Source organism: Gopherus evgoodei, chromosome 4, assembly GCF_007399415.2.
Source record: "Gopherus evgoodei ecotype Sinaloan lineage chromosome 4, rGopEvg1_v1.p, whole genome shotgun sequence".
In the NCBI taxonomy this organism is placed as follows: domain Eukaryota; kingdom Metazoa; phylum Chordata; order Testudines; family Testudinidae; genus Gopherus; species Gopherus evgoodei.
In genome coordinates this window covers 88,348,185-88,420,273 of record NC_044325.1, presented here as the reverse complement: position 1 = coordinate 88,420,273, position 72,089 = coordinate 88,348,185, and the positions used below count along the sequence as shown (strand labels likewise).

General features: G+C 40.1%; 3 protein-coding genes across 7 annotated transcripts in view; 2 read left to right on the top strand and 1 right to left on the bottom strand.

Annotated features, from left to right (window-relative positions):
* E2F8 (E2F transcription factor 8) overlaps positions 1 to 5,775 on the top strand; it is a 17,917-nt gene extending 12,142 nt beyond the window's left edge. For 4 of the 5 annotated variants that reach the window (XM_030560140.1, XM_030560141.1, XM_030560142.1 and 1 more), the window contains 4 exons: positions 115 to 330; positions 1,414 to 1,546; positions 2,030 to 2,421; positions 4,169 to 5,775. In XM_030560140.1, coding sequence (XP_030416000.1) covers positions 115 to 330; positions 1,414 to 1,546; positions 2,030 to 2,421; positions 4,169 to 4,357 — 930 coding nt within the window. In that variant the 3' untranslated portion in view covers positions 4,358 to 5,775. The remainder of the gene's footprint in view (positions 1 to 114; positions 331 to 1,413; positions 1,547 to 2,029; positions 2,422 to 4,168) is intronic. The other variant, XM_030560143.1, reaches the window with a different exon arrangement.
* A 9,553-nt stretch (positions 5,776 to 15,328) lies between these two features.
* Positions 15,329 to 41,363, top strand: CSRP3 (cysteine and glycine rich protein 3). Its single transcript, XM_030560139.1, has 6 exons — positions 15,329 to 15,423; positions 25,459 to 25,590; positions 36,802 to 36,970; positions 38,390 to 38,522; positions 39,477 to 39,570; positions 40,595 to 41,363. The coding sequence occupies exons 2-6, from the start codon at positions 25,479 to 25,481 to the stop codon at positions 40,666 to 40,668; spliced, it is 582 nt and encodes a 193-aa protein (XP_030415999.1). The 5' UTR covers positions 15,329 to 15,423; positions 25,459 to 25,478; the 3' UTR covers positions 40,669 to 41,363.
* Positions 41,364 to 42,024: 661 nt separating this feature from the next.
* ZDHHC13 (zinc finger DHHC-type containing 13) lies at positions 42,025 to 70,123 on the bottom strand. Its single transcript, XM_030560138.1, has 17 exons — positions 70,018 to 70,123; positions 68,237 to 68,373; positions 67,515 to 67,637; positions 66,103 to 66,180; positions 60,219 to 60,363; positions 58,763 to 58,827; positions 56,952 to 57,114; positions 55,913 to 56,038; positions 53,920 to 54,053; positions 52,968 to 53,068; positions 49,923 to 50,047; positions 48,805 to 48,867; positions 48,332 to 48,425; positions 47,361 to 47,444; positions 45,373 to 45,530; positions 43,633 to 43,730; positions 42,025 to 42,677 (listed from the first exon to the last, which is right to left on the bottom strand). The coding sequence occupies exons 1-17, from the start codon at positions 70,045 to 70,047 to the stop codon at positions 42,539 to 42,541; spliced, it is 1,863 nt and encodes a 620-aa protein (XP_030415998.1). The 5' UTR covers positions 70,048 to 70,123; the 3' UTR covers positions 42,025 to 42,538.
* Between the last annotated feature and the right edge of the window lie 1,966 nt (positions 70,124 to 72,089).

Sequence of the window (72,089 nt, the reverse complement as noted above, 5' to 3'; positions counted from 1 at the left end):
GCAAATACATTATTAAAAATATCTACTACTTAATTACACTTACGGTAGATATCTAAACCCCATCTTTAAAATGTCTTTTTTTTTTTTGTTTGTATGTACTACATAATTTTTCAGGGAGATTCTCTTAAGGGTGAAAGACCAGCCTCTAAAGCTGTGCACTTGGAGCCTGAAATCAATAATTTCCAAGAGGGAAGCCAGAACAAATCTGAGAAACTAGATCCAAATATGGAATTTTGCTTTGATCACAAAAGGAGAGGTCTTTCAGAAGATAAAAGCAGAGCCAGTAGTACACCAGAGATGCCTGTTGCATTTTCTGTTCCTGCTCATGAGGTATACTTTCCACTAATTGGAAAAGGACAACTTCCCAAAGATTTATTACTTTCAGAAGCTGAAATCTAACGGTCAAAGCATACGTACAGGAAACCTCTGTGATGCATTTGGTCTACAGTCTACTCTTAAGCTTTTATTTCCTATAGGACTCTATTAGGCACACAAACAGGGGAGGTAGAAAAGACTTCAGCAATATTTGTAATGGAGGTGGCTTATCTGATAAGTTGACTTCATAAGAAATTATGCTAGAAAGTCTTTAATTTTCCTCTTATACTTAATTTCAAAGGTTTATTTGGTTTACAGTAAAAGTATGTGAATTCTCACGTGACTAATCCAAAAACTTCTTATAGTTCTTAACTTCTAAAATTTTTGATTGAACATCATAGAACAATGCTCAAATTGAATGGCATTGACATATAGTGAGATATTGTAATTCTAAAACCTGGGGTTTTTTTGTTTTTTTTTTTTAATATAGTATATTTCTTAATAGAACATGAAATGTTTATAAACCCCATGCCAGAATAAATGAGCAATCTACTTTTGTTTGTTTGCTTTCTTACTCATTTGCAAGTGAGTCTCATCATTAATGTGTCTATCTGTGTCTGGGCTGATATGTGAGTTCTCTTGGCACAAACAAACTTTTATATCAAAAAAGTATTTTACTCATGTTGGACTCTTGCATCAAAAGTCTCATCTGACTTGAGAATGGAATGATGTTGCCATCTGAGTTCAGACTCTGGTTTGTCTAATTGTGCATTCAAAAAAACTGTCAAAATTTGCTTTAAAAACGTCTGGCCTAATTGGAGATTAACAAAAATGCAGCACACTCTTACTTCTTGAGGAGAGGAGGGCTTTGAGTTACATAATAGAGATTGCCACCAACTAAAGATCTGGATTTGAGGGGGTCTTGTCCAAGCCTCTGGCAGAAGTCAATCAACAGAAACGGATGCAGCATAGGACCTAGAAGGTGGGGAGAGTGAAAAATAAGGGCTTTCTTGTGGAATAAAAATTATCCCTTGAGAAACGCATCATGAATATGTTTCTTATTGCACCTGTACAAAAAGATTATCCTTTCTTTTTCAGACCTTGTTTCCTTCAGGGTATATTATTCCTCTTGCTCAGTGCACGCAACATGGCAACAAGGCCATATTTTCTAACAAGGAAAAGTCTGGGATATGTTCTCTGCCACACATGACCTACAGTTCACCCATTGCAGGTGTGTATATATACACAATACATAAGTATTTATATACATTTAAGTTCTCTGGTTTTGAGCATTGTGGACCAATTTCACCCAACAGAAGTCAGTGAACCTTTACCAGGGATGGATTTCACCTGTAGGAATCCCAAGGTGTATCTACAGTGCAATTAAAAAACCCACAGCAGGGAGACTCAGAGCCCAAGTCAACTGATCCAGTCTTGCGGGGCCCAGGCTGCAAGGAAAAAAAACTAGCAGTGTAGATAGTTGGGCTCGGGCTGGAGCCTGGCCTCTGAAACCCTCTCTTCTCATAGGGTTTTGGAGCCTGGGCTACAACTCAAGCTGGGACGTCTATGCTGCTATTTTTAGCCCCCTAGCCTGAGTCTGAGTCAATTTACCTGGGCTCTGAGACTCATTGCCATGGGTCTTTTACTGCAGTGTGGACAAACCCCTCATCTGTTAAAGGTTGATTTTAATTTCCACCACATTTTTCTTTTATAGGTGTTGTTCCAGTGACAGCTTCCGAATTTACAGCAGTTAATATTCCTGCTTTTCATGTCACACCCTTGAAGTTTATGGTATCACCATCTTCTATAGCTGCTGCACCTGTAGTAAACTGCTCGTGTCTTAATTCAAGCCATAGCAATCCTGTCCAAAACCCAAGCTCTTCAATTCTGAACTTTACACTACAGCACTTAGGACTCATACCTGCTGGTGTGCAAGTTTCTCCAAATCCTGTGCTTCAGCCAGTGCCAATCTCTCCAAAACCAGAGCATGCTAGTCCTGTTTCAGAGAATGTGAGCTTGCAACAAGGAAGAGTGTTTAAAAATGAATCACAGATAACTGAGTGTGACTTAAATGGAAAATCAGGTGCAGTAATTCCTTTACAGCAGGTAAGATAACTGTCAAATAAAAGTCTTCCATCTTCTTTTAAGTGTTAGATATTATTTATAGTATAGTATTGCCTAAAAGCCACAATCAAGGAAAATTTGAGTAATGCACAATAAAGATTGGTATTATTGCTAGCGGGGTCGATTGATTTAAATCAAAGCAATTTAAATCACCACTTTTAATCATGATTTAAATCAGAAATCAGGAAACTATTTAAATAATAGATTTTAATCTTATTTTGCATTTGTTGCAAAATTGATTCTCATTAGTTAAAACTTGTTGATTTGCAACTAAATATAGCCTTTACATGAAGTTTGGTGTTTGCTACCCAGCAGGATACACTATATCTATACATATTAAAGCTATATTGTATAGCTTAACTTACCTTTATTCAGACTCTTAATTTTACTTATTTACTAGGTGATTAATTTTTGTAATTGTGATTAGTGTCAAACTTGGAAATTTAAAAGTAAATTAAAAAGCACCAAAGAGCACTTCAATTTGTTTTAAGGTAGTTTTATTTAACTAACAACGTGTTGGAAACATAAGTAAAAACGTTTATCAAAGTTTATTAAAACATATTTTGCTAGTTAAAACTAACTGATCCGTTAACAAAGTATCTGTAGTTAGAGAATTGAACTGATTGTTTCTGGTCACCATGTCCCTCAAGATTTTCTAATTAGTAGATCTCATGCTCTTATATCTAATATTTATACATAGACTGATGAAACAGGCTTTTCTGCTTTTTCAACTCCTAATTGGTTTCTTTATTTTGAATGAACCAATCGTTGAACTAATTTAGTTCAATGAATTGACATGAAGAAAATGTTCTCTCTGCACCTACAACTGTCAAAAGCTGGGATAGCGTTTCAATAAACTGAGAACAGCTGCTTAGGAGTGACTTCCAGCAGTTCAGTGGTTTGATTTTCTTTAAAACTTGGCAGCGTACATTACTTTTAAAATTAATTTTAAATGATTTTAATATGATGTTTAAAATTAAATTTGTATTATAAACTTTAATAAAAAGAATCTTATTTAAATAAACTGGTTTTTAATTGTTAATAGACTTTTATCCCCCCTGATTGCTAGAATAGATGGAGGGGTTAACTCCGATACCTTGGTAGGTAGGGTTGGGACTAAACCATGAGGAGTCTTTAAGGGACAGACAAAGAACTTGTTTGTTGTAGAGAACAGGAATCCACTTGGGGGAATGTAAAGAGTGAGGTTTAGCAAGGACCCAAGACATTTTAGCAATAGCAGTTTTGAATGACCTTGAGAGGACAAGATGGCATTTATCAAGGCCAAAAAAAGGAAATTTTCTATTTTACTTTCTTTTTCTTTCTCCTTGAACTCTTATTCCTCTCATGTTGTTGTTGATGATGTACTTAATGTTAAGTTTCAGCTGCTGGTTCTACCTCAGATATGCACTAATGCATGGAGTAGGATAATATGCATAGTTAAGCTGAGAGCAGACTTAGTCTGCATGTTTTGCAGGACATCATGTTGCCTAAGGGGTGTTCATAAATCTTTGCTCTATAAATAATACATGGAATTAGAAGGGACAAATGACACTCTCATAAGACAGGTATAAATACACTCTTTCAAATATACTGAGAGTGTTAGAATAGACGAGTCAGATTGTTTTTATGAATTCTTACAAGGTTTTTCAAAATTCTAGCTTTACGTTTCTTTCTAGTTTTAGTTTTATGTGCCTTTAATGAAACAAATGTTCTTTTCCCTTCCAATCAGACTACTGTTCCAGTGAAACCCAAAGAGCCACAGCCAGTGACTGAAAATTTTTTCCGTACGCCTGGAGGGCCGAATGCAATTTCTCGTTTTGCTTCGTCTCCTGCAGATTCAGATGGTGTGGATGGAGTTTCACGAGGAAACCTGTTTGCCCCACAAAGAAAACTTGAAGTGTCAGAGGACCAACTTTGACCAGGATGTCTGGCTGTTAAACTTGTTTTGTGAATATATTTTTCCAGTACAACATGTTGCATGCATCTTACCATTGTGATTTGGAAGATTTATCCCCTGGAAACGAATTGTAAATGCATTAAGAAGTCCTCAGTACTGGAAAAGCCTTATTTAGTGCTTAGGATTAAAATTGGCCCTTTTTTATAAAAGCAAACTAATGTCCGTTAATTTCTGCAAATGACTTGTTTAAAGCATTGCAACCAACCATGTACCAATTGTCTGTTTTACTCTTCATAACAGTACAGAGCAAACAGTACAAAGCAAACTGAGTAAATACAACACCACACAGTATCAGTACATGTTTTGCACAATGAAAGTACTGTGAGCATGTAATATATTGTATTTTTAAATAGAAAAGGCTATAGTTAAATATTTTTTCTTTTTACTCCTGCATTCTTTCAATAATGATCTTGTAAAGTTAGTCAAAAAAAAGTAATCAAGTATGTAAATTAAGAATTATTTATAATGTTTTTTTAGTCAGTTCGTTCACATTAAACTTAAGGCTAAACTTTCCAAATTTAAGTGGTAAGGGTATTGTTTAATCAAATGAAGTAACCACAGTAACTTACACATTGTATGTAAAGATCTTTTTATGTTGTTCTGTGGTAAGAGCATCTTGCTATTAATTTGCAAATAGTATCTTCATCAGAAGGTAGATATCTTATAAATATGAGACAGACTTTTTTAAACTGCCCTCATAGTTTTGCATTTGCAAATAACTGTGGGTGTAAATATTGGTGCCCTTTATGTTTTGAATTCACATTAACTATTGAACTCAAAGGAAAACAGCCAAAATGGTAGAGTTTGGTATGGTTTCCGGTTCAACCACTAGAGCTGGTTGAAAATTTGTCATTGGAATGATTTTTCCAACAAAACGTAGCCTTTTTGCAAAACTGAAATTTTATGTGGGAATTTTGGTTTTGCTGATGATTTTTCTTATTTGGATTTTCCAAATAGGGGGAGAAAAAAGACAGTTCCCTGGCTCTTAGAGCTGGGATGGATTAGTGGAGAGGCAGAACTCTTGGGCTCTCTGCCTCTCTAGCAGTTATGAGGCTTTTGTCATTGAAATTTCACAAGTGAGAAGGAAGCTGGGAAGCCAAAAACAAAACATCTTTTCTTTAATACCTTTTTGGGGGGTGGTGGGAATAAATACAAATTTGCTTCAGGACAGAACCCTCTTCCCCATTAACCTGAAGAACTTTTTGTAGACCAAACTGAAACACTACGGCCAACGACCTGCTTTCTTCCTCTACTAACCTCTGAGAAGTTTGCAGCTGGACCCACACTACAAACTAGGGCACTCTCCAGATTTCATAATCCACTTTAAATCAGCAAAAAGAACAGGAGTACTTGTGGCACCTTAGAGGCTAACACATTTATTTGAGCATAAGCTTTCGTGAGCTACAGCCCACTTCATTGGATGCAGGTAGTGGAAAATACAATAGGAAGATATCTATATCTATATATAGATATAGATATACACAAAGAACATGAAACAATGGGTGTTACCATACACACTATAAGGAGAGTGATCAGTTAAGGTGAGCTGTTGTCAGCAGGAGAGAAAAAAACTGTTTGTAGTGATAATGAAAATGGCCCATTTCCAGCAATTGACAAGGAACTGTAGGGAGGGGAAAATAAGCATGGGGAAATAGTTTTACTTTGTGTAATGGCCCATCCACTTCCAGTCTTCAGGACTAATTTGATGGTGTCCAATTTGCAAATTAATTCCAATTCAGCAGTCTCTCGTTGAAGTCTGTTCTTGAAGTTTTTTTGTTGTAATATTGTGACTTTTCGGTCTGTAATCGAGTGGCCAGGGAGATTGAAGGTTTCTCCAACTGGTTTTGGAATGTTATAATTCTTGACGTCTGATTTGTGTCCATTTACTCTTTTACATAGAGACTGTCCGGTTTGGCCAATGTACATGGCAGAGCAGCATTACTGGCACATGATGGCATATATCACGTTGGTAGATGTGCAGGTGAACGAGCCCCTAAGGGCGTGGCCTTAATCACATCAGTCACTTCTTGTCAATCTATAGCCATTGTAGCTTCTTTCACCATAGCAAATGTTTCCTTAAACGCTGGGTTATAGAAACATTGAAAGTCAAATTCTGCCTTGATTTACAGCTCACGGAGTTCCTGTTGACCTCTGTGTAAAGGAAGAATAAATGATGCATGAGAACCAAAATTCAGATCCAAATCTGAACTCTTCCAAAGTATAAGGATGTTTGCAGCAGTTTTCTGTTTTTACCTATCAGACCGCTGGATAAGGAAGCAGATGGCATTTGGGCCCATCTCTCTCAAAAATAACTTTAAGCCATAATGATGTGAAAGGGAAAATCTTACACTATGGAGGTTTACTGGAGGTGTGGACGTGTCTGAAAGTTTCCTCTTGTAACATATTGGTATGGTAAAGGAACTGCCCCCAGTTCAAAAATATACCTTGCTCAAATTCCCTTAGGATTCTATTTGCTGATACCAAAATTATTTCCCCTCCCTCACTTTGACTTAAAGGCCTTGGCTACACTCACACTTTACAACTGGGGTGTGAAAAAACACCCCCCTGAGCGCTGCAGGATACAGCGCTGTAAAGCGTCAGTGTAATCAGGGCAGCAGCGCTGGGAGCGCGGCTCCCAACGCTGCACGCTACACCCGTAAGGGATGTGGTTTACATGCAGCGCTGGGAGAGCTCTCTCCCAGCGCTGTCGCTCTGACTACACTCACACTTCAAAGCGCTGCCGCGGCAGTGCTCCCGCAGCGCTGCCAGGGCAGTGCTTTGAAATTCCAAATGTAGCCATACCCATAGAATTCCTAGAGGAAGCTTTATGGTCAAAATATTCCTAACAATTTTCTGTTTTCAGCATCTTTTGAATTAATATTTAGAATTTTAATTTTAAGCAAATCTACTACCTCCATATGTGCAGGCCCCCCACCTACCACCTGTTTATATTATTTATCCATATTTGTCAGAGCAATTGACCTTTCTCCATATTAAAGAACCTACTGAGGCAGGAAATAAAGAGCTTAAGCTGACTCCTCTGATTTAGGGGGCTGGTAGGGAGGGTGGTCCCCACCTCCCACTTCTGTTTTACGAATTATAAAAAGGATTTTTTCCTGCCTGTTTTTTATATGAGGAATTCAGGTCTGGTCTAACTTGGAAGAACAGGATAATGAGAATACTGACATAGTAACATCACAAGATGCAAGAGAGTGAAAGCTGAGTGTAGGGATGTAAATAGTGTTTTTAAAAAGTACAATTTTAATAGTTTAAACATTTATCAGTTAAACATTTAATTGTTAGGCTACACTGCCACCCCATGTGCCCAGGATCCCGGCTGTTGGCCCCACTCCTTTCCTGCCCTGCACCAGGGGTCCTGGCTGCTGGCCCTGTGCCCAGGGCCCTGCTGCTGGCAGCCGGGACCCCATAGTGTGGGGCTGGCCGCAGAGTCCTGCAGAACACATTACCGAGAAGACTCATGCTTATTGGTTCACATTTTACATCCCTACCTGAGCAGGAAAAGCATTTTTACTCAAAGTATTTAAACTTTAAAAATAAGTTTAACATTTATGCCTAACACTTTAGAGAGAAGATGTCATTGTCAAAGATTCAACAACATCAAACTCCTCCCTACTCCCTATCCTTTCCTTCTAGGAAAAAAGCAGAAATTACTCATATCTGTAGGGTTTTAAAAAAAAAATCAGGTTTATGTTACAAGGGGAAAACATTAATCAAATCAATTTAAACTTTTTTGTATATGTTGTCAGAGTGGGTAGGAGTATATCATAAACCACATGAATGGTTAATGCTAGCTGTTAGGGTATTGCCTTTAAGTTCTGCCTATCCAAACTATGAAAGTTTGTATATGTTTTCTGACTTCAAGTCACTCTTGTGACTCTTGGCTGTTGTCAAAATTCAGTCAATGAGTTTTGTGTGTTCCAGCACTTCGCTTTGTTCATTTTGTAGACTGAAGACTAGAGTTCTACTCAAAGGGAGATGTTCCTGTATTCCCCTGAAGATCTGAATTTCACATGCTGCTTAACTGAGCTCACTGCTCCTTCCACCTGTGTAATCTACCCATAGACATGACCTGATTACCTGATTCATTCTCCTGCAACTACTCGCAAACTTCCTTTATCTCTAGGCTTCCATCACTTTCTTTGATATGCTGCTTTCAAGCATGAGAAGTGCTTTTAGTCCCTGCATGTTTGATTTGTTGCATTCTTCCCCAAAGCATTGCAACTCACATCACCACTGAAATAGGAAAAATTAATGCACTTGCTCACTGATTGTACACTCTTAAGTCTCCACTTCCAAATCAGTGTTCTGGCTAGAGATTGTATCCACTGTGAACATAAAAGGCCCAATTCTTTTTTCCCATATGGCACAGAGCAATAACACTGAGCTGGGATAGTGAAGGAATAGTGCACAGCTCCTAAGGCTGAGAAGCACTCATACCTGGACTCTGAAGAAATTAGAAGCAGTATCCCTGGCTTCATTGAGAAAATTGGTGGACCTATCCTCTTAGAGGGAGCATTAGTCAGTACCTCTGAAGTTTATTGGGCTTGCTGTACCTATGTCGATTTTCCTATGATTGGTTATGAGACGAATCCTGAATTTTGTGGAAAATGACATCCCATTTAAGCCATTCCTCCCTTGTGAGACCCCTGCAACTCCAGGCTGAAATTTACATATCCCTGGCCTGGTTAATGACAAGAGTGATTATCAGCTGGTTTGTTCATGTTTCTAGATTCCAAGGTAGAGCCATACCATTAATTGACAAATAATAAGAATATAAGCACCTGGTGGTCATAAGCCTAGCAGACACCTAATCATGAACTCAGCAGTGCTTTTAATTCCCCTGCTACATAAACTTAGAAAAATATTCAAACCAGATAAAATTGCTGCAGCTACCTCTGCACTTTGTCTCACTGTCTCTTTTCAGAAACTTTAATGCAATACATCACAAAGATTCCAGCTTCTTTCTTTAAATCCCTTCAGCCCGGTAGCTGACAGTAGTTCTGCCCTAAAATAGAGAGACAGGTATTTACAGGGGGACCTTTGGTGCCTAGCTGCCATTTTAGGCACCTATGTCCAACATTTAGATGCTGCTGGCATTCACAAACCCCCATCTCAGCTGCTGCCTAACCCTGTAGATGCCCAAATTCCTTAAGACACCTACATTTCTGCTATTAATGTATCCAAGGTGCCTTTATTTGGGCAGCAGGGCATAGAATCATAGAGAACTTGAGAGGTCATCTAGTCCAGTCCCCTGCACTCATGGCAGGACTAATTATCCAGACCATCCCTGACAGGTGACAGGTGTTTGTCTAACCTCTTAAAAATCTCCAATAATGGAGATTGTGGAATCTCCCCTACACCATTTTTTCCAGTGTTTAACCACCCTAACAGAAAGTTTTTCCTCATGCCCAACCTAAACCTCCCTTGCTGCAATTTAAGTCCATTGCTTCTTGTCCTATCCTCAGAGGTTAAGAAAAACAATTTTTCTTCTTCCTCCTTGTAACAACCTTTTACATACTTGAAAACTGTTATCATGTCCCCTCTCAGTCTTCTCCAGACTAAACAAACCCAATTTTTTCAATCTTCCCTCATAGGTCATGTTTTCTAGACCTTTAATAATTTTTGTTGTTCTTCTCTGGACTTTCTCCAATTTGTCCACATCCTTGCTGAAATGTAGTGCTCAGAACTGAACACAATATTCCAGTTGAGGTCTAATCAGCACAGAATAGAGCGAAAGAATTACTTCTTGTGTCTTGCTTACAGTTCTCCTGCTAATACATCCCAGAATGATGTTTGCTATTTTTGCAACAGCGTTACACTGTTGACTCATATTTAGCTTGTGGTCCACTATGACCCCCAGATCCCTTTCCACAGTACTCCTTCCTAGGCAGTCATCTCCCATTTTGTATGTGTGCAATTGATTGTTCCTTCCTAAGTGGAGTACTTTGCATTTGTCCTTCTTGAATTTCATCCTATTTACTTCAGACCATTTCTCCAGTTTGTCTAGATCATTTTGAATTTTAATCCTATCCTCCAAAGCACTTGCAGCCCCTCTTATCTTGGTATCGTCTACAAACTTTATAAGTGTACTCTGTAAGCCATTATCTAAATCATTGATGATGATTTTGAATAGAACCGGACCCAGAACTGATCCCTGTGAGATCCCACTTGTTATGCCCTTCCAGCATGATTGTGAATATAATTACATACTGGGTACAGTTTTCCAACCAGTTTTGCATTTGCATTTCCCTAGGTTGTTTATGAGAAAGGCATGTGAGACAGTATCAAAAGCTTTACTAAAGTCAAGATATACCACACCTACCACTTCCCCCCCTATCCACAAGGCTTGTTACCCTGTCAAAGAAAGCTATCAGGTTGCTTTGACATGATTTGTTTTTGACAAATCCATGCTGACTGTTACTTATCACCTTATTATCTTCTAGGTGCCTGCAAATTGATTGCTTAATTATTTGCACCATTATCTTTCCAGGTACAGAAGTTAAGCTGACTGGTCTGTAATTTCCTGGGTTGTCCTTATTTCCCTTTTTATAGATGGGCACTATATTTGCCATTTTCCAACATCGTCTGGAATCTCTCCTGTCTTCCATGACTTCTCAAAGATAATTGCCAATGGCTCAGATATCTCCTCAGTAAGCTCCTTGAGTATTCTAGGGTGCATTTCATCAGGCCCTAGTTACTTGAAGACATCTAATTTGTCCAAGTAATATTTAACTTGTTCTTTCCCTATTTAAGCGTCTTCTGTTCCTTCCTCATTTTCACTGGCATTCATGACATTAGAAGTCCAATCACCACCAACCTTCTTGGTGAAAACTTAAGCAAAGAAGTCATTAAGCACCTCTGTCATTTCCACATTTTCTGTTATTATTTTTCTCCCATCGTTGAGTAACGTGCCTACTCTGTCCTTTATGTCTCTGGCTAGTTTGATCTCATTTTGTGCCTTGGCTTTTCTAATTTTGTCCCTACATACCTGTGTTATTTGTTTATATTCATCCTTTGTAATTTGACCTAGTTTCCACTTTTTGTAGGACTCTTTTTAGATATTTAGATTATTGAAGATCTCCTGGTTAAGCCAGGGTGGTCTCTTGCCAGATTTCCTATCTTTCCTATGCGGTGGGATAGTTTCCTCTTGTGCCCTTAATAATGTGTCTTTGAAAAACTGCCAACCATCTTCTATTATTTTTACCCTTAGACTTGCTTCCCATGGAATCTTACCTATCAACTCCCTGAGTTTGCTAAAGTCTGCCTTCTTGAAATCCATTGTCTTTATTTTGCTGTTCCCCCTCCTACCATTCCTTAGAATCATGAACTCTGCCATTTCATGTTTATTTCACCCAAGCTGCCTTCCACTTTCAAATTTTCAACCAGTTCATCTCTATTTGACAAAATCAAATCTAGAACAGCCTCTCCCCTGGTAGCTGCCTCCACCTTCTGAAATAAAAAAAATTTCTCCAATACATTCCAAGAACTTATTGGATAATCTGTGCCATGCTATGTTATTTTCCCAACAGATGTCTGGGTAGTTGAAGTCGCCCATCACCACCAAGTCCTGTGTTTTGGATCATTTTGTTAACTGTTTAAAAAAAGCCTCATCCACCTCTTGTTCCTGGTTAGGTGGTCTGTAGAAGACCCCCTCCACCATGACATCACCCTTGCTTTTTACCCCTTTTATCCTTACCCAGAGACTTTCAACAAGTCTGTCTCCTGTTTTCATCTCAATCTCAGTCCAAGTGTATACATTTTTAATATATAAGGCAACACCTCTTCCTTTTTTTCCCTACCGGTCCTTCCTGCGCAAGCTGTACCTTTCTATACCAATATTCCAGTCATGTGTATTATCCCACCAGATCTCTGTGATGCCAGCTATGCCATGGTTGTGTTTATTTACTAGCATGTGCACAACTGCCTAACTCCTGACACTGCCCAGCCACTTAATACATAATTCATACTTAAGCCTCAGTGGGATTCACACACTGGATGATCTACCACATCTTTTGCCTGTGGGGCCTTATCTTGTAGATGTGCTCTGAACACATCTAAACCCACACAAAACAGCCAGAGGAGGAAGATATGGTGCCCCACTTACAATCTTTAGCTCCAAGGTAAAACTATTTCCCAATGCTGTGAAAGACCTGTGTTTCTAGTAGAGTGTTCTGGGGTGGATGGTTCAGTCTCCTCGTGAAGCTGTTTCACTATGTATAAATATTAATAATTGGAACACTGACTTGAACTAGGGTTTCCCACTTCTAAGGAGGGGGAGAAGGGGCCTGGACCAGTGGCTCTCAACTTTTTGAGACTACTGTCCTCCTTTCAGGAGTCTTATTTGTCTTGGGTACCCCCAAGTTTCACCTCACTTAAAAACTACTTGCTTACAAAATCAGACATAAAAATACAAAAGTGGCACAGCACACTATTACTGAAAAATTGTTTACTTTCTTGTTTTTGCCATATAATTATAAAATAAATCCATAGGAATATAATCATGTGCTTACGTTTCAGTGTATAGAGCAGTATAAACAAGTCATTTAATGAAATTTTAGTTTGTACTGACTTTGTCAGTGCTTCTTCTGTAGCCTGTTGTAAAACTAGGCAAATATCTAGATGAGCTGATGGACCCTGGAAGACCTCTGAGTACCCCAGGGGTACTGTACCCCTGGTTGAGAACAACTGGTCTAGACAGCCAGTCTCTTTTTCTGGTCCCATGACTATATATACAAAGTGGTATAGCCTGTAACAGTTGTAAGGGGAAGCGTTTTTCTTGAAAAAAGACTCACCAGGATTAGCTGCATAACTCCAGGAAAGGAGGTTCATGGATGCGAATCTCAAGTGGAGATAGGCAGCTTCTTTAGCCTCAAGCCAAAATGCCTAATTCTCCTCAGCATCGCCTACTGGCTAACTTAGGCAGCTCCTGGCTCAGCATGCTGATTTTTGCGAACTCCATTTTGAGACACCTCCCCAGGCATTGTACATGGAACCTGGTTGCCTAACTCATGCATTGTGGGATTTACAAGAGCACAGAAGGCGGTTAGGTACCTACCTCCCACTGAAAGCCAAGCAGGTTAGGCGCCTAACTCCCATTATGCACTCAAGTCCCACTAGTGCTCTACCTACCTCTTTAGGCACTTAAATACCTAACAATGGAAATCTGGCCCTCAGGCAATGTATTCAAAAGTGGCCATTAGCTATGTGTACCTCCATTTTTGGGCACGCAGTCAGACATGCCAAAGGGCTCATAACTTGGGTTGCCAACTTTCCAATAGCAGAAAACCGAATACCCTTCCCCCGCTCCATCCCCAAGGCTCCGCCACTGCCACATCCCTTCTCCAAGGGCCCATACCCCATTCACTCCATTTCCCTTTCCTCCATCACTTCCTTTCCCCCACCCTGGCTCGTTGGACTGGGGCAGGGGGTGGGGGTGCAGGCTCCAGCTGGGGGTGCGGGCTCCAGGGTGGGGCCAGAAATGTGGGGTTTGGAGTGTAGGAGGAGGCTCCGTGCTAGGGCAGGGGGTGGGCGTGAGGGCTCTGGCTAGGGGTGTGGGCTCTGGGGTGGGGCCAGTGGAGCCAAGGGGTTTGGAGTGCAGGAGGTGGGGGTTAGGGCTTTGGCTGCAGTTCCTGGTCAATGGGAGCTGTGAAGCCGGTGTTCAAGGCGGGGGCAGCATGCACAGTTCCCATGGCTGTGCCTAGGAGCTGGAGGGACATGTAACTGCTTCCTGGGAGCCACGCGGAGCTGGGTAGGGAACCTGCCGACCCCTCTGTGCCACCAACTGGACTTTCAACAGCCCAGTCAGTGGTCCTGACCAGAGCCGCCAGGGTTCCTTTTCAACCAGGTGTTCTGACTGAAAACTGGACACTTGGCAACCCTACTCATAACTTTCCAGAGTGCTGAGGACATACAGTTCCCATTTATATAATGGTAAGTGGGTCAATCAAGGCAGAGTAAGATTCAGGGCAAAATTTTCAGATGTACTGAAGACTAAATCTTATTTTAAAAAGTGACTTAGGCACTCAAGTCTGCAATTATCAAAGGAATTAGGCACCCAAATCCCATTGAATTTCAATGCGATTTAGACACCTAACTCACTGAGGCTGCTTTGAAAATTCCAGGTTAAAAGCTTAAGTGCCAGAGACTTTCAATAAGACATTGGCTTCTAAGTGCCCAACTCCCTTTTGAAAATGGGCCCTAGCGTCTAAAGCACTTTGCCATGTTCATAAGTTTTATCCTCAAGCTCTTTGTGCTTCAGTTTACTCATTTGTAAAAAGGCTACAACAGGCGTGTTGTGAGGCTTAGCAAATGTTTGTAAAAGCATTTGGGGATTCTGAAACTAAAAGGAGTGTACTGGAAAATAAAAATGAGTGAAAAGAACAGCTCCCTGATCTTTTAAAAACTTTTATCAGGGACTAAGGGTTGTCTAGCTACTAGATTTCTGAAATTTCATTTGGCTTAATGCTGGAACAGTAGTTTCAACTCGCAGCTGCTCATTGTCCTCATGTTTAGTTCTAGTTATTTGGATAGATTCTTTTCACCAGTGTGAATAGGTGTCAGACCATTCCTCCACCATTTCAGTGGCCTTTGCTTTATGATCTATATTTAAGGAGTTTGCTGATTTCAGTCTGTAATTTTATTTTTAAAGCCTGAATCATACTTTACTTTACTCCAGTTTCAGATCAAGTGTCCCCTCAATGAATTTATTTGTGAGCTATAAAACTGCATTTAGAAATGTTTTCTGGGTGTAATCTGAAGAGATGCATTGTTCTCCATCTTACTCACAACTGGTGTTAGGGGGAAAAAATTCAAGGCTTTTGTCAGAAGTTATTTTCAGCCTACTGATAGCAGTGGCATTGCTTCCGTCCCTTTCCCACTCTGTCCTTTTCCCTCCCCTCCCTTCTTATAGGCCAATGCTGGTGACCACTTAGGCATATTTAAAGAGTGCAGGACCCCTCCAGTTCAGATTCTTCATCAAGCCAAACCAGACAAGACAACCTAGTCTGGTAGGTATTGTCACAAGGGTTCTGGTGGGTCTATTTGCTGATAGGGACCTACGGAATACATTTTTCTCTGCTAGGGATTAGTTGTGGCCTACTGCTTTACTGAAAGGAATTTATATGTATAGTGTGGAAGTATGAGCTCTGTGGGGCTGACAGCTGTACTGGAGTCCATAGGAGTTTATTGACATAGTGGGGTTTAATAGAACTGAAGATACAGGGTGTTGCATTAAAAAGCAGTGGAATCATATTTTCCACCAGGCACACTCAACATTTTAATATATAGGCTTAATAAGACAGCAGGATAAAAATGAATGGACTTTACTGGAAATTTCAAAAGACTCCAAACTCAGTTCAGCTGGTAATATTTACTGATTTTACACAATTTTTTAGATAAAAGGATTTTAAATCAGTCAGAACTAATATTTTTAATCTCTGGCAACAGCTGTTTATGTGTTGATTTGGAATCAAATTCAACACATGCCCCCTTGATAAAACGCTAAATAACACAGCATAGGTGGAAGATGAAGCAATTCACAGGATGCAAATGTGTCAGTCTTTTCTGGAGTTGCTTTAAACATGCACCTACAGGCTGTTTGATTAAACCAGCCTGTGGGGAACTCCAAACACTAGGAGAAAATAATTCTAGAAATGAGTGCGCATGTTTAAAAATTCAAGTGTAGCATGAAAATAATTTTAGTGAAGCCTGGATCGTCCTAGAAAACCATAATTCTGTGTCCACATGTTGGTAAACTCTACAATGAGAATTTTGCATAAGGCATGAAGGACCAGGAACGGCTCCATTATTGTGACAAAGATTTATAAGTAGACACTTGTGAAAGTAAAAGCAACAGCTGATATTGTGGCATTAGTGCTAGAGGAACATATTGCTTAAACCTGATTCATACAGATGACTTGTAATGTGGGGCACTGCTGCCAAGACATAAGTGAATCAGATGGTTCTGATTTTCTAAAACCAGTTCAGAGTATTTGGCTCTAGTGTCAGTGGTATGAGAGTTTGCTGGTGTTTTTAAAATGTATATATTGCAATAAAGTGGGGTTTGACAAAACTGTAATATTAGTATGCTAGAAAATGTCAAATCAGTAGGGAGGGTGTCAAATCACAACTCCTTAGTAATTTTGCTAGCTTTAACTCTGGCTAACTCTTCAAGTCATTTAGGTGATTTTGAAAGAAAAGGCCTAAGTGACTGAAAGCCAATGTGACTTGTGCTCCTGCATCACTTAGGGCATTTTGAAAATCCCACCCTTAGGCTATATGCTTCAGTTTACCACTCTGGAAAACAGAGAGAAGAATATTTGCCTATTTCAAAGATGTTGGGAGGCTAAATTAGTTACATTAATTAGTCAATGCTATGTCAGTGCTAAATATTATTCATATTCCATTTGAATGTGTGTGAATATAAAAGTCATTATGAAAGTGACATAATGCTGCCAAACTCAGCTATGTGATTTCACTCTGCAAATATGAGTGTTTATTGTGTTGCATTCTCATTTTGCTGACTAAATTTGGTTTCTGTGAAGGACTTGTTTTAGATTTTGACCAAAATACCTGCACGCTTTTTGACATAAAACAGTGTCAGTGTGGGACACTGCAGATCCTTAAATGTTCAACACAATTTATTCTGTCAATTGCGGCAATAGAGAAATAAAATAAAGTAGTTTTTTTAACTGTCAGGTTTTAGTACAGTATTAATACGTTTAAACATATTGTTATTAAATAAACAAATGTTGAGAGGCGCTAGGTGTTTGCAACAAGAAATACCATATTATAACTGGTAGTTTAAAATATTAAACAATTTAGAAATTGCTACAGAACTAATATTTTGAAGGACAGTATAGTTCCTAGTAATAATACCTAGCTCTCCTATAGCAAACTTCATCTGAAGCTCTCGAAGTTATTAATACAAGTATCATTATCCCAATTTTACTGAGGAAAAACTGAGGCACAGGAAGTTTAAGGCCTGGATCCACAAAGGGATTTAGGTATAGTGATGCTGAGCATCACAACACCAAACTTAGTCACTTGGGAGATCACAGGAACAACATTGTGATCTACAAAGCCTGAGTTAGGCAGCTAAACTCCATATACAAAGAGTGGTGAGAGATAGGAGTCTGAGGCCTGATCTACATTGAAAATTTACCTTGATATAGCTACACTTTTCAGGTGTGTGGGGGAAAAAACCCCACATCCTTGAGAGACATAGCTATGCTGACCTAACCCATGGAGTAGACAGTGCTAGGTCAATGGAAGAACCCCTTCTGTCAGTGTAGGTAGTGACTACACTGAAGCACTACAGCAGTGCAGCTATGTCTCTGTAGCATTTTAGCTATAGACATACCGTTAGACTGATCCACAAAAGCCAGCACTCTAGGTGGTTCGATTTCACTAGATATGCCGATGAGAGGGGTGTGGCCTAAGTCCCACCTCTCTCTCAGAGATAAGCACCTAAGTGCAGCCTGCAGGGAGGTACCTGGACTGGAAAGGTGGGGAGGGGGAAGATAGGCAGCCTCTGAGCAAGCCTACCAGATTGGACCACTCAGGTAAGATATGTGGCCTAACTCCACACAGAACAGCTGGGTACAGGGGGAGGCCTGATTTACTTATAACTTTTAGCCCACTGGCTTGGGTACTCACCTGGGAGGGTTCAAATTTCCCCTGCACCTGAGGAGAAGGGGTTTGAACAGGGAACTGCCACCTCTGAGGTCAGTGAATACACAGCTGTAGAGTGACTCTCTCTAGCCCAATTAATAGTTAATCAATGTGGAACACTTCAATCAAAGAGATTGAGGGAGCCCACATCAGAATATCCCATAGCCTAGCGCAGAGGTTTCTAAAGTTTCTTTGCTGAGCCCCCTCCTTTGGAGATTCATGGCCCATGTCCACCCCCCTTTATAAGAGGGCAGGGGATAGATGTTCATCACGTGGCAGCAGAGGAAGACTTTGCTCCCCGCAGCAGTTGGGCAATCTCAGCTGCCAAGATCTGGCTTATTCCTGCCGTCCTCTCCCTCCCTGCATAGAGGAAGCAAAGAGGGCCCATGCTAAAGTGCTGGGGTCAGGAGGGGAGTGGAAGGCTGCACCCTGTGAGTAGTGTCCCCCCTGGCTGACAGAGCCCCTCCTGACCCTTCAGTGTGGCCCTATCTGCTTCCCCTGCACAGGCTCTGTCTGGCAGGAGAAACAGATGGGGCTCTAAGCCCTGGGGCTGTGCTGAAGGGCTGGAGTCAGGAGGGGGCTCTGCATGGTACAGGGATCAGTTACTACTTCTGGATTGCTGCCTTCCACTCCCTGCTCACAGCCTCCCCAGCAGAGGAGGGTAACTGCTGCTTGATGATGACTGCAGCTGTAGCAGTTGGGAAGCAAGAGAGGCAGAGAGTCTGGTCCTGGCCCAAACAGAGCCACATCCGCTTCCCCTGCCCGCCGAAGTCCACTTCTGAACCCCACTGCTCAGTGCATGCATGCCTGACAGTTTGGCACCTCCAGCCTAGTGGTTCATGGCTCAGACTGAGGAGATAGGCGTCTGGACTCCTAGAGGGAGGCAGCAGTGCGCATGCCAACAGGCAGAACCTAGGGAACGTTTACTGCAAAACCAGGCACCTATAGAGTTGGGCAGCAGCTGTGCGGGAGTTTTGTGGATTGTAGTGGCATCCACAAATGGGACTTAAGTGCCTAAATCTGGGGAATGGCGAACTGCAGCCACCACGAGCTGCGGGGGGGGGGGGGGGGGGGCGTGCCTGCCAATGGTCAATGTGAACAAATTGTCTTGCGGCTCACCTTCGGATTACCCTGATGGGCTGCGTATTGAAGGTTGCCGACCCCGATCTAGACATTTCTACTGTGCCTATCACTGTACTATCCAGCCACCATAATATCTTACATTTCCCACTCTGCTTATTCACTTCAAAGCTAATGTGCAAAAACCCTGGTATTCTGATAGTAGACTTCCATTGCTGGACATCTTATGAGTTAGACCAAATAGTAAAGTGGTTTTTGCACTTCAGACAGATATGATCAGGTCTAGACCATCAAATTCATATAGTAGTTACCCTAGCCCATTGTGAATCCTAGCCTTAGAAGTGAAATGCTAAAGCCTTAAGTTTCTGGTAGCCCTGTCCAGTGCAGAGATGATATTCTTAGGGCCATATCACGTCATCAATTTTTAATACAGCTCCTTTATGAAATTGCATTGAACAAGAAAGGAATCCTGGCTATGGGTCTGACCCCATGCCCATGGAAGTCAATAGACTCCTGATTTCAGTTGGTTTTGGATCCTGCCCTAAATCCTTGGGTCTGGCTGCCCTGACATTCTGATAAGCCCTAAATAAAGTGAATCATGTGTTTATGACTGCATGCCTGACACGTGAAAGTTGTACTTCATATGATAGCAGAACTCTGATACGGAACAAGGCAGGACACTGAGTGCTAGTTGGCATGCCCAGAACAAGAATGCTACTCTAGCTCAATGCTACCGTACAGAAATGCTCAGGTCTAATGCTGTTGCTGTCCAATGGCAGTTCAGTGGCTCATGTGAACCAACTATGGTGGTTACATTCCATACCCTATGGTCACAGAAATCTCCACAAATCACAGAAATCACCATGACTGGCAGTCATAGTTGGCTGACCACAGATTTAGTGGGCCATGGAGACTAAGTCTGGGGTTTTTCAATGGAGTTTAAAAGAGCTAGTCATCCAAATATCACCAGAATTTGGGTGCTGGGCCTCTAAACCCCTTGGGATCCTTGGAAAATCCCAGCCTAAGAGTACAATTTTCAAAAGCAATTTAGGAGACAAAGTCCTATTTTCAAATGTGCCTAAGGCATTTGGGAACTCCTAACGCTTTTGAAAATCAAAGGGGTAGCCATGTAGTCTGGATCTGTAAAAAAACAACAGAGTCTCCTGTGGCACCTTTAAGACTAACAGACCTTAATCTTAAAGGTGCCACAGGACTCTGTTGCTTTTGAAAATGGGATGTAGGCTCCTAAGGCACTGAGTCATTTTTGAAAATTGAATCCCAAATTACTAATGCACATTACATGTTTTGATTTTAACTCAGGTTTGAGGCCATTGGTTGTACAGTAGCACTGAGCTGGAATAGCATTGCCCTGTCATGGACCATGTCATGGACCTGTTCTGTGAATACATAGACCATATAAGGGGGAAACATAGGCAGGGTTTAAACTGCCTGAATAAGCAGAAACAGAAGTTTTCGAGGCACGCAGGAGTGCACTATTTGCCAACGAGAGTTATCTAAGGCTTATGTGGTTTCAGCTTCCATATCTGTACTGGATACCGTGTTTAGGAATGGACTAAAACCTAAGGTTGTACAAATCAAGATACGAAATTAATCCAGATAACTGTGGTGAACATTCTTAAAGAGCATTCTGGGAGCCTTTGCAAGGGAGATCCAGTCTTTTGAAGAGATCATGGTTTGAAATGTGTGGACTCCCTGCAACTCCTGGTGTGAACCCTAGAAAAGTCAACTTTGTCTTCATGGGAATACTACTACTTTGCACCTGTTTAGTGTCTTTAATACAATGACCTCAGTGTGCTTTACAGACACTGACCTAGAAGGTTCACTTCCCCCACTGGTGAAACATAACTTCCTCTGGGATGTAATGCAGCAGCTGTTTACTGTCTTAGAGCAATGTGACACAAGAATATTGCAGTAAAATTTACTGTGTGGTGTCCATTTGGATTAAGCCTTCTATGCTCTGCACGGACATGAAAGAGCTTGAGCTAACTTCTGCTACATGGTGCAACTCAACTTCCATGACTTGACTTCAGCAGGGAGAAGGAGTATTGCATTGCACTGCATTCATGTAACTGAGAGCAGAATTTGCTTCTCACACCTATGGCACTCTTGCCAGGATTCAAGATTAAGATAAGATATTTGTCCTAAGATTAAGTTAAAATATTTAAAATTCAGATAATAGCCATCCTACAAAACTAAAGGGTCAGATTGTCCATGGCCCTTCAATTGCACAGAGGTACATGTAGGAAAGGAATGCCGCAGGGTGTAGTTAATGTACATGGAGACAGAAAAGGGCTGCAATTCACTTCAAAATGAGAATGGAAGAGCTAGAGACCTGCCTCTTTATCCCACTTCTGCACCTATCTGCAGAGCTGGCCAGGCCAGAGATCAGAGCATGTGGCACCATCACAAGATTCAGTGTCCTTTCAGGGATATTCTCTATCTTGACTCTTTTCCCCTCCATCAGGTGATGATGAAAAGAATGGAAAATGTGTAAGCTCATGCAGTAATGTACTAATGTTGCTATAATTAACATGAGTGTCAAGGGTTCCTTTCAGAGCTGTAACCACTGCCCATAACAGCGAGAGGTTCGTTATTGAATTTTATCAGACCTTCTCTGGGACGTTTGCTCCTTCACTCAGCTAATGACGTAATTACAATCTGTTTCAACCAACTGCCCTCTTGACAGTTTGTCAGGGCCTGGGACCTGATCCTGCAAAGTGTTTTGTGCTTTCAATTACCGTTGGGCTTCCACTGAATTCCTTAACTTCAACTGGTGCAGGCTTGAGCCCCTTGATTCCAAAGGGAATTGAAGAATATCAGGAGTCACTCAGCACATTGCAGGATCAAGCACTGATAGCATTGTCATTAGATATTGCTCTGAATTCCGGCTTTTTGATTTCCACACTTGAAAAGAGTGGAGATAATTGGACTGGTGTAAGAGGGTGTGAGATTCCATTCAGTTCAATGGAGTTGCAACTCCATTATGTATTAAACACCCCATTCTATTTCCATTGATGCCAATTAGAAATTTATCACTAATAGTAATGGGAGCATGATAGAAGCGTAGATCATTTATTAATTTCTCAATTGTGTCATAATACTGTTCATTCTCTTTGGTCTCCATTATCTTAAAACCCAGGTTTGAAATATTATTTATTTTTTATTCCTGTTATAAGAACAATCTATCATATTCTCATTGTGCAGGGCTGAGTCATCTGATATATAAGTGACAGGGGAACAGAATGTTACAAATTAAATTAGTTAATTTCCATTCATGCAAAGACAAAACAACAAATCTAAATGAATGAGTTTGGTACAAAGTTCTTTTTTAAAAAAAATCAAAGAAAGTGTTGCGGACAGGAGAAAGATTTCAAGTAGCAAACATGATGATTTTTGTTAAGTAAAAGAGTTAGCAAACAAGGAAAATAATGGATTTTAAAGTCCAGTTCTACTCTGTAAAATATGCCCCTTCTTCCTCAATAGATCTGTTCTTACAATGTACTCATTAATAAACAAGTAGTATGGTGGGACCTTAAAGACTAACAGATTTATTTGGGCATAAGCTTTTGTGGGTAAAAAACTTCACTTCTTCAGAGGCATGGAGTGAAAGGTACAGATGCAAGCATTATATAATGACATATGAAGAGAAGGGAGTTACCTCACAGGTGAAGAACCAGTGTTGACAGGGCAAGTTCAATCAGGGCACATGATGGCATATATAACATTGGTAGATGTGCAGGTGAATGAGCCCTTGATGGTCTGGCTGATGTGGTTGGGTCCCCTGATGGTGTCGCTAGAGTAGATATGGGGACAGAGCAAGCAACGAGGTTTGCTACAGGGATTGGTTCCTGGGTTGGTGTTTCTGTGGTGTGGTCATGTGTAGTTGCTGGTGAGTGTTTGCTTCAAGTTGGGGGGTTGTCTGTAAAAGAGGACTGGCCTGGCTCCCAAGGTCTGTGACAGTGAGGGATCATTTTCCAGGATAGGTTGTAGATCATTGATAATGCGCTGGAGAGGTTTTAGCTGGGGGCTGTACGTGCTGGCCAGAGGTGTTCTGTTATTTTCCTTGTTGGGCCTCTCCTGTAGCAGATGATTTCTGGGTATCCATCTTGCTCTGTCAATCTGTTTCCTCACTTCCTTACGTCGGTATTGTAATTTTAATTTTATGGATACAGATTAACACAGCTACCCCCGATACAATGTACTCATTATCACTTCTGCTTACTTCACCAACTAAATCATGTTTTTGCTACTTTTTAATCCTGTTAACACCACAAAGCTAAAATAAGTATAGGAAATTGAACAAGACTTTATTTCATCTCTTACATACATTCTTAACTATGTTTCACTTGCAGAATCTTTAATATTAGTGATGTTCAAACCAGAAAGAGCCAGCTTGACTTTCAGGTTGAGTTTGCAGAGCTGGAAGTTAAAGACAGCTTATTTTCACTCAGACACTTGAACTAGACATCACTGATGATATAAACATGAAACGTCACAATATCATTTTTATAGCTGCTTTTCAAGGTGAAACTACACTTCAAAATGTGAACCAAATGATTATCAGCTGTTTGTGCTACACTGTTCTGAGAAATTCTCCTCTATCTCTTGTTCGACAACTGAAGAGGAATTTTGGCATAGTAGGTTTGATGAATCATTCAACGTTCAACATCTTTTCCTTAGCTAAGTACCCGGTATATATCTCAGCTGTGAAATTATCAGAGCCAAATTGGAACAAGCTGACCCAAAGCTGGCTTTGAAAGAACAGTTAACTATAATAAGAAAGTGACGGGCTTTCCAAGAAGGATAAGAAAGGCCTGAGCCAGGAGTTCAAAACAGTCTATGTGCCATGCAAATGACAAGATGACATTCCAGTCTTCCTAAAAACTATGACTCAGAAACATGAAGAAAGCTCCAGGGCAAACCAGATTTGCTCTAGTTGTTTTAGAATTTGATGTACAACATAGTCAGCAAAGAGGACACTGAGGTTGGAGTCAGGTGATCTGGGTTCTATTTCTGGCTCTGACACTGCCCTCATGTGACCTTGGGCAAGTCACTTCACCTCTCTGTATCTCAATATCCCCATCTGTACAAAGGGAATAAGAAGTTCACATTCCTTTGCAATCCCTGAGATCCCTAAGTGAAGTACCTCAGAAAAACTAAATATTATTATTCATTGTTGACTGGTTAGTAGTGCTGTTGCATCTGTTGTGTTTCCACAATTCAGAAGGATGAACAACCTGCATCCATGAAAAAGCCACCAAAAATAACATTAAATGTAAGACTAAATTCTGTAGGTATTAATTCCTTAATCTAACTTCACAATCGATCATATCATAAGTTTAAAGAAATATGGGTACAGGAGACTTTCTTTATTATACGTCTGCCAGTGAACAAGAACATATGGTAGCCTAGAATAAAACAACAGTTGCTTTGGAGAGAGCTAATAAAACAGTAAAATATGGTATCTCTTGACAGATAAGCTTGGAATATTGATCTCTAGAACTGTATAAGGCTAAATTCTGTCCTTGGATTCACTTGTAAAATGCCACTAAAGCTTTGAATTCCGTATAGGATCCAGATCCTCCATACTCTTTGCCACACAAAAGTTATATGAACGTTAATGACCAAGGAAAAGGCCAACACTGCAGAAAAGCAGCTCTGAAAGGAAAAGTTAATCTTTGGAAAATGCAGCCCCCAGATAGCCTAGATATTTATATATGGCTCCCTACTACCACAGAATCTGAGCATACACAATCTTCAGAGTATCCCTGTGAGACAGGCATAGTACTATTTTCCTGTTTTACAGATGGAGTGACTTGCCCAGGATCACACAGGAGTCTGTGGCAGAAAAGGGAATTGAATGCAGGTGTCTAAGGCCCCAGCTAGAGCCTAACGACTGGAATATCCTTCCTCTTGATCATGGTCTATTGGACCATCACTCCTCAGCTATTGACTAAAGACTAACAACCAAAGGTCCCCATGGGCTATTATAGCAGCCAGAGTTCTCAGGGGCATATGGAAGTCCTGGTAATGCCTCTTCCCCCACCACCCTCAGTGATGCCCATATGCCAGCCTCAGGGAGACAGAGTGATATAGGAGTTAGTCCACTGGCTCTTTGCCACCAGAGAATCTGCAAATACTGGGGTGATACGCACGTGGGCAGCTATGCTGGCTTTGGGGCCAAGAGAAGAAAAAGGGGGAATCCAACTCGCTCTAAGTAAGTCTAGGCAATTTCTGCTGACAGTTCTTTTATTTATTTGCTTTTTTAGGTAACGCTTCAAACCTAAGGATGCCGAACTGGGGAGGTGGCGCCAAATGTGGTGCTTGTGACAAGTCGGTGTATCATGCGGAGGAAATCCAGTGCAATGGCAGGAGTTTTCACAAGACGTGCTTCCACTGCAGTAAGCTGAGCTACATTGTTGTAACTTTGCAGTATCTCCACGGCTCAGTGTAACTCCCATTTTAACTTGATTCATTCCAATAACTTCCTGCTGCAGCAACGAGCTCCTTGAGTGTCAAATCTGCTCAGACCCAGAGAAGAGACTTGCTCTAATTTACTTTATTCATTTAGAATTTTTGTTCAGTGGGTGTGAAACATAACCCTAGACAGAGGCCCTTAACACCATTCAGGACTCAAGTGGTCTGGAGTAGAGGGCTGTAGCGATCCCCTGGCAGCAGGATAAATTTCACCTTGAGCCAGGTTAATCAGAAAGATACATCTCATTTTGGGGAGAACCTCAAGGGGGCAGCAGGCACAAGTTACCTGGTCACTCTACTTCCCTATACACTGCTCCCGCACTTCACTGAGCCACAAGAAGCCAGGGGAGAACCCCCACCATCACCGCAGGAGCAGCATAAGGTAGGATGACCAGATGTCCCATTTTTAAAGGGACAGTCCCATTTGTTGGGACTTTTTTCTTATATAGGCACCTATTACCCCCCACCTGCTGCCCTGTTTTTTCATAGTTGCTATCTGGTCACCCTACATAAGGCCACCATGAGCAGCTCTAGGCTGCCCCACATACTACTTCCAGTATGGGAGCATCCCACATATGGGGCTGAAGGGGGAATCCCCATTGCACTGAAAGCTACAGAGGTTCTGGCTTTCTCCAGACTGCAGAACAAGCCACAGGCAGCTCAGGTCAAGCTGCTGTAAATCAGAGCTGTTTGGTCAGTCTGAGGGTGAGTGGGAAGGGCCCTCCTTTGGAGAAGCAGTCAGTCTGTTCTCAGAGCCAACACCCAGTAAGGGTCTCTTCAGCAGGGTGCTCACTAAAGGCAAGGCTCCTAACAGAAAACAAATCGCAACCAAATGGCTTACAGTTAGAAAGCCTTTGCATCAGGCTGTGTCAGTTTACCTCTTAACAGCAGCTCCTAATAATTGGGTCCAGCTGCTCCAGCTTCCTACCTCATCAGCCAGTGCTTAATTAGTAACGAAAGACCTGCTGGGGCTCAAGTAATTGTTTTACTTTCATAACTGACATGGCAACCCAGAGGTGTAAGGGCCATGAAGTGTCAAGCCTAGAGGTGCTGGGGCTCAGCCCTGGCAAGCCCCCGCACAAATTAAGTACTGCCTTCAGCACAGGAGGGCAATACCCCCTAGGCTCTAGAGTCCCCCTTTCCACACAGGCATTGCATGTTTTTATAGAGAAACTGGAATGTGGGAGAATGGTAACCCTGGGTGTCCCGAAGGGTCTTTACCACTCATCACAGACCGCATTATACAAAGGAGTAGATTTCAAATTGAAAAATCAGATCTATAACAACTGCAAACACCAATTCTTTTAAATTCACCCAGTCACACAAGCAGGCATTGCTTAATGGGAAATTGCAGGGGACGGCTGCCGTGAGAGTCCAGCGATGCCAACAGGAATTGGATGTGCCCACAAGCAGAAGTTGAAAGTTTCCCCCTTTCTGTATAGACACTTTCAAAGTGCCTCCTCCACTGCCATGTCCTCCTGCCTCCCACTCCTTTCCCTATGCAATGCTTATCCCTATGCAATGCTCTTTTACTCCCCACAGCGTGAAACTGACTCTTTCTCTCCATGGACCTACCAATCTAGGAGCTACAAAGTGAAAGTGGAGGAGCTGAGAATGCAGAGGGAGAAAACATCAGTGCAGCAGTAGCTGCCCCTACAGAAGGGGGGAGTAGTGCCATAGCATTTACCTGGCAGTCAGGCTTGAGCTTCAGGAACATTATAGCGGTAACTCCAACATAAGAGTGAAGAATAGGTTGGCCAGATCTCCGCCCACCACCTGTGTCACCAGAGGATTTTAAATTGGCAGTGGTTTGCACAAGTGTAAACGACAACACAAAGTGCATGGTAGTGGAGGATCAGGCACAAAGTGTACATTTGTGAGTCACATTTTTTTAATACATAGACTCAGAATTTGGCCCACACTGAGATAGCTAATTTAAATATTAATAAATTAGATATTGCACTAAACATCTGAGACAGAAGCAAAAAATCTGAGTGGAAAAAAAAGTAAAAAAATCAGAGATGGTCCTTATAACAATTGGCAGATGAGAGGTATGCTAACTGGTGATACTTTTTCCGTGACAGTTAGTTCCAGGTAATACTGATCCGTCCTGAAGTAGGTGAGTCAGTATCATATTTGCGTGCTATCATGCAATATTGTATGGCTATTTGGGTGCTAGGACACACGTCTTCACTCAGGATAAGCATGGCAGGCTTTCCAAGTAAAATAAGAGATTGCACAGACATGAAGAAAAGCAGTTTAGGCATCTGAGCATGGGATTTGGAGTCATGCACACGAGTTCTAATACTGCCTCCAACGATTCCTTCTGAAGCTTTGGCCAAATCACTTAGGCCCAAATTTTCAATAATGGCTGTTTGTGTGTGCCTCAGTTTTTGGGTGTCCAGCTTGAGACATATCAAGGTTGATATTCAGAGGTCCTGAGCTCTAGCAATTCTGATTGACTGCATCTCGAATTGTGGCTGCTGAGCAAACTCAAATTGGACAACCAAAAATTGAGATAATCAAAATTATAAGGTAAACTGACCTTAACTTCCCTGCTTCTATTTCTCCACATCTAATTACAATGTTTACTTCAAGGCTAGGGTGAATAGTTTGTTTATAAAGTCCTCCGAAGATGGTAAGCACCAAGTATAGAAAATGTAACCCAATCTTGTAAGAGCTGGCACACTGTATTCTTCATACATTGTTAGTTGAAAAGAATAGAAGACATCCCTTGCAGCAAATCTTTTCCCCTTTAAAACTTAAAACTCATTACTAAACCAATTTAAATGCTAGAAATGGAAGCCGATGTTGTGTACATATCATTATTATAAGCAAGTCATTACAGCAGGCAGTAGTAGCAACCAGTATAATTAAGGCTGCAAAGTAGTTTCCATTATAGCCCTGTTTTTAGATGCCCATGACAATCTCCTTTGGAGTTGAAATTCTCCAGGCTTGGTCTCTGCATAACAGTAAATTTTTGGTTTTGTATTAGTCATAATAGTTTACTCATAGCACTAATAGCTGTCTTTCTTAGGTTTGATGTAGCACCCATATTGTAGTACATAAACATTGACAGGAACACTGGTAACATGGCATTTTTTTCTTGACTGCAGATGTACCAGTATAGGGAAATAGTTCAACCAATTTAAAAGTTTATTAGAGAATATTTAAAGATAAATGATACAGAGAGTTTGAAACGTCAGTTATTGGTCATTGGGGGTAACATACAGAGCACAGGGGGACGTCATTATTTTGGTATTGGACAGGACATAACAGATACAGTCTGCAGTGTCCCCAATGCGGGGTGTACGGTGGGTGGGATCAAGATAAAGTCAGGCAGTAGTGGGGGTGCATCATTCTTACAAGAAGTTATAAGCAGTCATGAGTATAAGTAAGCGGGCCGGGTAATGAGGACAGGATGACCCTAACATGGTGGAGTTCAGTTCGGTTGGTTTAGGGCTCGGGGGATATAGTCCAGTAGGGGGGGTTCACAGGTCTCCTCCCCCCAGTGGGTGCACAAAGTCATGCCGGCTCACTCTTGATATTGGCGGTGGCCAGACACTTGATCTTAGCCACGAGGCCGAGAAGCGACCAAACAAAACCAACTATGTTAAATGAACACTATGGTTGCAAAATCAAGCATTCAAGAGTTAAGCAATGCCAGAATTAAGGTGTTCGGTGGAACCTTCATTCAGCCTTCTTTTGCATATGTGTTATGATACAGTCTCAATTACATGATCACATCCTGGTTTTTTCCACAGAACCAGACCCAGTGGAAGCACTGAGAGCACAGGAGAAACTGCCTCTCTGCTCTCAGTTCTGATGGTCAGTGCCATAGCAGTCCTTCAGTAGCTGGAAGGAGCAACTGCAGGGAAAATCCTCCTCCATCCCGGCAGCCTTGGGCTGAAGCACACTCAGTTGTTCTATAGGGATGGTGCATGTTCAGTCCACATGGAAGCATCAGAGAATTTAACTGTCAAACTAACAAATCTCTACTAAGCATGTGCAAATGGAGTTTTCTCAGAGGCTTATAACTTGGCCAGGTTTGGGTACGTTTTCACCAGGATGGCAAAAGGCACTCCCTTCCCCCACACCCATGTCAAATTTCAAATCCCTGCTCCAAAACAGGGAGGCACAAGACCGTCTCAATAAAACAATTGTAAAAAAAAATATATAAAAAAAAATTTAATATGGGAAAGACAATATTTCTCCCTAATTCGTTATTGGAAACAGGTGAACCGATTTAGCTAAAACTGTAAACAATAAATAAATAAATCTGACGCAGAAACCCAGCATGGAAAATTTTAGCCCAAACTGTTCAAGTTTGGTAGCAACTGAAAATAAGTTCTTATAATGGGAAGCGTCCTGCAATCTTAATTATAGGTGGCACTTACCTGCACTGAGTATAATTTGTCCTACGAAAATGTGAAATAACACTCCTTTTGCAGACTGTTGTTTACCTACTTTGTTTCCCTCTTGGATTTTACTTAAAACACAACTGTGGTGGATATTTGGCAGGATCTCACTTTATAACCTGAAACTACTTAGTGATGGTTTATGAACGGTCTCTGAGCAGATGACAGGTCTCAGAGCTATTTCAACAATAGCACTTCAAGGGCTTTTGCTCCATCTGTTGTGGTACATAGATACTCTATCCGTATGGTGCCAAAAATAGAACCATTTTATCTGCTGCTGGAGTTTCCATCATCCCTCAACTCCCACAGTAAACATAATTACCATTGCAGAACAGATGAGAATGCAGCAAAGAGTAATCAGGTTCACAAATTAACAGAAGCTTTAGTTTTATTGGCATTAATTAAAAAAAATTGCAAATATGTTTCTTTTTCCTGGATAGCTTTGTCTATTTTTGTCACTGCACTGCCTATTAGCAACTAGTGCCTGATCCAAAAGCCACTGAAGTTATAGGAAAGACTCCCACTGACTGCAATGACTTTTAGATCAGGTTCCTAGTGACACAATTTGATCCGTAACTTTTTCTCTTAATGAAAAAAAGTGTTTGAAAATAACCAGCTAACCTCTCGGGAGTTTGAACTCCCAGCCCTTCTTTACTCACTACGCACTTTATCTTTGTGTGCTAATCATGTGAGCTAATCTGCCTTTTGCTTCAAGTCACAGTCAATGTGTAAATTAGATGCTAGTCTTAACAAACCAGCAGGCATATGAGGTGGGGGAGGAGGTGAAGTGCAAAGGGCATCCGAGAAAGGGCTTTGCACATAATGGCAGAGATTTTTCAAAAGTGGATGCCTCAATTTGCACATGCCATATTTGAGACATGACGCAGGTACTCAGTACTTTCTGAAAATCATGCTTTTCCAAATATCAACTTGGGTTCCGCTTTCCCCCCCATCCCCCAAGAAAAAAGTCTGAGGCACCTAAAATGACTAGTCTCGTCTGAAAAAACATGGCCACTATTTGCTAAACTGTATTGCTTCTTAGTGTCATAGTCTTAATGCTATTGAAAAGTTCTGGATTAATAGCGGAATTCAGTTTCCAGAGCTATTTATACTTAGAACAGGGACAGCATAAGCAATCAGTGTAGTATTGCTCAAACTGTCTCACCAAATTGCCTCACCTGGGGAGGTAACTCCCAGGATGAGAGAATAGTCTAATCTCAATGCCTATTCACTTTTTGGCTACTCTTCTGACACTGAGTGGTGCTAATTAGTGGTAGTTGTGCTATGGGCTTTTTATAACATGGACGATTATTCACTGGGAACTGAACTGAGACCACTAACAGCTGTCAGCTCTTTTTAGCTTTTAGTCTCTTTCAGTCTGGGCTAGATTTAAACTGGTGACCTAGAGGATAAAACTTTGTATCCTATTACCAATGTCTGACATTTCTATGGCACTTTCCATTCAAAGATCTCCAAGAGATTTAGCAGTGAGTTAAACCTTATCATATCCTTGCATAAAGAACAGAGCTGGTACCTAGCTCTTTGGTGCTTCGTTGTAGAACCTTATCTAACCCACCCCGAAGAAACTCTAGTATAGCTAAGATCACCAGATATTTGAGATTCTTTTTGTTTCTCTCACACCAGAGGTGTGAAATAGGGCAAGATAAAGGAACAGAATTCCTGGTAGAGTTCTATCTGGGTGCTTTAAGCATATCACTGACTCTAGGAGTAGCAGCAGTCTTAGGCTGTATCTGCAAAAAGAACAGGAGTACTTGTAGCACCTTAGAGACCAACAAATTTATTTCAGTTTTTGTGGGCTATAGCTCACTTCTTTGGATGCACAGAAGAGGTGAGCTGCAGGCCACAAAAGCTTATGCTGAAATAAATTTGTTAGTCTCTAAGGTGCCACAAGTACTCCTGTTCTTTTTAATGACTCTAGTGTTGCTCAAGTTATTGTTGTGATGGGGAGACTGCATAATTTCCATCCCAGAATACTGAAAGAATTGGCATACAAAATTGCAAGTCCAGTAACAAGGATTTTTAATAAATCTATTAAAATCGGCAGATGTACCATATGACTGGAGAATAGCAACATAGTACCTATATTTAAGAAAGGGAGAAAAAGTGATCTGGACAACTATAGACCCATTATTTCAGGGGTGGGCAAACTTTTTGGCCCGAGGGCCACATCTGGATTGGGAAATTGCATGCAGGGCCATGAATGTAGGGCTGGGCAGGGGGTTGGGGTGTGGGAGGAACTGTGGGGTGCAGGAAGGGGCTCAGGGCAAGGGATCGGGGCAGAAGAGGGATGTGGGGTGTACAAGGGGGGTCAGGGAAGGAGGTTGGGCGCAGGAGGTGGTGCACAGTGTGGGAGGGAACTCAGGGCAGTGGTGCAGGGAGGGGTGTGAGGTTCGGCGGGGGCTCAGGGCAGGGAGTTGGGGTGCAGAAGGGGTGCAGGGAGGGGTGTGAGGTTCGGCGGGGGCTCAGGGCAGGGAGTTGGGGTGCAGAAGGGGTGCAGGGTGCAGCAATGGGTTGGGGTGCAGGAGAGGTGTAACAGGGGCTCAGGGCAGGAGGTTGGGGTACAGAGAGCGGCTTACCTGAAGCAACTCTGGGGGGCAGCAGTGTGCACCGGGGCCAGCGCAGGCTCCCTGCCTGTCCTGGCCCCAGCCCTGCACTGCTCTGGGAAGCAGCCGGGACCATGTCCCTGTGGTCCCTGGGGGAACGGGAGGCCAGAGGGCTCTGTGTGCTGCCCTTGCCTGTGGGTACCTCCCCCAAAGCTCCCATTGCCCGCGGTTCCCCATTCCTGGCCAATGGGAGCTTCAGGGGAGGTACCCACAGGCAAGGGCAGCGTGCGGAGCCCCTTCTCCCCCTACCCCCCAGGGCCGCAAGGACATGGTGCTGGCCGCTTCCTGGAGTGGCGGGGGGGCCTTCAGCACCATGGGGGAGGCAATCCTGTGGGCTGGATCCAGCCCATGGGCTGTAGTTTGCTCACCCCTGCATTAGTTAGACCTCAATAGAATACAAGATTGCAGAACAAATTTTGAAGGAAAGAATAATTAAAGACGTGGAGGTAAATGGAAAATGGGATAAAATGCAACATAGGTTTATCAAAATGTAGATCATACCAGACTAACCTCATATCTTTCTTTGACAAGAGAAATGTTTTAGACAAGGGACATGCAGTAGATCTGGTTTTCTGTAATACATTTGACATGGTATGACCTGCAAAATTATTAGTTAACCTGAAGAAAACGGGGATTCGTACAAGAACTGTAAGCTACGTAAGGAACTGGCTAGAGGGGATATGACAAGAAGCTGTGTTGAAAGAACTGATGGGCTAGGCGGCTTGGTTTGGGGACCAATCTTTAGTTAATATTTTCATTAAGAACCAGGTACAAAAGTAAGAGTGGGCTAATAAAATTTACTGATGACACAAAGTTGGAAGGCACTGTCAATACAGAGGAGGATAGGAATATTATACAGGAAAAACTGGATAACCTTGAGGACTGGAGAAACAGAAACGAGAATAAATTTAATACAAGAAAGTACAAGATCATATATGTAGGGACCAATGAGAATCTCTGTTGCATGCTAGGGGCTCATAAGTTGGAAATTACTGAGAAAGAGAAAGACCAAAGTGTATTAGTTGATCATAGTGTATTAGTCAATGTGATGCAGCTGTGAAATAGGCAAATGTGATCCTAGGCTATATCAGGCAATGTATTTCCAGTAAAGGTAGGCAAGTACCTGAGGTAAAGCCTCATCTAGAATACTGTGTACAGTTCTGGTTGGCCATGTTCAAAAAAGATACATTCCAACTGGAACAGGTGGACAAAAGGACTTCTAGGATGAACAGGGGAATGGAGAGCCTATCTTATGAGAGGAGACTAAAATAGCTTATCTTGCTCAGCCTAGCAAAAAGGAGGCTGAGAGGAGATATGATTGCTCTCTATAAATACATCTGGGAATAAACTCCAGAAGGGACCAGTGCTATTTAAGATAAAGGACAATGGTGTCACAAGAACAAATTGACCATGAACAAATTTAGTCTGGAAATTAGGTTTCTAATCATCAGAGGAGTGAGGTTCTGGAACAGCCTCCCAAATAGGCAAAGTACTTAACTGGTTTCAAAATGGAACTTGATAAATATATGAATGGGATTATACGATGGGTTACCTGCATGCAGGGGGCTGGACTAGATGACCCAGAAGCAGTGCTTAATTTGTAATCAAAGAGGTGCTGGGGCTCAAGGAATTAGCCAGTGCAATTTTTTTTACTTCCATAACTGACGTGGGTAAGCCCAGAGGCGCTGCAGCTATGAACTGCCAAGCCTAGAGGTGCCAGGGCTCAGACCTGGCAAGCCCAGGAGGTGCCAGGACTATGACCTGCCAAGTCCTGGCACAAATTAAGTACTGCTCAGGAGCTCCCCTCCAGTCCTATATCCTAATGAAGGAGCTAATGAATCCTAATGAAGACCCACTAAATCAACCACTGATCACTCTCCTGTCGACTCCTGTACTCCACCTGATCACAAAGAGTAAGGGGAGTTGACGGGAGAGTGTCTCTCATCGATGTTGCATAGTGTGGACCCTGCGGTAAGTAGATCTAAGCTATGTCTAGGATATATTTTTTTTAGAGGGGGCAACCAGAACTTCACACAGTATTCAAGCTGTGGGCATAGCATGGATTTATTTAATGGCATAATAGTTTCTGTCTTATTATCTACTTCTTTCCTAATAGGTCCTAAAATTCTGTTTTTTTTTTTTTTTTTTTTACTGCTGCTGCACCGTCATCTTGGCATCAGATAACTATCCACAACGATGCCAAGATCACTTTCTTGAGTGGTAATAGCTAACTGAGACCCCAACATCGAGCATTTATCTACCTTGACTGGTCAAGAAAATAGCAGATGAAATTCATCCAGTTTTGTGAGATCTCTTTCTAACTCTTTGCAGTCAGCTTTGCACTTAACTATCTTGAGTAATTTTGTATCATCTACAAACTTTGCCACCTCACTACCCCTTTTTCCAGATAATTTATGAACATGATGGATGGCACTAGTCTCAGACACATCACTGGGGGACCCTGCTATTCATCTCTCTTCACTGTGAAAACTGACCATTTCTTTCTAACCTATTATTTAACCAGTTATGGATACATGAGAGAACCTTCCCTCTTATACCATGACCTTACTTTGCTTAAGAGCCTTTGGTGAGAGACCTCACCAAAAGCTTTCTGAAAGTGCAAGAACACTATAGCTACTGGATCATCCTTATCCACACATTTGTCAACATCTTCAAAGAATTCCAATGGATTGAATATGCACTATTTCCCTTTACAAAAGCCGTGTTGACTCTTCTCTAACATATCATGTTCATCTATGTGTCTGATAATTCTGTTCTTTTCTATAGTTTCCACCAATTTGCCTAGTACTGAAGGGAGGCTTACTGGCCTCTAATTGCCAGGATCACTTCTGGAGCCTTTTTTAAAAGCCGGCAACAAATTAGCTATTCACAAATTATCTGGTACAGGGATAAGCAATAGGTTACATGCCACAGTTAGTAGTTCTGTAATTTCATATCTGACTTCCTTCAGAACTCTTGGATGAACACCACTTGGTCACAGTGACTTATTACTGTTTAATTTATCAACTTGTTCAAAACCTCCTCTATCGACACCTCAATCTGGGACAGTTCCTCAGGATTTGTCATCTAAAAAGAATGGCTCTGTGAAAATCTCCCTCCCATCCTGTCAGTGAAGGCCAATGCAAAGAATTCATTTAACCTTTTCTGTGCTGGCCTTGACTCCTGGAGGGACCTCTTCTAGTGTTAAGAAGGGGACCCATTCAATCTCTGGCCTCCATGCTCAGGCCTGGCAGGCTGGCTCCTACTACTACTACAGTCATTGCTATACCAGGAACAAGGCTTAGGTCAACTTCTTTCTATAGAGCAATCAACAGACAGTTTTGGTTAGTACCAACCTGGATTTGATTTACAGTGGTGACTAAGATAGCTCTTTACTCCCTTTCATGACACAGTCTGTTCCTCTTGGATATTTCAACAATAAATTAGATATACCTGGGAAATGATTTTTACTTATCAGGGACTCAAACATGTCTTGAGTGGCATTTTTGCATCACAGACAAGAGCATAGTCTCAGAATATTGGTAAATGTTGAATTGAAAATATAAATATTTGTGCTTATAACAATGACAGCTGATTAACTTTTTTCTACAGTTTTAAAGGATAAGCAATTAAGGGCTTCCAAGCAGATGTATGTGTTATAGGCTAACTCCCATTAATGCTAAAGAGGCTTATGCACAAAGATCAAGGGTTAAATATAGCCCTTAATCTTCTGCTTCATGTCTTTCCAGGGTGCAATGGCAAGCATATTAAGAAGGTTATAACTTTCCTTATTTATTTTTTGCAGATGCATCCTAATTACTTCAGGGAGAAACCACAGGGTAACTTTATCCCATATCCAAATTTGTAAACATTTATTTACCCTACAATAGCTATACATCCTTTCTTCTTATTTCTGCTATATTCTTTTTTCAATAGGGTTATCAGAAAAACTCAGTGTTCCAGATGAGGGCATAATATTGATTTGTATCAATCGTTTTCAAGAACAAAATAAATGGTATTACAATAACTGAGGTATGTTAACTCAGATTTGTAAATACAAATTTTTATATGCTCTTTTGTTCTCTATTTTTAGTGGCTTGCAGAAAAGCTCTGGACAGTACTACAGTAGCAGCTCATGAATCCGAAATCTATTGCAAAACCTGTTATGGAAGAAAATATGGTCCTAAAGGTATTGGGTTTGGACAAGGGGCAGGGTGTCTCAGCACTGATACTGGTGAACATCTAGGCTTGGATCTGCAACAGTGAGTTAAATCCCATTGATTATACCTTTTTAAAAAAAATTTATATTCTCCATTTACTGGACACTTCATTAGGCTTCCATAACAACATCTAGCATAAGTTAGCACAATAAATGCAATCATAGGTTTTTCTTCCATGAGTCTCATCATTTCTGCCAATTTTTAATAATGTTCAGTCTCTTGAAAGCCTTTTAAATTTTTTTCCCTCTATTCCAATAGGCAATTATGATACAGGAAACCTTGCTTTACATACCACCACAGACCTAGACAGTCACTGCAGCTGTAATTTGCTAGTAGTTGCACAGTGCCACAATCATGTTCACCATAGAACAATAGAATCAAATATCTTTCCCTCTGAGTGGCTGCATTGTACTAATATGGTAACAGTTGCAGTACCCTGTACTGTTAACTTTTTTCTCTCTACAGGAACATATCCATTATAAATCCTCTCTCAGGGGTCACACATCATTTTGAGGATATATGACTCAGCAGAGTGATAGAATCCTGACTGCAGATAACTGCCTATATCACTATGCTTTTATAATAGTTTGAGAGTTGTAAAGCTGCACATTTCTAAATGCCTCCAACATTTTCCTCTGTAATGAAGCTAATATATCCATATTGAAGGTACAAGCTTAGAGAGTGTATTTATCAGTAATCCTTTGTCACAGGCACGTTCATTACTGTGAGTGTCACACCAGGAATGTTTAACTTTCTGTAGGCTTAATGACATGTTGCAGCCTGACAATCCAGGAATTCAAAGGTCACTGCATGAATGACTAAGAGCTGACACTGGGTTGGGCTGATAGTTCAGAAATATAGGTTGAAACCATTTTTCTGCATCTGACCTTGACATAGTATAAGGCCTGTTAAAGGCAACAAACAAAAACTACCTGCTGATGCTTTACAATGAACAAAGAGGACAGCACTTCAGATTCCTGTCTCTTTTTATTAACCTCTCACTAACAAGTCCCAGCAGCTAGCTGATTAGAGAGAGAACACTAAAGTATTGCTGCTTTTTATTTTTCAGTGTATCTTTAATATAGGTATATTTTCTTGGACTCCTCACTTGCCTCTCCCTTTCTGTTAAATACAGTCTTTTTTGCGCACATGGCCACTTCCATGTACACAGCCAATGTTATGGCTGGCTGTAACGTTAGGACCAGCAGCTATTCACTAAAACCAAGGCAATGTCATCTGCTACCTTAGTCATAGCAATAGCTCCTTAGCACTGTAACATGCATTTACTTCTATAGAATTTTTTTGTTGTATTACACATCAAGCTTCACATCCCGTGAATCAATACTGTAACATTGACTAACCCTTCCAAAATATACATTGAATTGGAAAGAAGATTTTGAGATTGGAAACATGATTTTTCAAGCGATGTTTAAATGTACTGAAAATCTCTGTTTCCATCAGCTCACCAAAGCCTGCTCGCCCTTCTACGCCTACCAATCCTTCAAAGTTCACCAAAAAGCTTGGAGATGTGGATAAGTGTCCCCGCTGTGGCAAATCAGTATATGCTGCAGAGAAAATAATGGGAGGAGGAAAAGTAAGGGATTGTTACATGATTTTTATTCTATTAGTTTAACAGAGCTTTTAAAACTGGTTTTAATTTTTGCTGAATTATACCAAATTGAGACAGCTTCTCCCCCTGACATAGCTTCTGCCATTCGTGGAGGTGGTTATATTATGCTAACGGGAAAGCTCTCTCTCATTGGCACAGAGCGTCTTCAAACACGTTGCAACAGTACAATTGCATTGGTACAGCTGTGCCAACTGCAGCGCTGTACATGTAGATATGCCCTAAGACACCATTCCCGCCACCCCCACAGCTGTTTCCCTTGAAGAAAGGGATTCTGAAGAAATCTGTTCACAATCCTCAGGTTGCAAACTCATTCTTTGGGATAAGTGTTCTCAAACTTCCACATCTTAATTGTGTTTGGTGGCCCCTCGTTACTGTGCACTATTGCAGGAGCCACTTCCTCTCCCTAACATCCCTATGCTAGCCAGAGTAAATGCTTGTTTATTTTTTAAGCCTTTATTTAATAATTGTGTAGCTGGAAAAAAAGAAGTCAGTGTCATGTAACCTGCTACCACTTTGTGGATCCCAGTTTGGGAACTGCTGTTCTAGGATCATTCATTGAAAATTCTCTGCAGTTTAAAAGTTTGAAGCAATGGCTAACATGCACTTGCTGTAAAGCCCATGGGGTCTGATTCAAGTGCTGACCATTTGAGACATCTCAGTTAATAAGGTCGTTAGGAGTCACATATTAGGATAGGGTGCAGTGACAAAAATCAGCATAGTGACCTATTGTGACTAAAATGGAACATGCTACTGAGATGAAATAAAAATTAAACATAATTTCAGTCTTTTCATCCAAAGAAAATATAAAGCTATAGCCCTTTATATGCTGCTTGTCCAAATTTCATACTAGCTACTTGATAAAATCTAGGTATGATTTTTTTGTCATGTATAATGTCATGTCTCTGCCTTCTCTCTCAGCCTTGGCATAAGACTTGCTTCCGTTGTGCTATTTGTGGAAAGAGCCTAGAATCTACAAATGTTACAGACAAGGATGGAGAAATCTACTGTAAAGGTAAGTACAATCTACTTATGAGATATTTCTGCTATATGGCTGAAGATATTCTTCTAAGACTGCTCTACTCGGACAAAGTGTAGGCATCACCACTTATCTTTGTTAGACACCTGAACTTGGGAAAGTATATTTAGTTCACCCCCTTTCTTTGCTTTAAAGAAGAATCTATAATTTGTACAATCCCATAGCAACACCACAGTCTCATCACTTATTGGAAGTGAATTTAAAAAGCAAATTAATCTATAGCTTCTATCATAAATATTAAGTCTTCTCAAGTTTGAGATCTCTCTCCACTAAGAATCATATTGATCCTGCAAAATGATTTGTGTGGGGAAACCCCTGCATCTGAACTGGTCTTCACTGACTTCAATAGGTTTCCACAAGGACACAGGTGTCTGCCCACAAGCTTCTCATTATAGGATCATGATCTTAGTTGAGATTCTTTCCAAGGAACGTTACACTGGGAATCAAAGATCTTCACAAATATGCTAACAGCACTGAAAATAATGGATTTATTTTGGATTTCTCTCTCAGATCATGCAAGTCCACAGAGTCAATCCACCTTTAAATAGTCTGAAAAGGGTCTGAAGAATTTGATGTCAATGTTCTAGGTTAGGATTGTCAAAGACGCCTAACAGAGAATTCAATAGGAATTCCCTTTGGCCCTTTTAAAAATCCCAGTCCATATATTTATTTCCACATGCTCTGCAAACAAAAAGCATTCGCATGAGTTAGAATTGCCTCTAATACTTATAAAAAGTATGAACATTATTCTTAGAGGAGCATGACTTGACTTCAGACAGAGTTAACAAGTTTGTCTATCTCAGTGAACGAGGTTGCATTGTCAGAGTACTAGATGTGCCTGAGAAAGAGAATCCATGTTTATTTTATTCTTACAGCCTTCCTGGCCACTGTACTTTATTTACTGTGATTTCCAATTATAAATGAGGTTTTTTAGTATTACTTACTACATAAAAATACTCAAAATATTAATTACTAACTTCTTTCTCCCTTTCTTTTGCAGTTTGCTATGCAAAGAATTTTGGTCCTAAAGGAATTGGGTTTGGTGGCCTCACTCAAGTGGAAAAGAAAGAGTGAAACTATCTATAATCAGACACATTTCACACTTCTGTTGATGCCACAGATTGATTGTTTGCTAAGTAAAACAGTGATACATTGATAAGAACCTAGGGCATTTTAAAAAAAACTTCTGCTTCTCCAACCTCACTGGAGAGATTTGTAAGCTTATTTCTTAAGAAATTATTGCAGTAGCTAGAAAATACATTCTGACAAATGGATTTAAATTTATTCTACACTGAAAAAGAGCCTAATATTTTGCTAAATTCTAACTTGTTTGTGAATAATAGTATTTCTTACACTACTACTTATCTTGTTAAAAAAATGAGATCATAATAGCTCTGTGGACTTTGCCACTAAGAGCTTATTATCCTAGGTAAGGGGGCATAGGAAGGTGTTTTGGTTTTATACCACTCCAACAAAGCAGAATCTTGCCCATATTGTCTATCCTAATTCTTTAGTGAAATACATTCTGATGTTATGGTGGTGCTATGGTATGAGAGGAAAGTTTTTTTTAAAAGGCACATTCTAATCTGTCATAATAGCTGATAATTTCAGCTCCGTCCTCCTGAGTAAAAGAGAAAGGGAGTAAAAGACAGACTTCTTGAACTGGAAGCCAAATTTTCATAAAACATGGTAAAATCAAAGTGGATGTTAAATCTAGTTTTGTCATTGTAGATTTCTCTAGATACAATAAACCGTAGATCCTGCTTTTATGCTATGACTGGTTACATTATTTTGCTCCCGTTATGTACTCTATAACACTCAATGCACTCACTTCACCAGGCTAAACAAACTATATCTATATTGAAACTGAGAATTCTCTGCTTCTATTTCATTCCATTTTACTGCTAACCTGCTAGTAATAGATCATATTTTGAATTTCCTCAGCTTATTGCTCTGAGTCTGGGCTTTTTTCCTCCCTATCTCCATAAATGTCACTTTTGTTTTTCTCTACTGCAACATAAACCTTCCAGTAGGACACAGTGGGCTCATGCTGTGTGAAGCACATTTGATGTCTCTGAAAAGTGACTCACATTAGACTATATATTCTCCAAATATAGTATTAATCCCTTTAAATTTATCAAGGGCACAAGTATATCACTTGGGAGTATGGCAGCCCTATGCCTGCAGTCTGAAATCATGTGAAACAATCTTATGCCTGTACCATTAGATTTTGGTCACATACCTACTAGTGGTTGAGCTATCCATTTCCAAGTGACACTGGTATAAACGAGTGCAAGATTTATTCTTCCGATCAATTCTTGTTAGATGTTTAAAGTAGCAAGATAGGTCTTTGCTGCTGTTATGTTTAATGATTTGTAAATATGTAAATTTCATACTTTTCCTTGAATATTTAAAAAAAAAAAATCAATATAAGCATGAAAGCTAATTTATTTAATGTGAAGGCAAACAGTAAGTCTAAACAGTGATTCTGTACAGATTTACATAGTATAAAGACAAATAAGTTATCAAAAATACAAACTAGTGTTAAAAAAACTTTTTGAAATAGCCAATTCAAAAATGTTAACAATATTTTATTTCCCTTAACAAATGTGTTCTTTGTAGACACATGACTCTGAAAAATTGATCAAAAGATAATAAAAATTCTGGAGTGCTGTATAAAAATCTCTCAAAAATATATTTTGAGTGACATCTCATAGCTATATGAAATTTCAAATTGTTTCAGTTGAAAGTACATACAAAACCACCACAGCAATTCACACCTGTTATGCTGTAATTTATGATCACTTAACTTTACTATTTAAACAATAGTAACAATATATAAAATTAAGGCAAGAGAGTTTCAGAATACCTTGCAAACAATATAAAGAATATCCAGTTTTATTTAGCTTTCAGCTTAGCTCTAAGAATTTGATGTTGCTTTTCTTCATACAGAGTGAATGTTTTTATCTTTTGCTGGATGTAATGTTAGAGTATATTGTTTAGTCCAGTCGACTACGTTGGGCTTGAACATACCAAAGCAACTGCATTGAAAAAAGTTTGCAAGATTCTGGAAGCATCCGTGACTGGAAGTCAGAGAAGTATCTATTAATAAACTTAAAAGAAGAGGGCCGACACAGCAAATATGGTACACTAAAGAGCATTTCAAGCACAAAGCTGACAAGGAGAGCTCTTGCAGAAGAAATGGAAAAATAAACACATTTTCCCCCTAAACAGCCGAATCTATTATATTTTCACAGAGCCTTTCCAGCCCATATTACACATAAATGTAAAAAAACCAAAAAAAAAAAAAACAAAAAGGAGAATTCAGTAAGTGCTATCACAGCCACCACCACCACAAAGATAGTGAGAAAGTAAAGATTTCTACTTCAACAGAAATCCTTGAGGGCCAGATTCTCTCTTATGCCAAGTTTTACAGTAGATGGTTATGTCACTCTGATTCTCTGCTTGGCCGTGGGGTAGGGTTAGAGCCCCCATGGGATTTCTCTAACCTATAAATAGTGGACAACAATCCCCAAAGAGTGTCTGTCTGCTGAGGAGAATCAGATACACCTCTATCCTGATATAACGCTGTCCTCGGGAGCCAAAAAATCTTACCGCGTTATAGGTGAAACCATGTTATATTGAACTCGCTTTGATCAATAGGAATGTGTAGGCCCCCTGCCCCCCCGAGCACTGCTTTCCCACGTTATATCCAAATTTGATTTATATCGGGTCGCGTTATATCGAGGAAGAGGTATACTTTGGCTATATCTCCTCCCTGCAGCCCTGTACAGAAGGGTTCCACAGTAGCTGACTATTCTGGCTCTTCACCCACTGGAATCACTCATCTCCCTTGCTGGAAAGTTCCCTGGTGTGGATCAGATTCCATCCCCTTTGCCTAACTCAGAAGAAGAGGCATATTCAGCAAACACCTAGTAAACTAACTTTTCTTTGGCACATACAAAGTAGTTAAACATATTATTAAAAAATGATTAATCCCATTTCCTTAGAAATAATTCTCTTACCAAAAATACTTACTTATATGGAGTTTTCCTGAGAGAAACAGCATGCTTAGAACACTTGCTCTGTATCATGAGGTTTAGTCTCTCATGTGAGGTCAAGCCCAGAAATGCAATCTTCAAGGTGGGTGCGGTGGAGGGAAGGAGACAGTTGAAATGTGGATATGTTAAAGCAGTTAAAATAATGGAGACACCAAAGAATTTAATATGAATAACTAATGTTTTCTGCATATTTAACACAAAGAAGTTACAGTATACATTATTTATAAACATGCCGCTAAGGCAGTGATAGAAACCAAGAAGTTGGGAGTGTCAATGCCAAATCCGAGAATTCATCCTTAATTGGTTCATTAAGTAGTTCATTGTGCCTAGATATTTGCAGAGGTGAAAATGCATGACGTTACCACTCAGAATACAGAGATGGGAAAAGATCTATTACACCACTGAAGCCATCTCCTTGCAAGAACAACGTGCAGCAATACTTTGGCACAAGAGAGCAAGAAGAGGACAGTTTTCAAATTTCCTCAACTGCATTTTTACATTTAAGTATTTTTGCCTATAATTTCCCATTGCCTTTTCTGTTGTGTAACACTGTATGTTTGGTCACAGAGATATTTACAAATTATTGCCTGGCTGCTGGGCAACCTCAACAAATATCTTACTAGAAGTCATTAAGTAATATAGGTTGACAAGCTACTGTGTGCATAGCAGAGAAGTTGACTGTAAATATTCTGGCTGTTTCCAAATATTTCTCCACAGTGTCAAAAATGTTTAATTAATATCCTTTAATATAGTCTAATCTATTTTTAAACATACATAGATCAGTGGTTTCTGAAGAAACCTAGGAAGCTAATTAAAAAATAATTTTAGCTCAATAAATTTCTTTAACATATGCAGATATATATATACACACAGCAGACCCTAGTTTTCTGAACACTGGTAAAAGAAATCCGTTTTTTGGACACAACTACCAGCCTGGAACAATTCTGTATAGTAAGCAGAGTTATGAATCTTTGAAAAGCAAGGTTTTTTTTTTAAAAAAAAATTCTTGATACTGCTGATCAGGGTAGAGCCAGGGTCATATATTTTTATCTTAATTGGATTTTAATGGATTAATGAAGCACTGCTGAGCTAAAACACATTTCTCAGTTCAGCACTAATTACACTACTTGGCAAAATGATCAACCATACAATATTTTTAGAAATTGACACCAGTTCTATATGTCACTTAGATTCTTTTCCTCCAAAAACTACTTTATTTCTTAACAATTTCCTGTAAATATTTTTGATTTGCATAAAAAAAACCTATAAACAGCAGACTTCTGTTAAAAGGTTTGATTCTGAGAATCTATTCAGACTGAATATCTTAAATGATCTCTGCACAAATAGCCATGGAACCAAAGGTTCAGCCCTGGGGGTTTAAGGTATGGGTCATCCTTCCACATCACTGAAACGTGATACTGATGGGTCAAGGAAGGCTGACTATGCGCTCTCTCCTGCATCTGACAGCACTTTGTGTATGAACATAAGGACATAAGAACAATCATACTGGGTCAGACCAAAGGTCCATCCAGCCCAGTATCCTGTCTACCAACAGTGGCCAATGCCAGGTGCCCCAGAGGCAGTGAACCTAACAGATAATGATCAAGCGATCTCTCTCCTGGTGCAACATAAGGCCTTTGATAAGACACGTCTGTCAAGGAAATTTTTAAAATTCAGAAGTCCTTAAGAAAAGCATATCAATGAAGCAAAAAAGTACCTGATAAAGCTGAATAATTAGCATCAACGAAGCCCATGAAGTATGAAAACACACTAGTGTAAAGATGTACAAAACCCACGGAGAACAAGACACTATCTGTGTAAAGTAAATCCACGCTCCATCTTGCCGGTAAGTTGTTGCACAATGTTCTGACCAATCTGAGAATGAGTAAAGTTAGCCCTTACTAAAAAAAAGTAATGAACTACCTAAGAATAGATTAAGACATCCTAGCATGGAACCGAACATTACAAACTCCCCGAGAAACAAGACTTCTAGTATGTTACCACTTACAAAAACAATACAGATGCACTTACTGAATGCATACTGCATGCAGCATACACATTTAGCAAATTACAGTTGGTATCAGAAATCACAGCAAGTTAATTTATTACACACTATGCAATATACTGCAGTAGTATGGTCCACTTATTCAGGATACCTCCCAATGAGCCAATTTAAACTAAAGATAAATGTGAATTGAAGCTCTTGTCCTACAAACATCATAACGACCTGTGAAGATCAGTCTGCCAAGATGGGATAAACAGACCTTTATTGTATTGTTATTATGTGCATTTTTATTTCATAGAATGGGTACCCTGTGCATTGGATGGACCTAAGAGTTTTTATACAATTAAATAAATGATACTGCAAGGCAACGACTACTACTTCACGGGGTTTAAATAATAATTAAAAGCATCTACAGTTTGTGACAGTCATCTTTTTGTTTGCATTTACAAATCCAAGGAAATAAAAATGAAGCTAATGGAGAACACATTCAATCAATGCCAGGGGCAAAGCAGTGCTTCACCTAAAAAGTTAGAGAGATATGAACTGGATTTTTTTTTTTTGAAGTCTCAGACATCTACAGCCTGGGTTACATGCTATTATCTATAAAAATCTAACAAACTAGGCAAGTTTGTTTTTTTGACTCCAATTCAGCAAAACAATTATGTACTTAACTTTAAGAACATGCTTAAGTCTCATTGAAATCTTAGATTTAAGTTAGTTTTAGGATTTAGACAGCTAAGAGCCTCCCCTGGTTTTGGATCAAATGCAATGTTCACTTTAGGAGAACCCTACACTCTTGCCCACTCAAGGCTCTCATTGAGGTGCACGATAAGTGTTCAAGATAAAGCCTCATTTCTTACACTGTCATATACCCACTTTACTTCACTATGTGTTAGTATTCCTCATTTTCATATAACATTATGCAGAACACAAAGGCCAACTCCTTGTTCGGATTTTTCTTTGATGTTAATATCGCAATTCACACTCAGAAGGTCACACCATAATGGCTTTTAGTTCATAAAAAAATTTCTGAATCCTCCAGTCAGAGAAGAACTTGTGAGCTCCAAGGAGATTAAACATGTTTCATAATTTACCAGCTTTATTTTTTTAACCAAAGATGTACGTACTGTAAATTGAACCCACAAATCACATCTCTCAGGAAAGTGGCTGTGTATGAAATAGATGCAGGATGCTTCCTGGGAGCAACAGCTGCAGGAAAATAATTTTCTCTTCTTTGAAACTACCACTACATTTTTAAAGATGCTCTTGGCACTAGTCTTTAATACAGACTTTTCCCCAATAACCATAAGATCAATAAGTGTCTGTGATAATATATTCAGGACCATATTTTCTACTGTAGGCAGAAGAATACAAGACGACTAGCGTACACACACACTTTTATTCCTTACACCTCTTGAATTTTGTTTCTAGTATAACCTCAACTTCTCTTCTGATGTCACATTTCCTAAAAATGTGGATCTCTACAGCAATACCTTTTAAAAAGATATAATTTTTGAACTGTTAATACTAGACAAAAATTTTACCAAAATCTTGATCATGAGTTCAGATATGCTGATTGTTCCTGCACAACCAAGATGAGGATTTAGCCACAAAATGACAATATATGAAATGCTAGAAAATGAATACAGTATGCAATAGCTCCTTGAAAATGAAATTAAATGAAATGTATAAATACGTACAGAGAAGAGTTCCATATACCATCCAGACTCCAACCATAGTTAGGAAGAGCAGAAACAAGATGAAATAATAATGGTTGCCAACACCTGTATTTGGGACAGTGAAGAAAATACTTTTCATTGTGTATCTTAACACCATTAGTATTTTCCCAAAGTTAATAGAAGTAGAAAAATATTCAACCTCATTCAAAGAAAGTTCTGACTATCCCTTCCACCATGCTCAGTACATTTTACCACAGTTGACCTAATTCCTTCCCAACTTTCTCACGCTAGTAATCCCAGTTACATCAACGGAACTAATGACAAAGGTGACAAGCATTTAGTCTGTATTTGGAGCTAGCCTTAACTAGCAACCCCCGCTCTGTTCTAGCTCAACATAATCACCTCATTATAAAATAGTAAAACCGTACTACTGCTATTTAATTTAGCTATCCGAGCTCTGTGTTCTTTAGCATTATGAACTCACATGTAAAAAGACAACATTGACTTGGGTATTGTATTACACAAACTATAATCTCTCTTTAAATCTTGATTGTAAAGATGTTCAAAGCTATACATCAAACTTACTTCAGTCTAACAAATAACTTTGTATACCTCACACAGTGAAGTGGGAATTCTAAATGCTTACCTTTCCAATTTACAAGTAAAGTTACAATAACCAAAACATATGCTTTAAAAGTCCTGCAGCTTTAAGGTCCATAAGAATCCAAGCCTGTCTATCTTTTTCTCCATTTCTTCCCTAATGATAGTGCTCAGTGTCCCAAGGAACCATTTTAGCTCCCTGACCTTAATGGCATAATTTCAGAGACCACACAACAAAGGAGAAGGGCTGGATACAGATCTCACTGGCTGTCACTGTCAATACCTATTCATCTATCAATCACTGAAGTTAACTAGATTGTGATATTAGGTGCTCTCCTTCAGGAGATTAGCACAAGGTGTCTCCAAGTATGCTAAAATAAACAAAAACTCACCTATGCATTGTCCAATCCACAAACTATGTTGGTCATATCTAGCAGTACATGAGTTGCAAGCAATGCAATGCATGGATCTCAAAGGCTTTTTTACCTAGTTGAAAGCAGAAGGGGAAAATGCAGTAATTCATTACATGCATAAATCATGTAAACCACTTATTTTTGCTCTACATTTAAAAAAATGTAGTTCCCATTATAGACCAAACTTCTCAACATAATTTAAATGACAAAATTATGCATTTTTCCTTTTATAGGACAACTACAACTATCTATAGTAGTTTAAAGGATTATCTGAAATAAGGTTAAAGGTACTAAGAATGCAGTCCTCACTCATGTGACAAGTAATACTGAAGTCAGACCCAAAGGATAAGAACAAAAATATAGTCCTCTTATTCAGAGAACTATGCACATAACACCCTGTCCAGTAAATAAGGAGTAATATACATGAAACATGCAATAAAAACCTCACTTACAAGACATGATGTGCAAAATGTTCTGAAATCCAAGTGGCCAGCTTCTGCAAGAGTAACAATACTCTGAAAGACACAAGTTATTTTACAATTCTATTTATCTAATTTTTCCAGGGGTGTCAGAAAGATCAGGGGCTTCTTAAATACTATCAAGATGACAAGTCCTCTTCAAGTGTCAAGTATTATTATTAAAGACATGCAATCAAAATAATTTACACTGAAATGAAGCTAAATTACTTTCCTGGCGTAGACAAAGAAAGGTATACAGATTCAAGGAAATGCAAGATGGAAGAGACCTATCTGATTTAGTCCTCTAGTACCCCAAGCATGCAGGACATTGTTTTTTATTTTCTTTTTTTGTGTGAAGTAGTGCTTGTCCAGAATAGTTAAAACAATTCATATAATATATATTAGAACCATTCTCAATTTTTAAAAAGTACCTCTCATGCAGTTAATAGTACTTCTTTCTGACAGATAATGAGGGCAGAGGCTGCCACATGTGGTGTTCCCCCCACAATCTCAAGTGACCATAAAGTGGACCATAGCAAGTTACCTGTTAATTGCATAGCAACTTCTTGCCCCTGCGTCGTAAATGCAATTGGGTAACAATTGCTCCATTACTTTTCCCAGGTTTCCATAATGTTCAACAAGATCATGAAAGTGCTCTTAAAGTTTATAGCACCCCTAGTGCTGAGCACCAATATAGCTTAGAAACACCAACATGCATAATACATTATAAACATATGGAAACCACATGAGAGTGTCACAGTTTGTCGGACAAGTTCTCTATTAATTTATACTACAGACAACACCAATAGCATTTTATTGGGTCAAACCAGTGTAGAATTCAGCTGCATCTCAAACTTCAACAGACAAGGATATCTATGTGAGATGACGTAGAGAGGAAGTTATTTTTTTAAGAAAGCAGTGATAAGAGAAATAATTTACAATATATAAAAATAGGAAAGTATTAGCTGCCACTTATGGTACTAAGTGTTAAAACAAATCTCTTTGAAGACTAAAGGAAATATTACTGTTTAAACATAAAATCACAGAAAAAACAAATGAACAAACACATTATACTGTGGTATATTTTAAGTTGTTTTGTTGAGATAAAATACCTTTCTTCTTTCTTCTTCGGAAATCTTAATGTATCCAGGATCTGTTCTCCATGTTTTGTAGAAATAGTAGAGAAGACCCATCACACTGAGGATGAAGGGGATCTGGAAAATTGTGTCTGCTAAATGTAATATTCAGGTTAAGGAATATTGTTTTACATAAATTTATCGACAACATTTTGTCCTTACAAACAATTATTATACTTTAAAATTAACTCGCACTGCATCATTGAAATTTTACAAATATTTCACTAATAACGAAAAAGGATGGATTTCACTTTTTGTATTACTATACTCTTTGTACTCCCATAGGCTCTCACACAGCAAGGGCTTTACTGTTTTGTTCAATGTAGTTCTAGAGATTTATTATCACTAGTTATAACTTACAAGCCAAATTCAGGACCAAAGATCTCATTTTTCCTCTCCTACAGTGTTCAGATTCCTGCCTTTGACTACACCCTGGAACGTGAATGTGAATCACATCCCTGCTCCACCAGTACGGAATACTGCATAAAAGGAATGACAGTAAGAAGGAACATATGCTAAGATGACATCCACATATGCTAAGATGACATCCACTAATGAAGGATATCACAGACCAACTGACAATAATTCTACTTACTATCACCCTCAAAAGGAAAGACATTTATAGGATGGAAAAAGAAAATCCTATCAGCATTCTGTTACAACTCAAGATCCTGGACTAGATGAACTCCTGATTTGATCTGGTATTTGATCTTTTTTCTATTTCAACCCCATGACTGACCAATTTAATGATATTTACATTTAAATATATACTGTACAAAATATACAGTAGGTACACCGGTTTTAGGTATAGTATTGTTATGTACATAGATGTTTGCTGCACTACTGTTACACTAACAGGTGTAAAGCTTTTATATAAAGGAAGATACATGTGTATTATATACAGAATTTTTACACCCCTCTATTATAAACATTTATACACTGGTTGGGGGTGGGAGGGAAGAGAGGAAGGAGGGCAGAGAAGGGCACCTAAACAAATCACACCATGTTAAGACTGATATCTTTCTAGGTACAGCACCATGCACTTTTAACTCAAAGTTGTTCTCTCTTGCATATTACAAATACAATGAGGTAACTCAATGGCTAAAACCAAAAATGTTACTCTAACAAATATTGATATTTTGTGTTTTAAGATGTAATCTCTTCCATAGCTTGTATCATGTTTAGTCATGATGAAATTGCAGGACATTCTCTTGTGAGCCCATATGGTGCTGTATTTCCTTGTGGATATTGTTAATACTCTGCATCCGCTTCTGTTTTGTAGATTTTGGGGAGCAAATCCAGAACATAATAGCTGGGAGTTTAGCAAAGTGTATGGGAAAGGTTCAACAAACATGTATAAGTATGTCCAAAGAGTTTGGCTCTATCAGTCAAAACATTTATACCACACTCATGGATCTGTGGGCACTCCCAAAAAGGAAATATGTACATGTAAGAGGATGGGGGAAAGAAAGGAATGGGACCTACTTGCCCACCACTTCTCCAGTACTGGTCAGGCCTTTCTGTGTTCATTTTGTTCACTATTTCTAATACACAACCAGTTAAGGGTTTTAATTTTTAAGTCCAGAAATAAAGCATAAATCATTTAAATTTAAGTTTTTAAGTACAGCCAGAAACTCAAATTCCACATTTACACACTGCAGTAAGAACAAATAACTTACTTACAAGTGAGACAAATATATATATGCATTCCCACATGGAATATACCCATCACAGAAATTAATCCTGATAATCACATTAAGGAGATCTCATTAGAAATAGTGCAAAAGAAAATGCCACTTAAGGGATGAAGTAATTAAAAATGTAATGCTACTTAATATAGGAATATATTACTGCTGGTTTAATACAGAAATTATTTTCAGTTACAAATATCTACCTAAAGGCCTTCTGTTTTAATGGAAATGTTTTACAAAACTAAAAGACAAAGCCCTCTGTGTAACAACAAAGCAGAATACAGGATAGTGAATGCAACAACACTTATACATCGCTTTACACACACTATTAATCATACCGTTATAAGAATTGAAGTATGTAAAGAAAAGCCATGTACCACACCAGAGAATGCAGCTCAACCCCTGAATGTATACGAAGGCAGGAAACTTTTGAAGTTCTATTTTTAAAAAAAACGATAAAGCAGCAGCAAAAAGAGTTCTGAATCACTATCCTTTTAGAGTGTGGAGATGTCATTTACTTTTTATTTATCTGAGCCCCAATCCAGAAGGCATCTAAGCATGTGTCTGAACACTGTGCTTGATCAGAGCCTTGATCAGCAAGGTAGGTGGCCACATGAGGAACTAACCTGGAGGGAAAATTGGGTTTAAAAATGGCACACACTAATTTGTATTCAACAAAACATTTAAAAAAAAATCTACTTTTGTGCCTTCACATTTAAATCAACTTGTTATCTGATGACACTGCTTAAGTTTAATCACAGAAAAGCAGAATTCCATCTCCTGGTGCTCAATGTAACCCCCAAAAGGTGAGAAAGCAATTTTTTATAACAAATGTTCTTTGTTATTGGCAATCACACAGAACAGGTTATTGTATCCCCTCTAACAACCTCAAAAATAAATGCATAAGTGAAATTGAAGCTTACTAAAGGTAGATGTTATTCAAAAGACATTTTACCATGCAGGCAAAATGTAATTTAAAAGTAATAATAAACAAAAGCTTTTTATACATTTTTACTCAGCTAATATCTCTATTTAAAGGAATATTTGAATACAATGGATAAAGCTTGAAAAGCTCAATCTCAATACTATCAACTATCGCCTGAAAGGAAAAACTGTATTATATTTAGCAATTACTCTCTAATCATGTAAACCTCAATTTCTGTCCACTGATAGCCTTTGGATAAAGTAGTTCAAAATTACATCATCCCTTCCTAACGGAGGCAAAACACCAATCCTACGTACACTTACACATTAGTAGCAAAAGCATATATATTTGCAGGATTGGGGCCCAAATTTATTTGGCATTTCACTCCTTGAGTATAAAGGATATCAGGCAGGAACCAGACAAACCAGGTCATAGATAGCCAAAAAACACAACTTAGCATGAAAATTGCTGGTAAATATTTTAGGTTCTTGAGCTCCACAAATTGCCTGGAAGACATTAGAAAAAAACATCTATTTCTAAGCCATACCAATTCACAGTCAAATATTTAAAAATGTATTATAAAGGCTTTACTCATGTTCATTTTAAGTCTTCATTTAAACTGAATTATAAACTACTGCTCAAAAAGCTTTTGTGGCCTTCTATGGCATGCCACTTGCAGTGCTGCTCTGTAAAGGAAGTGTCCTGAAGGACACTGTGTTCCAATCTAAAACAATGACAACAGAATTGGCTTCTGTATTGATGAATACTCTAACATGCAAAGTGTACAGTCTATGCTAACTCCTACACAAGGGCAGTACCAGAATCATTTCAACAGACACTACTTGCAAGGTGTTGTAGTGGATTAGAGGTTGGGGGTGATGATATGGGGGAGGAAAATTTCTCAAACACAATACAGGTTTTTATCCCCAGGGGGAAAAAAGGTTAAGCTAACATACATTTTTGTAATTACTGTTAAAGAGGGTAAGCTCAGCATGTAGCAAGATCAGACCCTCAACAATATTTATGTTTAATTTCTTTTCGTGTGTCTCATTCATTTAAAATGGAACAGTATGTCTGAACAATTCTTATCTACCACTTACATTTACTGTTACTTGGAGATTAAACAGTTTTTTGCATTTGTAACTGTGTAACCTTCTGTAATTGTTTTGATAAGCATTTAACCATAGGATTCTTTAAAAACAAAACAAAAAACCTAAGCAGGAAATAATGATTTTTAACCAGTTAATTTACTTCCAGCTAAAGTGAACTTATAAAACCCTCTGAAGGGAATATTGTATGAGACATACAAAAATAATTCTTATATAAATACATGCACAGAAAATCTAAGTGCACAAACCTTGTAAGCAGACTCATCCCGAAAAATATGAAGAGAAGCAGACTTCCTTTCAAAAGCCAAGAATCGGAATTTAAGTCCATTATGTATCCTATAGCCCACATCAGTGTCAAGGAAGACAGCGACAGCAGGAAAAACTAAACAAATGATTACTGTTACAACATGATATCTAAAATATTACAGAAAGTACAAAACAGCACATGACACAGCAAACGCAAGATCCAAAAATTAATGGGAGTTCAAAGGCAAAGAAAGAATTCCTTGAAGACAAACAAAACAAGCGGGAAAGCAATATCACTATATTTTAATTACATTTTTTCTCTACAACCCATCTCTTCTTCAATCTGTTTTCTAACTCTGTTCCAAAAGACTATTTTTAACTTCTTAAACCAAATGCTTCAACTGCTACAGAATATTACTTGTTTCAGAAGTTTCTCTTAAAAAAACTGTGCCATAGGAACTGTAAGTGTACTATTTTTCTACTAAATAGCAAACTACAAATTAAATTGCAATCATTCTTCAATTATAAAAACCTCCAGCTCTTTATTAACCACATTATTTGAGAAAAGGTCTATCATCACACCCAATGAAAGGTATTAGAATTTAAACAAATATTAATTTCCTATTGTATATCTCAAAAAATTCTCATGCTACATTTTGAAATCAGGTGTTTTTTTCCTTATAGAAATTAAATCATTGCTAAACCTGAAAAAAAACTAACAGATGGTTTTGCATCATCTTGAAAGTGTACTGAAAGAACTCCATTAGTTTTACCTCAATCAGCTTACTAGAATATGAGCCTAAGATTTCATCAAGTCTACCATGGATCTTGCTACACATGTCTAATTTACTTTAAAAACATTTACATGCTATGACTAAACAAAACCCCAAAACAGATATAGAAGTGTGCTGGACCATTATACAATATTCATACAAGAATAAGGACATATGCCTAAATTTTCAAAAGCTGATAGAGATTTGGGGTGTTTCAACTTCTAGCTACCCAACTTTAGACCACTTAAAATCCTGACTCCTTCTAGATGTCTTAAATTGGGCTCCTTGACATTGAGGGGCCACCCCCCCCCCCCAAAAGTCACTTGAAAATTTAGGCCTAAACAACTAAGAAACTCAGTACTCTTCTCAATGGCTTAAACCAGGGGTGGGCAAACTTTTTCGGTTGAGGGCCACATCTGTGTGGGGAAATTGTATACAGGGCAGGGGGTTGGGGTGCAGGAGGGAGTGCAGGGTGTGGGGGGGGTATGGTGTGCAGAAAGGGGCTCAGGGCAAGGAATTGGGGCAGGGAAGGGGGTTGGGGTGCAGAGTGCAGGAGGGGGCTCAGGGCAGGGGTTGGGGTGCAGGAGAGGTACGGGGTGCGGCAGGGGGCTCAGGGCAGGGGATGCAGGGTGTCAGCATGGGGGCTGGGGTGCAGGCAATGGACTTAAGGGAGGGAGTTGGGGGGTGGGGTGCAGGAGGGATTTGAGCTCTGGCCTGGCGCCGCTTACCTAAAGTGGCTCCGGGGTGGTGGTAGTAGCTCACATCAGGACCAGGGCAGGCTCCCTGCCTGCCTGCCTTGTCCCTGGCCCCACGCTGCTCCAGGAAGCGCTGTGGCTCCTGGCAGAGGGCTCTGCATGCGCTGCCCTTGCTGCACCTCCAGGTACCTCCTCTGAAGTTCCCATTGGCTGTGGTTCCCCATTCCCGGCCAATGGGAGCTGTCGGGGGCAGTGCCTGGAGGCAAGGGCAACGCACACGTAGCCCTCTACCCCTCCCCTGCCTGGGGCTGCTTCTGAGAGCGGTGTTGGGCCCACAGTGCCATGGGGGGCAATCCCACGGGCCAGATCCATAGCCCTGAGGGGCCGTATCCATTTGTGGGCTGTAGTTTGCTCACTCCTAGCTTAAACGGAGGCAAGATTAAAACATAAGTCATATACATTAATATATATATGTAAAAATGTCCACTGCTGTAGTCCATGAATTGTTCCTATATGAAAGAAAATACCTCATATTTCGCTAAGATCCTGAGTAACCTGGAATTTTTTCTGATTCTCATTTTTTCTTCTTGAGTTAGCATATGAATAATCAAGCGATTTTGAATTTGGTGAGCAAGGTCAAGCGGTGTTTCTCCCTTTAAAAATAGAAATTAAAGTTTACTTTTCTAAATGTGTTGTACATTTAAATAACCACCAAGAAGTAACAGAAAAATGGAATTATTTGGTGGATGTTTATTTTTCAAACTAATTTAAGTTACCAGTGGCAGGTTAACTGCAGAGATGCAATAAAATTAAGTTAACCAAGTAGACTATTCTGGTTGCAAATGTTTTCAGTGCTAACAAATCTGAATTATCAATTGTACAGTTTCTGAGGAGACGCAATAATCTGAAGTTCTAGCAAAGTCAAGGTAAAGAAATGTTGCATTCCCAACCACAAGGGCAAGACAAGAAAAGTATAAATAAGGATGCAGGATTCTCACATGAAAATGAAGGAAGATATCATATGCTTCCCACTGTGGGTAGGCAGACATGCACTACATGTGAAAAAGAGCAGCGAGGCCATCTTAAAAGGGTTTGTGTTTTCAGAGGGAAGATGTCCAACACTTATGAAAGTAAGGTTCCTTTAAGGGTCTCAGAGAGGACACCCAAAAATTACTAGCCACCTTTGAAAAATCTCTGCCTTAGAAGCTATTCCTCACAATTTCCCTCGGAGGTAAGTATTATTATCCACATTTTATAGCTCAGGAAAATGAGGCAGAAATGTAAAGTGGCTTACCTAAGATAAAAGGACATGGGTGTCTGTTGAAGTAACATAGCCATGAATGTGTGTATTCAACCTCTGCACCATATAAAAACAAATCCCCATCTACATTTTAGAAAAACTGAATAAGAATGCCAACTGGTATGGTCATATTCAGATTCCCATTATAATGGACATCAAGGTCCCAACTACCTGAAACAGGATTAGACAGAGCCCTCAGATTGTTTTCTGAAGTAATTTCACATTGTTGTACTACACAGAATGAAATGGAATTTAAAAAATTGTACCTTGACATTTTTTATATCCAAATTAGATCCAGCATCCAGCAGCAGCTCTACAGCATTAACATTTCCTGCTGTAACTGCCCAATGCAATGCAGTATTCTTCTGAATTTTGTCTACAGCACTGAGAGAAGGATTAAACTTTAAAAGAAATCCAGTGGGTTCTGGTCTAGATGAAAATAAACGGGATATACAGACCAGTTAGCAAACAGAAGAGAACTTAGATTAGAGATAACACATTTTTAAAACACTTTATAAACTAAATTAATCTTCACACCATCATGTGTCTATCCTCATTTTAGGATAGTGACTTGCCTAGGATTACGCAGCTAGTCAGTAACAGAGTCAGGATTAGAATTCATGACCTCTCAGTAGCTATTTCTCTAAAATATGCTGCCCCATACTTCTCTCGTATGTAAACGTCAAAGATTTATGTCCAGATTTCACAATCAGAGGATAGCCTCTCTATTGGGGAGGCTAGAAATTGTAAACCACCCTTGAGATGTCAGGTTGATTATTCTTCCACCACGAGTTGTTGTCTGCAAAGCTGCCCCACAATCACAGCATGGCGATGAAACCAAGTTAAGCCAGTGTACAGGTACGGCAACTCTGGACAAGCCAGAGTGTAGTCTTGTTGAGCCTGGTCCCGAATCTGCAGTCAAGTGGACAAGAAGGCAGATGCAGCAATGGACTCCCAAATTTATTTAGTGTTTAAGTAAATTTCCCACCAATGCTTCCACTCTGTGAGAACATACTTTTCAGCTCCTTGGTGACATCATCTGTGTATGGAAACAGGCCAGTTATGCTCTTATCCAGAAGCAAGTGAGATACTGTAGCAAAGGGGTGCTGAGTGTGACACCATAGATGATCTTTCCGGAGAGAGATTTCTGCCCTGAATATGAGCAGGCCTTTGAGTTGGCACTGTGTTTTGTTTCCTAACTGAGAATAGGGCAATCAGTCAGCTGGAGACGTATTAAGTTGGTTTCATCTGTCACAGCTCTCCAGGAAGAGCTAACAGTAATGGCATCTTGTCGAAGGTCTGGTGGAGCCATGTGCACTAGCACATAAAGTCTGGAGGTCAGTGTATAGTTCAAACAGCTAATAGCAGGAGTATCAACAAGTTGAGTGTGGTGGCTGCATGTTTAGACGGGTATTCAGCTGGAGCAAACACCAGGGACAATAAAGATGTACATAGGATTGAAAGATCTGTTCCCCAGGAGTTTTTCCGATAGTTTTCGTATCAAGGAAGTAGGGGAAGAGATCTTCATTTTTAGGTGTTGCAAGTGAGGCTGCTTTATCAGACCAATGTCAAGTTTTACTCCCAAATATGTGACAAATGTCTCAAATACCTCACTGTTTGAATGCTAGTAAGTATAAGCTATATGTGCAGCTTTTCCAGAGTATCAAATTGACTTTGTACTAGCCTAGGCCTCTGCCTTTTTCCTCCTGTGATCCTACTTTCACCTATTTTTCTGGATTGTGGGAGATGGTTTATAGGTGCTGGCATTTGAAGACAATCAGTACTAGTGCAGAAAGTAGGAGTCTTCATAAATAAGAAATGAATACAGATTCATAGAAGTGCTCACAAGTTGTATTTACAGACACACTACTTCCATGGTACCTTCCCTCTTCACCCTCTTTTTTTTTCTCTCTCTTTTTTTTAAGGATTTACCAATCAGCTGAAATAATGTGTTCTGGAGCGAAATTTTTGGCATTTGTAACCTCTGATAAAAAGTGATGTATTTCATTATTCTAAAAAGCTGATGAGTTATCTGGGTGAAAGAGGACTGGTAACTTTATAGTTGTCCATTACTTACCCAATTACTTTCTGTGCTGACAGCATAAGAGGCGTTTGTCCGCTGAAATCTGTTGTGTCTACACTCTGAGTATGAAAAGATATTGAGATTATAGATATAAAATTATTCATAGATTTCAGAAAATAAAAGATACTCTGCCAGATAGTCAGCTGGTGCAAACTGACATAACTCTACTAAAGTCAGTGAAGCTGAGAACGTGGAACTCACTTTACAAGGAATTCCTTTCCTCTTTCTTTCTCTCAATTCTTGTATGTAGTTTCTTTTAGCACAGGTAGGTAGATTCCAACAAGAATAATTCAAGAGAAAATTCTTCACTAGTTTTCTGCCTATGTGTAAGGAGAGGTTGGCGGGGGGTGTGAACTAGTAATCAGTATGCAGTATAGAAAAGGAAGTCGGCTATAGCAAATAAGGAAATAACCAATTTTCTACCACTTGTTCACTGATCTCTTTCCCTCTGTTATTTTCTCCCTTCTCACATACAAGTAGACGTACTAGAATTACACATTCACATTTTGAAAGCAAGAATTAAGGTTCATATACAAAAATGACATATAATATAGATTGAGTTAAAGGGATTTTTTTTTAAATTTCCAGAAGATTTTCACAGCCATTGAGGTAGCAGAAGAGCCTTCTTAAGCATGTTTGTGACATATACCATCTATACCTGGACTCCACAGGTTATAATTATTTTACTACAATGGGCTCTAGGATAGAGAGAAAATGTGTTTATCAGATTGCATAATGTTATTGCAAAATATTATCTGAGCAAAGGGTCCAATACTGCAAGCACTTACACACATGCCTAATTTTACTCACAAGACTAAATGTATTAACTTCAGTATGACTACTCACACGAGCTAAGTTACACATATTTAAGGGCTTGCAGGACTGGGACCAAAGTTTTCTAGGCAGCCCTGCGTGACACCGCTGGTCTGATCACAATGTTATCCAGCAAAAATATTCTCTCTTACACTGTCTCATTTCTACCTTTAAATTTAGCTTGCCACAGGTACATAGTGGTGAAGTTTTAAAAAGAGTTGAGAGATGATGAGAAAATATTGAAAAATCATGTGTTTTGTGAGCTTCAAATAACAGACTGTTACAGAGTTCCAGTTATTAACTGAATAATGAAATATTAGGATGTGTTTCAAGGATATATTGTCAGTTATTGGACTTAAATGCCAGTTATATTGCACTATAGGTTTGCACAATGCTGGACAGGATTGCTTATGTATTTTGACTTCTAAAAAGACAGGAAGAGGTAAAAAAGCAGGAAAGGCATTACAATGTATCTCTTTGAACTTGTCATAGTGAATATTTGCTTAAAAACTGCTTCTCTATAAGGTTCTTTTTTCATTTAAAAAACAAAACCCAATATAGATAAAAATGTATTAGCAAAAGAGACAACTAGGTAAGAAACAACATTTGGGATATTTGCTGCATAACTAAAACATACCTGGCCTTTTGATATGAGATAAGCTATTACAGGCATATGCTGAAAGACCACTGCTAAGTGAATGCCGCTGTATCCTTCACCATCAATAAGGGCTGGATCTGCTCCACATTTTAACAACAATATTACCATAGATAAATGCCCTTGCCTGAAAATAAATATAAAATCTTTTTCAGAAATCTTTAACATGTAGACCCAACAAGAAGTTATGAAGAGCTCAATTCAAATTCATACTAAAAGAATCTTTGAGACTGACTGACCGACCATCCAATAACATGGAAAACAACAGGGAAAGCTTTAAAGAAACTTGTTAAGTTTAACTTAAACTATGTAAACTAAAAGTTAACTAAAAGTATATTTAACCAATGATTAAAATTAAACTTTTGGAACAGTGCTGAATATTTACTAAGAATTTACTTTGCTGACTGTGTGGAAAATCCTAGCATTTAAATTAATACGCTTAATAAACGTGAAATAAAACATCCCTTGTATATTAATACAATGTATCAGTCACTCCAAGAAGTCTATATCTTTTGCTTACATGATCATTAATACTTTATTCTCATTTGTACTTAATGCATCTATGGAACATTTCAATTTGGTTATTTAAACCAGAATCATATCTCCAGATATGGGAAATCTAACTTTTGACCACGAGTTTGAGCTACTGAAAATTGTACTAAGGGCTAGTCTAACACTTGAAATTTACTTAAGAGTAAGGTAGGATATGAATTAAAAGTGAAACAGCTATTCAGGAATAGTTCCCGGTGTGGACACATTTATTTCAAAATGGATTAAGATAAACCCAGCAAAAGACACTCATTCTGGAATAAGAGTATCCACACAGAGAGCTATTTCAGTTAATTTTCCTGTGTAGACAAGCACTCCATTTCCTTTCCTGACCATCTTACTGAAGTCCTGTCTTGACAGGCAAAAAGGGTATGTTCTTAAATTATGTTAAACCCAGCTGATTTAGCTAACATGCTAACTCACACATTTTTAGAAGTCTAGTACAGGCACAGTGCCTTTAATACATGCTAAGTTGGTCAAGACGAAGCCTGGGCTCCTCCCTCAAATGCAGCTAACACATTTGAAACAGTGTTACTTGGCCATGTTGCACCCTGGGTAGTCTTGGGTATAACGTGGCCAGCTAACTTGTCTTCAGAAGCATTGGCCTGTCTCTTAACAGGCATTAGGAGGAATTTTCAATCATATTATTAAGGTAATACAAATTAAAAAATCCTTTTGGCCCGTTAGACCTCAGACACAAGTTCTGAATATTAGTATTGCTCCATCCATAGCATAGGCCCAAAACATGGATGCACGTGATAACAATACACGTACAGCTCCTGTACAGCGAACAGGAGCTGCTAACAGGGAGTTTTGCAAGGGAGTTTGGAAGGGGCGAAGGAAGGGAGGGGGGGTCCCCTGTCGGTCTCATCTGTGACCCATTGGTCCCCTGAACCTATAAACCAAGCCATATCCAAAACCTTTCTGTTTACAGCAAAGCAGAGCCGACAGGGAGCTGTAGACGGGAATTTGAGAGAGTTTGACAGAGGGAGGCTTACAATGGTGAGGAGGACCCGCAACACCTGTGCCAGCACTGCTTCTGTCTCCTCCACCTGCGCCTGTAGCCAGACAGAGCACCAAAGCATGGATGCTTTTACCCAGATTCTGGTGTGGGCTTGCAAAGACTGTAATTTGCAATTTCCACTTACTGATATCCAGGCTGGGGGTGGCATTCAATGTGAAAGGTGCCTACTGGTGGAATCTCTCAGGCAGCAGGTGGGAGAGCTACAGGAGGAGGTGGCTAGGCTGAGGAACATCCATATCCATGAGCAATTCCTGGACAGTATCCATGTGGAGACAGCTGACGTAGCTGTCCCAGTTGACAGGACTACCGACACACCAGTGGAGGAGGAGATGCCTCAGGGTGTGTCTGACACACCAGTGGTGGAGGAGGCTCAGAGTGGACACAGCCAGCTGGTTACTTCTAGCAGCAGGCAGTGCTCCACCGCTGCTGCGAACCCTCCTGCTGTGGTAAAAGATAACCGTTATGCTCTTCTTGATACAGGAGAGAAGGAATCACCCCCAACAGTTAAAGAGGTGAAGCCTCGTACCCCTAAGGCTGGGAGGTCTGCTGCCACCACTCATAAGAAACGTAGGGTAGTGGTGGTTGGAGACTCTCTGCTGAGGGGGACGGAGACACCCATCTGTCGCCCTGACCGTTCATCCCGGGAGGTATGCTGCCTGCCAGGGGCCCGTATCCGAGATGTTACAGAGGCACTGTCGAGGATTATCTGGCCTTCTGACTACTACCCCATGCTACTCATCCATGTGGGCACAAATGATACTGCGAGGTGTGACACTGAGCAGATCAAGAGTGACTACAGGGCTCTGGGAGTACGGGTTAAGGAGTTTGGAGCGCAGGTGGTATTCTCTTCGATTCTTCCTGTTGAAGGTAGGGGTCCGGGCAGAGACAGATGCATCGTGGAGGTGAATGCCTGGCTGCGAAGATGGTGTCGCCAGGAGGGCTTTGGCTTCCTCGACCACGGGATGCTATTCGAGGAAGGACTGCTAGGAACAGATGGCGTTCACCTTTCGAAGAGGGGAAAGGCCTTATTTGCGCACAGACTGGCTAACCTAATAAGGAGGGCTTTAAACTAGGTTCGACGGGGACAGCAGAGCAAAGCCCACAGGTAAGTGGGGAACAAGACCTGGGAGATGGGTTGGAAACAGGAGGGAGCACAGGCTATAATGGCAGAGAGGAAGGAGGGTCAGGGCAAAGCTGGGAGGCAAGATCAAACCAGTATCTTAGACGCCTATATACAAATGCAAGAAGTATGGGTAAGAAGCAGGAGGAACTGGAAGTGCTAATAAATAAATACAACTATGACATTGTTGGCATTACTGAAACTTGGTGGGATAATACACACGACTGGAATGTTGGTGTGGATGGGTATAGTTTGCTCAGGAAGGATAGACAGGGGAAAAAGGGAGGAGGTGTTGCCTTATATATTAAAAATGTACACACTTGGACTGAGGTGGAGATGGACATAGGAGACGGAAGTGTGGAGTGTCTCTGGGTTAGGCTAAAAGGGGTAAAAAACACAGGTGATGTCATGCTGGGAGTCTACTACAGGCCACCTAATCAGGTGGAAGAGGTGGAGGAGGCTTTTTTCAAACAACTAACAAAATCATCCAAAGCCCAAGATTTGGTGGTGATGGGGGACTTCAACTGTCCAGATATATGTTGGGAAAATAACACCGCGGGGCACAGACTATCCAATAAGTTCCTGGACTGCATAGCAGACAACTTTTTATTTCAGAAAGTTGAAAAAGCTACTGGGGGGAAGCTGTTCTAGACTTGATTTTAACAAATAGGGAGGAACTTGTTGAGAATTTGAAAGTAGAAGGAAGCTTGGGTGAAAGTGATCATGAAATCATAGAATTTGCAATTCTAAGGAAGGGTAGAAGGGAGTATAGCAGAATAGAGACAACGGATTTCAGGAAGGCGGATTTCGGTAAGCTCAGAGAGCTGATAGGTAAGGTCCCATGGGAATTAAGACTGAGGGGAAAAACAACTGAGGGAAGTTGGCAGTTTTTCAAAGAAACACTATTAAGGGCCCAAAAGCAAGTTATTCCGATGGTTAGGAAAGATAGAAAATGTGGCAAAAGACCACCTTGGCTTAACCACGAGATCTTGCGTGACCTACAAAATAAAAAGGCGTCATATAAAAAATGGAAACTAGGTCAGATCACGAAGGATGAATATAGGCAAATAACACAGGAATGCAGAGGCAAGATTAGAAAACCAAAGGCACAGAATGAACTCAAACTAGCTATGGGAATAAAGGGAAACAAGAAGACTTTTTATCAATACATTAGAAGGAAGAGGAAGACTAAGGACAGGGTAGGCCCACTGCTCAGTGAGGAGAGGGAAACAATAACGGGAGACTTGGAAATGGCAGAGATGCTTAATGACTTCTTTGTTTCGGTCTTCACTGAGAAGTCTGAAGGAATGTCTAGTATAGTGAATTCTTACGGGAAGAGGGTAGGTTTAGAAGATAAAATAAAAAAAGAGCAAGTAAAAAATCACTTAGAAAAGTTAGATGCCTGCAAGTCACCAGGGCCTGATGAAATGCATCCTAGAATACTCAAGGAGTTAATAGAAGAGGTATCTGAGCCTCTAGCTATTATCTTTGGGAAATCATGGGAGACGGGGGAGATTCCAGAAGACTGGAAAAGGGCAAATATAGTGCCCATCTATAAAAAGGGAAATAAAAACAACCCAGGAAACTACAGACCAGTTAGTTTAACTTCTGTGCCAGGGAAGATAATGGTGCAGGTAATCAAAGAAATCCTCTGCAAACACTTGGAAGGTGGTAAGGTGATAGGGAATAGCCAGCATGGATTTGTAAAGAACAAATCGTGTCAAACTAATCTGATAGCGTTCTTTGATAGGATAACGAACCTTGTGGATAAGGGAGAAGCGGTGGATGTGATATACCTAGACTTTAGTAAGGCATTTGATACGGTCTCGCATGATATTCTTATAGATAAACTAGGAAAGTACAATTTAGATGGGGCTACTATAAGGTGGGTGCATAACTGGCTGGATAACCGTACTCAGAGAGTAGTTGTTAATGGCTCCCAATCCTGCTGGAAAGGTATAACAAGTGGGGTTCCGCAGGGGTCTGTTTTGGGACCGGTTCTATTCAATATCTTCATCAACGATTTAGATGTTGGCATAGAAAGTACGCTTATTAAGTTTGCGGAGGATACCAAACTGGGAGGGATTGCAACTGCTTTGGAGGACAGGGTCAAAATTCAAAATGATCTGGACAAATTGGAGAAATGGTCTGAGGTAAACAGGATGAAGTTCAATAAAGATAAATGCAAAGTGCTCCACCTAGGAAGGAACAATCAGTTTCACACATACAGAATGGGAAGAGACCGTCTAGGAAGGAGTATGGCAGAAAGAGATCTAGGGGTCATAGTAGACCACAAGCTTAATATGAGTCAACAGTGTGATACTGTTGCAAAAAAAGCAAACATGATTCTGGGATGCATTAACAGGTGTGTTGTAAACAAGACACGAGAAGTCATTCTTCTGCTTTACTCTGCGCTGGTTAGGCCTCAACTGGAGTATTGCGTCCAGTTCTGGGCACCGCATTTCAAGAAAGATGTGGAGAAATTGGAGAGGGTCCAGAGAAGAGCAACAAGAATGATTAAAGGTCTTGAGAACATGACCTATGAAGGAAAACTGAAGGAATTGGGTTTGTTTAGTTTGGAAAAGAGAAGACTGAGAGGGGACATGATAGCAGTTTTCAGGTATCTAAAAGGATGTCATCAGGAGGAGGGAGAAAACTTATTCACCTTAGCTTCCAATGATAGAACAAGAAGCAATGGGCTTAAACTGCAGCAAGGGAGATTTAGGTTGGACATTAGGAAAAAGTTCCTAACTGTCAGGGTAGTTAAACACTGGAATAGATTGCCTAGGGAAGTTGTGGAATCTCCATCTCTGGAGATATTTAAGAGTAGGTTAGATAAATGTCTATTAGGGATAGACAGTATTTGGTCCTGCCATGAGGGCAGGGGACTGGACTCGATGACCTCTCGAGGTCCCTTCCAGTCCTAGAGTCTATGAGTCTATAATACATAACTAAATAGTAACTTATTTTTCAAGCTCCACAATGGTATGCACCTGGGTATCTGAGGACAGGTCTGTGTGCTAATATACACATACAAGCTACAAACTCTTTGTTTCTAAATAAAAGAAATGCAGAACTAACTAGGATTAAGATACTAACTGATAAACAGACAGCAAATGTACTGTATTATTTAATATCGACAGAAGTATAACTGGCATCTATAAGTACCATACCTAATGGCCCAGTGAAGCGGAGTTGAATTTAAATCTCCACCTAGTTGATCCACTATTGCGCCTTTGGAAATATAAAACCTGTGTAACAGCAATAAAATAAAACGGTTGAGTAAATAAGAGATAGATGAAAAACTAATACTTAAAGAACAGACTGCCCTACTAATGATTATTGTTGTAATAATGACACTTTCTCTGGACAGGCAAACACACAGATACTTTTACTGTAACAAATGCTGCTTGGAAAAGATGCTGCATTTAAAGAAATACAGTAATTAGCAATGCACTTACGACATCAAGCAGTACACTACTGAAATTTGTATGCTATGCAATTTATTAGCTCCACACCTTCTTCCCCCAATTAAAATCTGCCATGCGCGTTCTTGATAGTGAAATCAAGCAAATGCTTAAGTATTTGCTGATTGGATTCTTAGATTTCAGTCCTTCAAACTGCTTCATGTGAGTGGACTCTCACATTTGTGCTAAGCCCCACTGAAGTCAACGGTTGTTCATCTGCATGGATCTCATCTTTTAAGACTTGTCTACATGGTGTGTTAGTGCACACCAGAGATGCGTAAATTCTAACGTATACCAGCGTGTCATGCATTAATTGGCTCAGGTTGACACTGCTAGTGCGCACTAAAAGTTCCCTAGTGTGCACTGTAGTCCTGATTCAAATAGCACTATGTTAACATGCAGAAGGGAAATTTTAGTGCACACCAGCCAGGTTTACATTAGTCAGCTAGGGAGCAATATACTGGTGTGCACTAGAATTTACACCCCAGCTGGTGCGTCCTAATGCATCACGTAGCCAAGCCCTTACAGATAGCAAAAAGACAGATATATACTATTTAATGTACTTAAAATTGCATATCACAGGTGAAATCCCGCAATGCACTGAGCCCCCTTCATTTCTATGCAGGATTGGACTTCAAAATGTGAAATCTATATTGAAAGTTGAGCGTTAATTCTCTATTTTACTGTTTAGAAAGAATTGGTTTCAATTGCCCTCTCTTTCTCAGCTACTCCAGGGAAGCACCTCGAAGTTCCAGAAAGTAAGAACTCCCATCTGAAATATCTATTAAGGTATTGACAGATAAAAATTTGGAGATGTTCATTTCAAATGAATATTTTAAAATTTTATTTGTACCTGAAACCTGGGTGATCAGTAACATACTGGATTTCATGTATTGCACAAATTCACATTAAAAGAAAGTAAATAGTATTACTATACCATTTCAGTGGCATAACCTATGCAGACTGGATATAGGTAAGTTTATTAACACAGTATATGCTATTGGTTTCACTTGGTTATGAAATATAACAGAAGTGAACATGAAAGACAAGAAAAATATTATGCCGAATTTATTTATTTATATCTACATGGTCATATGGACACAGATACTACAACTTACTTTACAAGATCCAGTCTGTTGTTTATTGCTGCCCAATGAAGAAGTGTTACATTTTCTTTGTCTGGTTGTCTGACATCATATCCTGCTTCCACCAATTCCTTGCACCGCTCCAATATGCCATATCTCAGGTAAGAAAAATATACAGTTTTAGTTGTAATTCTTTAGTATTTTCTAATTTAGAGGTTTTCACATATTTAAAAAATAAATAAATAAAAATCTCCCATTAAGGGCCTGATCCAGCAGTTCCTACTCAGGCAGAATTTCCTGTTGTGTTCAGTGGAAATCTTTCCTGATCAAGGATAGGTGCTGGACTGAGCCCTAAATTAGTTGGCACATACAATCTTACACCAACTGATACTAATCTGATACTAATGCATCCAATGAAGTGGGCTTTAGCCCACGAAAGCTTATGCTCAAATAAATTTGTTAGTCTCTAAGGTGCCACAAGTACTCCTGCTCTTTTTGCGGATACAAGACTAAAACGGCTGCTACTCTGTAATTTGGTTTACCCACAGCTATTTTTATATTGCTTATGATTAAAAAACATCATAGAGCATGGTTTTACAGTTCACTTTCTGATATTATTTAACGGGGAGTGAGGGGAATCACATATTCCGCTGTTAAGAAATAAATATTACAAATGGCTTTCAATTTAAATTCCCCTATATAATACAAAATAGAATACACATATAAAATAGAATACATAGAATACACTGACTTACTGTGTAGCTTTGACAATATCACAGCTACTGTAGTCCTCCACAAGTGGAAATGCTGCTTGTATTTTTGATTGATCTTTATGGATGATATGCCAATTCCGTGCTTGAGGTTGATGGGGGCCATGGCTGTGATGTTTACACTGTGGGTTAAAAATGAAAATATTTACCAACAAGTATTATTTAAATTAGACACTCTTTGGGGAAAGGTTTGTGTCTTCCCTATGTAGAAAGCACTCAACATACCTGGGGGTGAGGGGAACACTACAGCAATATAAACAAATAAATAAATTTAAAGACATCATTAACATTCATCAATTAAGACACTGATTCTGCATTTCTTGGGTGTCCAAAGCTCTCAATGAAGCCAATAACATTTTGGGGGTGAGTAGCATGACACAAAGAATACAGTTTCAGGTACTCTGGGCTCAAACCTGAAGGGCACTTCACACCTTGCAGGATTATGTCTAAGCAAAAAAAGGGATCTGTTTACAATAAAGCTACTCTATAAGAATGGTTTCAAAGTTTATACTAACAGGGTATAACTTTGTGTTGTCATGCAGAAGAACCAACCAACAAACAAGCAAAAGCACAGTTATAAAAATATCATATATTGAACTCATTTCCTAATGAAAGTGACAAGTGTATTCATTTATTCACCTCCCTTCCTAAAACCTACTGTGAAAATTAGTTGCTGTTTTTTCTTCCAGAGAAGATTGCATTTCAATAATTGGAGAATATTCCTGCACAAACAGGCTAAGATTTTGAAACTTAGGTGCTTACACTTAGGCAGTTAAATACATATTTAGGCATCTAAATAAAGTGACCTGATTTCCACAGCTGCTGAGCACCTGCAGAATCTTCAAAATTGGATCACTTTAATTTAGGTGTGTAAACATTTAGTTGTTTGACAATATGGTTAAATCTGCTTCGAGAAGGAAAAAGTTATTATTAATAGCACGATCTGTTTGTCAGTCCTAAATGAGTATGGCGTTGCTAACTCACAATACTTTTCATTACAAGTCTCCATCTTTGGGATTGGCTGGGATGATATTTTTCATTACCTGTAGAAAATTCTGTTTCCAAGTGCATCCCTACTCTAATCCGTCTAATCTGGTCCAAGATAACATACACTTTCTAAATTTCTGTGAACTTCCCTGCAAGGACTGAGGCCATGTGCTGGTTCTCTCATCTTTTTACCTGAACAACTGAGTGAAATTGGCGGGAGAGGAAAGAGGCTGGGACGGAATACAAAAAAGCTACAGAAAGGTAAGAGGCGGAAGCAACGTGGAACACACTATTGCTACCTCCCCTTCAACTGACCACCAGCGCCGGAGGCGAACATCAGTAAGAGCGCTAGGGCGGGTACACCCTGAACGGATGCAGGAGGTGGGCACAGAGCTGTACTGGTGCGTTTGCTTTCCCCCGTGGGGCAGGCAGACAGGTGCCTGTCTCTAATGAAACCTCAGTCCGGCTGGGAAAGGGACAGCGGAGCAGCCTGCCCCCTCCCGCGCTGCTGAGATGAGCCCCCCCAGCACTGTCCATACGAGGGGAACCAAAGCCTCGGGGGGTGGGGAGGGGAACCAAGCCAGCATCTCCCCCCCGGGCGGGGCGGGCCGGGCCGGGCCTCCCCTCCCCAGCTGCACCGCCGCCCATCTCGCTGACTCCAGGCCCCTCCAAGGCCGCTCCTCCATCCGCGGCCACCCCTTCGCTCCGCAGCGGCTCCTCTCCGCAGCCGAGCCCGTGAGGGGATCCCGCCCCCTCTTCCCTGCGCCCCCCCCCCTCACCGCAGAGCCGGCCCCGCCGCCCCCCTCCATGCCAGCTGCTCAGGACACGGCCCAGGACTCCCACTTCCTCCGGCCGAGTCCAGCTTCCTGCCCCGCTTCCTGGTTACCGCCCCATCCCGGGCGCTGCCAATCACGGGAGGAGTTTTCCAGGAGTGGGCGGGGCTGGAAGCTGCCCCTGTGTGGGCGGGGCCTGAAGCGGGGTAACTTTCCCCACTCGCACACAGTGGAGTCACTCAAGGCCGGGGCCTCGGTTTCCTCCCTCCCATTCGTGGAAGACACATGTCACACCCCTCACATGCATGGCAACCACAAGTCAAAACTTAGGGCAAGCTCAGGGCCCACCCAGACATAACCCCAGCCCCACATCTGATATCCACGTTGCCCCTCACCCGTGGGGTGCCCTCATGTCACTTTCCCAGGACAACCACCACGGCACCTGATATACCTTCTCCAAGGTGTGGCTCCCACACATCATCCCTGTCATGCGGTTCTCTGATGTCACCCACATAGTAGAATGTCTATTGTGCCAAATATGACTTGCTTCATTATGTCAGCACACCCCTTTAAAGTATCATGTTTTGTCTACAGCATCACCCCCTCACATAAATATTTCCCACACATTGTGTTAGTACACAATCATGATGCTGCCCAGCACAATTAAAAGTTTTATCCAAGCATCACATTGCATTGGAATGTTGCACCATTCCATCAAAAGGATGTTATGGTCCTGATCCATATAAAAAAATTAATAAACTGTGTCACAAAGTTATGTTACTTTGAAATGTCATCATGCACAGTGTTCTCAAGTGCATGACAATGGCATCATGCTGCAGAGGAAGACACCATGATGAATCCACATCAACATATTGTCTGAGGCAGGGCCGGCTCCAGGTTTTTTGCCGCTTCAAGCAAAAAGAAAAAAGTCGGAGTGCCACCTGTTGAAAAGCTTGGAGTGCTGGTGCCTAGAGCCAGCCCTGGTCTGAGGTCAGTATACACTATGACAATACAATGTAATTACATATGTTATCACCCATACGAGGGCTGTTGTATGATGAAGGTGCATCAAAATATGATCATGTCACATCTATATATCACAGCACAGCAGCTCAAAGTTGAAAGGTGGTATCATTTGATCCCAGACGTATTCTGGGATTATGTTTGCAGCTCATAGGATTACCCATATAAAATTAAGACAATCCCTCAAAAGCGAGGCTCAGCGAATGTGCATTATGTTTTAAATAAATTGAATTTACTGAATTTTATCATTATTATTAACATATTGTACTTTGATATCCTTTTATCCAAAGATCTGAAATTGCATTATACATAATTAATTGTGCTTCACAATTCTCCTGTTTTTTATTCTCAAATGAGGAAACAGGCACAAGGAATTAAATAGCTTTCCCAAAGTCACATAGTGAGTTAGTGACAGCGCTAGGATCAGAACCCAGGAATCCTGGCTTTCCTTCTACTGAAGAAAACACCGGACCAAGTAGCATAAGAAATATAAGTGACAGGGTTCAACAAAACACATAGTATATTGGCAAATGTAGGATCAAAATGACAACACAAACTAGTGATAATATTTTAAAAGAGAAATGAAAACAAGATGTCAAAGTCTAAGTTAAACACTTCTCAGAATATCACCTCTATGAAATGTCATAGATGAACATGTGTCTGGCAGTGGTTCTACAACAGTTTTATGTTATGCGGTGTGACATTTCTGTCTATGAATGACTGACAGGGTCTCTTTTTCTTAAAGTATGTCTTTGTGATCTTGAAGAAGTACATTAGTATTATGGATACCTAATATTTTACTGATCAGTGTCATATCAATCAGCCTGTTGTTCAGTCATTCATAAGATACAAATGTAAAAACCACTACTGTGGAACCACCACTCACCAGTCACTGCTGCTGTCACTGCTATATGGTAATTAAGTTAGTAAAGGGAATTAATTTGATTCGTTTGTGAAATTCATAGAGGTGAAAAGCCACATAAAGTTTTTGAATCTGACTTGCAGATGGAGCTAAATGACATATTGTAACGCATCTAGCAAACAACATTGCAAAC

Coding starts and splice junctions, on each gene's coding strand:
- CSRP3 (XM_030560139.1), top strand. CDS start 25,479: ATGCCGAACTGGGGAGGTGGCGCCAAATGTGGTGCTTGTGACAAGTCG. Junction 38,523..39,476: donor AAATAATGGGAGGAGGAAAA/GTAAGGGATTGT, acceptor CTTCTCTCTCAG/CCTTGGCATAAGACTTGCTT. Junction 39,571..40,594: donor TGGAGAAATCTACTGTAAAG/GTAAGTACAATC, acceptor TTTCTTTTGCAG/TTTGCTATGCAAAGAATTTT.
- ZDHHC13 (XM_030560138.1), bottom strand. CDS start 70,047: ATGGAGGGGGGCGGCGGGGCCGGCTCTGCG. Junction 48,868..49,922: donor CCGAAGAAGAAAGAAGAAAG/GTATTTTATCTC, acceptor TGTGTCTTTCAG/AGTATTGTTACTCTTGCAGA. Junction 42,678..43,632: donor CTCAGGAAAACTCCATATAA/GTAAGTATTTTT, acceptor TCTGACTTCCAG/TCACGGATGCTTCCAGAATC.